The sequence below is a fragment of the Amphiprion ocellaris genome, chromosome 10, assembly GCF_022539595.1.
Source record: "Amphiprion ocellaris isolate individual 3 ecotype Okinawa chromosome 10, ASM2253959v1, whole genome shotgun sequence".
In the NCBI taxonomy this organism is placed as follows: domain Eukaryota; kingdom Metazoa; phylum Chordata; class Actinopteri; family Pomacentridae; genus Amphiprion; species Amphiprion ocellaris.
The window spans coordinates 29,598,459-29,670,547 of record NC_072775.1 but is presented as its reverse complement, the minus strand read 5'-3'; the positions used below and the strand labels follow the sequence as shown (position 1 = coordinate 29,670,547).

Below are 72,089 nucleotides of genomic sequence, written 5' to 3'. Positions count from 1 at the left end.
CTCTGTCATTTTTAAATCTGTAACTGCGTCCTTCCTTCCCCCTATCCTCCATCTTGTCCTTGTTCTTTGCGTTTCTTTAATGCTCAGTTTTAATGCTGCTGAGGTGGAGTCGGCCGTCTTTACGACGTGCTGCTTACGATGCCTCGGGGCTCGCCATCTCCGTCTTGATCCTCCACTCAAAACAGACTCAGACCTGCTTTGCTGAGCACAATATTTGATGACAGTGCTGCATTACGGTGCCGGCAATTTGCTTCAAAACACACTGGAATTGTGAAGAATTGTGTAGAAAAGAAAACGGCACAGAATAAAAGGGACACTCAAGAGTGAATCCAGGACGCCTGCAGCAAGATAGTTGGAGGAGAATGAACAGGCTGGAAATTCAGCAACTGAACTTTTTATTCCCCTGTTTGAGCAAATCATTCACTTGGAACAACACAAAGCATGTTATCGCTGCTACTAAAACTACTAATACATTAATAATGCTCAAAAAAACTCATACTGCTATCATTACTGATACTGCTATCAGTACTGATACTACTATGCTTACTATGATTACTACTTTTTTTATTGTTATTCAATGCCAAGTAACCACAAATAAGCAAATTAATCAACGACTAAACTATAAGGGGTGATCAAAAAGATCTGGGACTGTTCAGTGCATTGTAATCATGCAACATGTGCTGGCAGTAACTGTCAATAGTCAAGAGACCCGTGCTATCAACAGTACGACCAGTGTTACATGTTTTTGTACAACTGGGGACTAGAAGTAGTTTTGTGGCTACCATCAAGGAAAGAAACAGTTTTTACAGTGAAATGGCCTTCAAAACCACACAAGATGCAACAGACCAGGAATGCACCAAGAACATACTTGTTGTTTTCACCAAAATCCATAAAAATGGCAAAAATAAAATAAAAAATCTGCCTGCAAGAGTGCCTGAAAAGATATTTTAAAAATCTGTGGAATACTGCCATGTCCAAAAGCTTTAAAAATTGTGAAAATAATTATAAATATCCAGGGAAAAAAAACAACAAAAACACACAAATTATGCAAGAACATCAACATTTTTCAAAATGTGAATATTGTATAGAGTTTTTTTCAGTTTATGTATTTATTTATTTATTTTGACAGATCAAAACTGGTAAAATCTGTAACATAACAGCTGACAAAAGTATTTGCCATTTTTCAGTCCTAATATAATTAATTTCCCTTCATATAATACCAAATGTCAGAAAAAGAATGACTATTCGCTCATTTAAATACAATTAAAGTAATTGTAATTTTATGGTTAAATGCCATAAAAGAACGAATCGTTATTGTAAAAATGCAGATTTTTGGGGTGGACCTTATTATTTTTTTGTTTGTTTGTTTGTTTCCTGATTTGTTTTGGTGGGTTTTTTTTGTTTGGTTGTCTTCTTAGGGTTTATGTGTAAATTATTTTTTTTCTGTGATTTTACTGGTTATTATCTGTAAGTTACAGTTCAAAACTTAAAAAAAAATAGATTTTGCACACAGTAAATTATTTTTGATTGGGTTTGACTGTCAGTGTCTGAGGTAGAACAATCAGCACACATGACCTGAACTGCTATGCGATATTGGTACTCCAAAGAGTTCCAAGGGTTGCAGGAACAATGGGAGCAGAGCGTCGCTGCACAAGGAGACTACTTTAATGTGAATAACAGCCAATTCTAAATCTGGTACAGTTTTTTTGATTTTTAAATGCACAGTTACAGAACTTTCTCAGAAGCAGTAGGAATCCTTTCAACAGGGCTGGAAAGGGACCAAAACAAAACAAAAATATGTCACAAGTAGAAAGAATCAAGGAAAATATAAAGGGAGAGTATGCATTATAATTGCAAAATTGTACCGCAATGAATCCAAAAACAAGTAATTGAATGTGTCAGAGAAATTAGGCATGGTAAATGACTGATCATATGATTGGTGTTTTCCTGACATAGTGTTGAATAAATTGTAAAAAATGGAGGCATCCTGTGAGAGAGAGAGAGCAGGTGTCATAAAGGACTAAGCAGGCACCTCTTCTTGCATTTAATCTTCTCCATTTTGGTACTTTTTTGTTCAGATGATTTGGTGGATGAAGGCTGTTGAAGAGTTCAGAGATGTGATTGGGCCATTTCAGCATCAGTTTAGAAAAAACAACTGGGAAAAAGGGGAAAAAAAGACAGCTGAGTCAGCCTAAAAGAGCTCACCCACCTGGAAAGTCCAGTCCAATCCTGTCTATCAGCACCTCTAACATTAACGCAACTACTTCCAAGCACAAATACAAAGCAGTACAGAGTTTGTTTTCCCTTCCTCTTCCTCAGTTTTCTTCACAATCTGTTTTCTACATTTACTTTAGTGAAAACTGTACGTGATAATCTCAGGTGGAGCTGTTGATACGATCACCTCCACAGCAGCACAGGAAGTGACCTGCCTCTGAATACCTCACTCAGCTAAATATAGCCAGGAGATGCATGTCTGTCAGCCTCCCCCTCTCCCACCCTTCCCTCAAGCCCTTATCTTAATTATTTCCAGAGCTCTCAGTCTGCATGCAAACAATCACAGATGCACACAAACACACACACACACTCACTCAGGGCTGATAAAAAATACCAGTGTTGTGTTTACTGGCCTTCCTGCTGATCTTAAAGCCAGGCAGGGTGTGACCGTCTCTATGCAGGTCTATGAGCCTTTGTTTCAGCGCATGAGCTAAATTTTCTTACCGTCTTATCTTGTACGAGTTTCCATTTTTGAATCCCTGATGGAAGAAAAATAAAGTGTTAGAAAATAGAAGCACCAGGCCACAATGTTTCAGGGTTTTATCTCTGTAAATACAACTCTTGCATGCGTGTCTTACATACTTTCAATTTTAAGTTTTAGACTTTTCCCTTTTGCTCCAGGCAGCCACTGAGTCCATTTAATTCAAAAACTGTGACTTGATGTATTCTGGACCAGTCGGAGTCTGTTAAGAACTTCTCATTAGCAGTCGCCCAAATGATGTAACAGTACTCTAAGTGAGAATACACTCGTGAATTAATAGCGGTCTTAATTGCTAAATGAGAGACAAAAACAGAGCATTAGGTGGAAGCAACTGCACACTTTCCCATTTTCCTGAGGATAAATTTATCATATTATTTATAAAATAATACATCCTTGTAATTTAATTTCTTCCAATTCAACAACTGTACATCTTTGACTCAAAATGAATGTTAAAAAGAAACAATGAGGCATGCAACCACTGATATTGCCTTGTTTTCCCCCCACGTTTCTCTGCCTTGTCAAAACCTGGTGCATACATTACCCACAATGCAACCTGGCTGCTGACAGTACAGCTGCAGATTCCTGTTAGTAGCAGCCAAATTAGGGTTGAACTGCTGGTTTCAAGTAGAAATGAGGAGTGAATCACAATTCGAAGTCATTTATCAGATTTCATGCAGATAGCTCTGCAAACACAAAACGCTTTGCAAAACCGACACACTAGTGGAAATTCTAACATTTCTAAAGACATCAAATATGTTGGCTTAATTAAAGGAAATGTGCATAATTTTAACCCTTACATGCAGAAGTGAGGTCGTTTTCTTACAACGTCTTTGTAATGAAATGTTTTTAGCATTTCATATTCCAACTATTCCTCAAAAAACATGTTTTTGATATTATTCCATTTAAATTTTTAAGTTACCTTTTACACTTTTAAAGATACTGTAATATTTGTATTACTACCCCAAGCTCTTCATCACTGATAATATCATACAAGAGATGATGTAGTGCAGCAGCAGCAGCTGGAGGAAAAGAATTTAAAAATGTCAACAAAATGGACATTGACATTCTGCTATTGCTGTTCTGTGTAATATTCTTCTTTTTCAATTATCAAAATGTTTAAGATGTGTTATAAAGTGAGAAATAAATATATTTCAAACATGAAATCACTCTTGTGTGGACAAAAATACAGTACAATCTTATTCTTAATCAAAATGACAAAAAAAATAGCATAGAAACACATTTTTTCTTATACGAGTCATTTTTGACCCACTTTTGGAAGAATGTAGCGTCCAGTCACTCGTGCATCTAAGGGATAAGCATCTGGAGAACCCAATTCATGACGATTTCAAATGGAAAAACTCAGTTTTTTTTTTTAAAGTCACCTTTTGCAAGCTCTTACACGGACTTTACATTAAACCGTATACAGTAAACCAGTAAAACCACTTTTATGACCTTTTTAGCTTCAGGATTGTGCATCAAGGGTCTCAAAGCCTGAATATCAGGAAAAGATATCTTCAGGATGTACTTGAGCTGTTTTTGCTGTGGCTTCAGGGCAACCAGACAGTGTGTGTGGAGATGGTTGTGTGTTAGCCGTGATTAGATTAGGCCCATCCTCTGGCCTCTCCTGTGCAGCTCCAGTGTTTGGTGCGATATCCACTTACCGAGTCCGACTCTCCAAAACACCTGAGGAGGCCCTTGAACATGCTCTCACATAACGTCGCTGTGCAGACACTGTTATTGCTGCTGCCAGATCCAAACCTCCAGTCTGCAATATGGGACAAAATCAGCCTTTAACCAAAGTGCCTTCCCGCAGCAGGGGTGCACACACAGGAGCACAATTTTGTGTAATTGTCTACTCATATCTCGTGAATGCCTGTCGGTTTTTGAAATTATGAAATGCATTTAAATAGCCACCATCAGCCCCACTCAGGACTGTGTGCGTCTGCGACTCAAGAAATAACACGAGATGAAACTTTGATGATCTCAGTGGGGAAATTGGGTTGCAGCAGCGGCAACCAGGAATAAAATGGTACAAAAAACACAACAAAAATGGAGATTTGGTAAACATAACGTGATGAAAAATATGTTAAATTGATCTCAGGGAGCCGTTGCCTGTAATATCAGAGGCAATGAACGCTGCAGGCTTATTACCCTCCTTACTCAGATGTGTCTTATGGAGACAAATTCCCCAATGGCACGGGTATCCACCCATCAATAATTCATCATTTCATTTAGATAATTAGCTGCTCCTTTAGAAAACATCATAAATGTCACACGCTTTCAAAACTGGCGGAAGTGGTTTGTTTCTGTCAGAGCAGATTATCATATTAGTTCATGTAGACAGTGAACAAATGAAAAGAGGCAAATTAATCGTGGTAAATTGCTAGTTATCAATCAATCTACAAAATCTTGCAATAAAATTAGAAAAAAAGCCCCAAAGGAACAATAATAGATCCTATGAGTTAATATTGTCTGTGTAAATAATGTATTATGTGATCAATATCCAGTATCTGATTAAAAACAGTTGTACCGGGTATAGTTTTCTTCAATGACATCAACACAGTTTATCTGGATTTGATTTCACCTGCTGCAGGGATTATATGTATTAATCTGCAAGTAGAAATAGTTCTCAATAAAACTACATTTTCGACTGTTTGTTATTCTTTTTTAAATGAAACTATACATTCAGGAGGTGTTTCAGAGGCACAAACCAGACAGGTCAGTCTAGATCAGGGGTGTCAAACTCATTTTAGTTCAAGTTCCACATTCAGCCCAGTTTGATCTCAAGTAGGCTGGACCAGTAAAATTAGAGCATAATAACCTATGAATAACAACAACTCCAAATTTTTCCATTGTTTAAGTGCAAAAGAAGTACTTTCTTAAAATGTTCACATTTAAGGAATTGTTGCTTTTTTTTTTTTTTTTTTTACAAAACATTATGAACAAATTGAAATTTCTGAAGAAAATTAAGTTTCATTTCAACAGTTTTATATATCAGTTTATCATTTACACATTACAACTTACAGATCACAGCGTCTACAGAGGCACGAAACATTTAGTCATCTGAAACTGAACAATGTAATATTTTACTTTATGATCAAAACGACAAAAGTCAGACAATGAAACAACTAAAACAAGACAAAATATTCCAAAAATGAGACACAAAATGACAAAAAAGAGAAACAAAATGACCCAAAAAACTCGACAAATGATACAAGCAAGACAAAAGAGAGACAGAACGACAAAAATGAGACAAAAATGGAAAAAGTGAGAAACAAAACCACAAAAACATGAGACAAATGTCAAAAGCCAGACAAAGACAAAAAATAACAAAAACAAGACAAAAATTACAAAAACCAGACACAAACAACAAAAGAACAATGAGCAATGTAGTATTTTACTTTATGATCAAAACAACTTGTCATGGTCTACAAATTATTCATCGAAGGCTTTAACAGGTTTTTGATAAGTTCTGATCAATTGGTTTCTTAGGGTTTCATATCTAATCAGTCTCTGTATTGATGCACTTTAGGAACCTACTCAATGACATTTTTGCTTCATGCGTTTATGAAATGATTGAGGACAAACGTTGCAGCACAAAGTCAGAATCAGAGGCAATGACGATGCAGAACCACCTTTGATGTTTGGGCATCACAGCCTGCTGCTCTCTCCCTGATTTCACTGGAAAAGTTGAAAGAGAGGCGACACAACTAAAGAGTCGTCGGCTAATGCTAGCAGGATAACACGCCGCTGGTCAGACCGCTGCCTGCAGGAGACGAGTTATGCCTTTGAAGTGTTTAATACGCAAAAGCACGACTGAATATGGATGTGTGGGTTTGGACCTGAGTGAATGCGTCATATCACTTCATTTTTAATTGTTCTTTCCCTCTAGTTTGAAACTTTCAAGGACAAAGGTGTGTTTCACAGAATCAACAAACCAGAACTCAAGTTGGTCAGATTATTTCACCACTTTCTGTAAAATTATCTGTACTGACCAGTGACAAATCAAACAAAAAAAGCACTCAGAGATCGCAGTATTCCACCAAGGCTGCTCAGTCGTATCATTTCCAACGCCTGAAATCTTGAAAAAAATCAGGTCAGAAATCACGGTACTATTGAATGTGGCCCTTTAATATAGATGTACCCACAAACAAAATGATCATGCACTGAGCACAGGTGTGTGTTATACATGTGTATGTTATGTACCTAAATATGTAGCGGGTGGTGGGAATTGATTGGACTCGGACACACCCCCACAGTTTAATCAATTGTTCCTTGTATCATTTCCAATGATTAAGTCCTGATAAGTCCACAGCAATGGATTTGTAGTGGGATCACAATCATGTGATCATCAGCAGGCAGCTGATTTAGTGTTCACTTGTTGTCATAGTTACTGTGATGCCATGCCACTATCTCACAATGATACAGAAATCTTTAACAAATTGGTGGCTCTAGACTATAAGCCACATCACTACCAAAATCTAATGACTTGGCCCTTGTGTCATTTCTGACCTTCCCTGAAAATTTCATCCAAATCTGTTAGTCTGTTTTTGAGTAACAGACAGACAGACAGACAAACAAACAAACCAGTGCTAATCATCACATAACTCAGCCGAGGCTCCTTGGCGGAGTAATTAAAAAAAAAACAAAAAGACAAAGTTTTAGTAAGGTGTTGAGTCACTACCATATGCCAGAACAGCTTTGATTCTCCAAGTCTTCATAACTCTACTGGATGGATGAACATTATTCTTTAAAAAAAATATTCCCTCATTACTCCGCCAAAGAATGCGGTGGAGTTATGAGTTACATGACAGTCGGCGTTGGTTTGCCTGTCTGTCTGTCTATCTGTTCGCAACCATACTCAAAAATAGACGGATTTGGGTGACATTTTCAGGAAAGGTTAGAACTGACACAAGAACCAAGTGATTAGATTTTTTCAGTGATGCGGCTTATAGTCTGGATCGACAGATCCAGACTATAAGCCTTGGCAGAGTACTGTGCTCTCTGCTCTCTGCTCTCTGCGTTTCTTGTTTGTTGCATTGATGATGATGGAGAAACCTGTTGAACATGTTGGTCCAAAACCTCACATAGCAAATATTTAACATCAGATCAAAAACATTTTTTTAACCATTTCTGCATCACCATCTTCAGTTTGCATGAATTTTGTATAGCATGAACTGTGGATATTTATAAAGATATTTTGGAACATTTTAATTGATATATTAAATACTTTGTAAGATCATTTCTTTTAAAAACACCAGTTGACCAACTTTCAGCATGTTTTTTTTTTTTCAAATCTGAGCCTTTTTCAACAATATCTCAGGAACTATTAAAGATAAAAGCCTGGAATATTCACTGTTATTTCTCAGAATGCCATTGATTCATATTCTGCAATACTGGACATCCATCCATCCATCCATCCATTATCTATACACCGCTTAATCCTCACTAGGGTCACGGGGGGGGCTGGAGCCTATCCCAGCTGACTCGGGCAAAGGCAGGGGACACCTTAGACAGGTCACCAGTCTGTCACAGGGCTACATACAAAGACAAACAATCACTCACACATTCACACCTACGGGCAATTTAGAGTAATCAATTAACCTCAGCATATTTTTGGACTGTGAGAGGAAGCCGGAGTACCTGGAGAAAACCCACGCATGCACAGGGAGAACATGCAAACTCCATGCAGAAAGATCCCGGGAAAGCCGGGACGCGAACCAGGGATCTTCTTGCTGCAAGGCGAAAGTGCTAACCACTACACCACTGTGCAGCCCCAATACTGGACAAATATATCAAATAATGGGTGAGTTGAAATATGAAAAAAAATGAAAGCTGTCATAAAAATCCCATATTTAGGCACAAATTTACAAAAAATAAAGTCAACTTGTGATTTTTTTTTATCCATGGCATTACTTCAAAATCTAGACATTGATCAAAGTATATTGAATAATTTGATTGTCAGTGATTCGATGAGGAAATGAAATTGTAAGCAGTCATAAAACTTTCTTGAAATTTTTTTGAGAAAAGAAAATGTATACTCAAGTCAGCTAGTGATATTTTCTGAACCATATGAAACCGCATGTCACAATCCAAAACATAGATTACTTGATAACTTGAAATATTTGTTCACAAATATGAGAAGAAAATTTTTTTGTTTAACTTTCGGAACTGATGGAGCGGGTACGACAAGTTGTACCACAAAAACTAAAATCAATATGGATCCAAATCCAAGCAGAATAGAGATCTGGAGGTTTCACACCTTCACAGATCAATAATTTACAATAAAAGAGTTTCTAGCAAAACAGAGGTGGTCGAAACAGGCGGTCGCTGCCGATTTGAGATGGAATAAACCACAAGTGTTCAGCTGGGTCGAGGTCTGGTGACACTGAAGTCTGCACTGTCTGATTCACAATTTTCATCAAACCACTCAGTGACCCCTTACATCGTGTGGATGAGAACACCGTCACCCTGGAACAAACCACTCCCAAAGGTGATCACTCACAATTTACAGCGACTCTTTCCTGTAAGAGGACAAATGGACTCAGACCATGGCAGCAAAATGCCCCACCAGTTCAACAGATCTCCTTATTGTAGGAGTCAAGAGTTCAGCTTCTCCCTTTAATTTATGACCTGTCTGTACCTGGCGTTTAAGTGTTTTGTCGTCATCTGCAGCCTGACGGCAACTAGAGAGCAGACAGGCAACCAGAGAAGGAATAAATGAAAAATGTGGATGATGAGTTACTCTTTTTGTTTTTTAACTGAAAAAACCCACCAGAAACAGTTAATGAAACACTGAAAGCCCTCAGGTTTGTGCATTTCTGTTCTGGGTTAATGACTTCGATCAATCAACTCACAAAATAACGGATTCAGTTACTTTCCGTGAAAGTGACTTAATTGCTAAACGTTCCCCAGAGGTCTGAGAGTTTGGTTAAACTTGACTTTCCTGTAAATCTCAGGGAAAACTTTGAGATCTGCATACAAGATATGACAAACGGCAGCAGTTTTAACACCAACGTGTGCTCACCATAAATATATCTGTCATCATATAGATACAAAACATTATTCTGCAACGTGATTATCATTCTGCAGCTCAATTTTGATCATTTATTTAATGTTTTTTTCAGCAAATTCTCCTCTGCTCATCATGTATCTTATTGTTTCCTGATTAATATCCAGTTGGTGAAGACTCTTGACGTCTACTCTGTCTGGAACAGGCTTCCCAGCTTTGGTTTGGGTGCCACTACTGAGGTCGCAAGATAAACCCACAAGGTCAAGAGAGTCATTAAAGAGGCTTTTAAGAAAAATACATATTATTGTTGAGTCAAAATGACAGAAGCCTTTGCAGGATTGAGAGAAAGCGACTTTGGACGAATCTCCCAGGACTCGTCCAAAATTCCATAATTTTAACTAATTATGGTTTACCTTACATCTTCATCCTTCTCACTAAGATCGTAACTTTTGAGCAGTCCCTAATGAAATATGTTTCATTTTATGGGATCCTGATCTCTTTAAACACCTGATTTATTCCCTATCATCTGGGTCTAGATAATCAGATCACTTGATAAATATGTCAGAAATTTGCACCACTGAAAAACAAAATCATCAATCTTCTGTGGTCATAGGATACAGTTTTACTAATTGGTAGTCAATTTTTAAGTAATTTACAACCAAAATCCCAGAAAAATATTAGTTAGTTACTATCATAAGAGTACTGTAAGGCTGCAACCAGCAACACAGCATGTCTGACAATTATTTTCTTCCATAATTAATTGATTTTCATATGTTACAGTGAAATATACCAATCTATTAGATATGTAGTTTAGTCTTAGGAAGTCAAAAACCCAAAGATATTGAGTTTTTCATCACAGAAAGCTGAAAACTAGCAAATATTCACATTTGAGGAGCTGCTACAAGTGAGTTTTGGGCATTTACCCCAAATCACTTGTCACAATTATCACTTAATAATCAGCTAATCATTCCAGGTTGACTGAGCAGTTTGGTTTCATCAGAAATAATGAATATGACAAACATGACACCAGCATTAGGAGAAGAATCTAGGATTCGTAGCAGCTCCAGAGACCCATCTAAAGTCACTTTCTCATTGCTCTTTTTAATACAACGCACCATCACTCCTGGGAAACAACAAGCATCTTCCTCCTGCTCCAGGTGAGAAACTAAAGAAGTACACGGCTTGTTCAAGGACACAACAGCAGCCAGGGGAAGAAATTTCCAAGTATTTTCTCCACCAACAAACATTCAACTGCTTTGCTGCCCTTGATGGTTTCAACTTAATTTGCTCAAGAACACAAATCCCATAAGTGACGTGAAAATGTCTCCTGAAACAGACAGCAGCTCAGTCACTCTGAGTGTCAGTCCTCATGATCACGTTATATAATGAAACGTTTTGCCTCTCGACAGTCTCGTCTGTCTTATTCATATAGGTTTCCTTGCATAACCACTCTTCATTTTCAGTTCTCGTCTCTTGGCTGCCACAAGCTCTTAAAATGAGGCCAGAGTTTCATTTAAGGTTTCTCTCGTTCTCACACAGCTCAGTTTTAATCTGTTTTGTCTGGTGCACAGAACTCAAGCTGTGTGTTTGCAGATGAAGCTTCACTTTCACGCCATGTGAGGTCGCAGTTTGCGGTGATAAGACATAAAAGAATTACCATAACATGCGTGAAAGGTCAGTACAAACCTGCACAAGTGAACCAGGCAGAAATGTTGGTTCAGATACATAATCATGTCTGCTTAACATTTGAATGTGAACATGGCAGGTTATTGTGGATTCTGCATTTGAAAAAAAAACAAACTTAAAAGCCTCTTACATTCATTCTTGTATTTGTCAAAACCATAATAACCACATTTTATCTTTTTCTTTACAAGGATAAAGTGTGTACAGGTAGAAAACACTCCTGAGGGGGATCAAAGCAACAAAATTACTATTCAGGCAGAATATGAACCAACACAAAAAGTCAGTAAATGCAATTTGGTTTCCGCACCACAAACACTGCAAAACACATCCACAGCTGCACTAGTTACTCTGTAGCGCTGCACTAAATCACAGCTTAAAGGTGTTCTAAGCTAATGCTAATGTCAGCAGGCTTTCATGCTCAGTAAATCCTGCTTCGAGTAATGTTTACCACAATCACAGCTAATTTACATGAAAGACTTCAATTAAAATCTGACTTAATAAAAAAAAAGACCATCAATAATACTACAATTCATCCAGAAGAAGACTCAAATGTCGAAATGTCATGGAAGCTGCATGCCAGATAGCAAAACCACAAAATATCCTGAAAGTTCCTGGAGGTTTCAGAAACCTGAAGGCTGACAAACCTTCACTCAGCCTCAAAGTAACCAGATTCTTCATTTGTAGTTCCACTTAAACACTCATCAGCAGGTAATGGGGAGTTGCTCACGCAGAGTTACATCTTTATTCTGCATTTGCACCGCTGTTGGACCAGGAAGACATCGGCATCCTGTTACCGTCTACTGGTAATCTGAATGTGGGAAAAAGAAAGCAAAATTACTTTTAGAAAAAAGGTCAGTATTTACAAAATATAGTTAGGACACCAGTGGGATGATTATCTTGGTGACAACTATATCATGCAACCAAAACAGTTGTGACATGTCGGGGCAAAGACACAGGATCTCTGGTGGTGTCCAGTGGAAGCTGGCAGATCTTTCGGCTCACACCATTGTTGCAGAGACGGACGACAACGGAGCCACACAGAGGAGTGGATGGCCGGAAGGGGGCGGGGGCTAGGCAGGGGTGGTGACCGTTGTACACTTTAGTTGTCAATGGTTTTAATGTTGTGGCTGATGGGTGTAAACAATGAAGAATCTGAAATATGTAATTTTACAAAAACAAGACAGTTTTTTGCATATTATGTTTTCTACTACTTTTTTAAAATTCCATCTGCTCCAGCTTTTTTTAAATACCCAAAAAGCAAGAAAAGAGGATGCAGATTTTTTTTTCTATGTTGTGGAACTGTGAGGTTGCAGTAACAGGTTACATCAAGACATTACAGTATGAAGGAGAGGATGAAAATGTTTGAGTGGCTTAGATTCGGTGACACAAAATACATTTTACTGGTGAGAATAATTAGAGATAACGAGGCGAAATGTCTGAAATGAAGTAACGGACTCATCTGCAGTATCGAACCCATCCAATTCATGTGTAATACTTTAATCTATGTGCAATTCCTTAATGTCCATGTGCAATATTGAAATTTATCTTATTACTCCGCCAAGTAACACGGCGGAGTTATGTGTTGGCGTTGGCTTGTCTGTCCTTCTGTCTGTCCTTCTGTCTGTCTGTCTGTCTGTCTGTTTGCAACATTACTCAAAAATGGACTAATGGATTTGGATGAAATTTTCAAGGAAGGTCAGAAATGACACAAGGACCAAGTCATTAGATTTTGGCAGTGATGCAGTTTATAGTCTGGATCCATGAATTTGTTAAAGATTTCTGTATCATTGCCAGATAGCAGCACGGCGTCACTGTAACTATGACAACAAGTGAACACTACATCAGCTGCCTGCTGATGATCATATGATTGCGATCCCACTACAAATCAACCACTGCAGACTTAGCAGAACAATTGATTAAATTGTGGGGGTGTTTCTGAGTCCCATCAATTCCCACCACCCGCTACATATTTAGGTCGTGCGATTCAGTATCCGTACATAAAGTACAAATACATAACACATGCCTGTGCTCACTGCAAGGTCATTTTGTTCGTGGGTACATCTATATTAAATGGCCACATTCTATAGTCCCGTGATTTCTGATCATCAGTAACTAATAAACAAATGCTGCATTTCTAAAAAACAAAATATTGCTGCATTTCTGACAATGCAATGAGGGAATGAACAGCCTTGGTGGAGTACTACGCTCTCTGAGTGCTTTTGTAGTTTATTACGCAAATATAATCTCACTGTTTTGTAGTACATTCTATATATACTTAGAGTGTAAATTCCACTTTTATTTATTCACCTGCATTGTTTCATCACATTCTTAGATCACCTGAAGCTATTTTTATGTCTCTATATAGTACTTTTTCATGAGCGTATGTTTTTTTTTTTTAGATTGTTGTATTTATTTGGTCTTTAGGTTTAGATTTTAGATTTATTTCTAACTAACCCTGTTGCTATCTTGTTGTCAAACTAACTTTTTGTGAGTTCAGTAAGTTTCAGTTACCAAGACAAGTTCCTTGTGTGTGCAAGCACATTTGGCAATAAAATGTTTTCAGATTTTGATAGTATTGGCTCGCAGGTGTACACACAAGATTAAAAGTCCAAGTGAAAGAAAATAGTCTGAGCAAACTGAACCCCAAAAAAAAAACAAACAAACAACCAAACAAACAAAAAAGCACCAAAAGCACAAACCAGAGGAGCATGAGGAACACAGCAAAGAAGTCAGGCCTAAACACAGGCTGGAAAACAGGTGACAGACAATCATGAGGTGCATTAAAAAAAATGTCCAAAAAAAACTACATGCACGAATCAGACGCCGACAAAGAGAATCAAACAGCAGAACAAGACGGCAGCAAACAATAATAAAGGAAAGACAAGACTATTTATACCCAGGAAGACCAGGCCCAGGGGAAAATAATGGTGAGCAACAAAGGGAGGAAGTAAAAGCACAAATGACACACGAGGGAAGGTAATTTCAAAATAAAACAAGAAGTAAATGAAAGGGAGATGGAATTTATACAGATAAACGGAGGAAGATACAAACCCGGAATCACAGGAGAAACGAAGAAAGAAAACACAGAGGGAGGAATCTGAGAAAACCAAACCTAAAGACAATGATGCACAGTGTAAAGTTTCAGTCAACGAGACCTTTTTCAGGCCTTTTTTTCAGGCGATACAATCTACCAACACCCCAAAAGGAAGGGAAAAAAATAGAGAAAATAGAGATAAAATAAATAGTAAATCTAAGAGAGATGTGCAAGGGATCAAAAATAAAGAAAAAAGACAAATAAAATAACTAATAAATTTAAGAAAAAATGCAATGAAAAAATAACAAAAAGACACAAGATGAACAATAAAATAGGAAGGGTGGGAAGGACAGGTTATTGGTCAGGACAAAGGTTTTAAGTATTTTTACTGTAACTACATCATTTTGTGGTTAAAAAAAAGAAAAGAAAAGAAATAGTATTTTAGTATATTTGGAGATCCAAAAAAGCCAGAAAAAGACAGTGTAACACATAGTTATGGCTCAGTCAAGAGGATTTCATTTTGCTCTTCCTTGGAATATTGTGTGGGGTATTTCCTTTATTTCTTATTGACCTGTCTTGGTGTGATTGTGCCTCTAGTGACCCAACCAGGTTTTGCTGGTTATACTAAGACCAACCCCTGTAGTTCAGATTGTAAATGCAAGGTTATTCTACTTTGCTAGAATGATTTATATTTTGGTTTACTTTTTAAGGGCAGAAAACTGGACATTGCATTGATTTAAATGCCTTTTGTTAGCACTTTCTTAATTTGGAACATTAAATAATTTATATCAGGAGGAAAGACTGTGGATTTGAATTTGTGATGTGCCAAGAAGCAACTTTCTCAGTTTATTTAAGCAGTTTTGGATTCAATACATCCTAACTTTTCTTGAGTTATTTCTTCTTCTTTTTTTCTTTGTAGAGCTCTAATCCTGTATGATGCATCTGGCCTTCAAACTACACCGCTGGCACCTGAGACATCATATTTAACTGCAGCTCCACCGTGAGCTTGGATTAAGTATTGCATTATTTCATGTAGAGGGCTGAAGGTGTTACCACATCAATGCAACACAGTACTTCCTGAAAGGCCTAGAGTGTCATTTAATGAATGTGATCACATCTATATTAATGAATTTATATATCTGTCACTGTCTACTGTATTTCTGCAGAAATTACATCAATCTACATCAGCAGACTCAGAAACTATAAATATTCCCACTTTCATGCAGCTGTGGAAGCCTTGACAGCACGTCCGAGCTGCAGAGCCTCCTCGGTGAACCTTTGCAGGTCTCGCTGGGATCGTCCTGAACGATCGAACCCGTGGGACGAACATGTAATTATTATGCTTTTACCAGAAACATGGAAGCCTTTGATGGTGTGTTTTCAAAGCCCGGCTCACACGGTTTGTCTGCTGCATCTTGGCGGAGGCCTGAAGACACGCTGCCAAACACTACTAGCCGCCGAACTGCCCGGGGGATTTGAATAAATGTTTCTGCAATCACTGCTTCCTCGCATCCCTGTATTTTGAATTAAAAGGAGATGGTTCGGGTAGCTCCGCTTGTTTTGGATGCAGCAAATGAAGCAAGGACCAAAGACCTTAAGAGAAAAAAAGTTTAGAAGTTATGCAAATGAAAAGTTGCTGGGTCTCACTTTAGTGACCTACTTTTTCACTTAGGTCCATTTATCTATAAAATCAAAGGCAGCACCATGCAGAGACTTTCTTTGGTCTCGGGTGACTAATGCTGCTCAAAGTCTATCAGCCACGAAAGATTTATTCGACAAAGAAAAACATCAAACTGTTTCCACTGAGACATTTTTCTGGTTAATTGGATGTAGTTTGTCTATACTTGATAGGCTGATTACAATATTTTTGGGCTAAGAAAAAAATTGCATTTTCCAATTAGAACTAAATTATTTATAGTGCAGACAAACTTTAGACTGGCTGTTATAACTACAGTAATTTCCATGCCGAGATGTAAAATTATGGTAAAACTATTTTAAGAAATAAATCAATACAACTTTAGTCATCTGTCGTTTGTGCTGATTGATTGAAAATAGGCCTAAATTGACTGACAAGATTGTATTTTGTTTGTATCATTCAAACTAAAATTAAAAGCAACCAGAGCATTGATTAAAATTTCTGACAATTTCTCCTGTTTGCTGTAAACAAATGCACACGTCACCAAATCTCTGCGAAATGACTTCAAATTTTAGCACTAATTCAAACAATTCAGCTAATTTAGCAGCTAACAAGCTCATAGAAATTAATTTTGATGCAACTTCAAGCTTAAAGGATGAATAATTGCAACTAAATTGTATTTTTTTTAGTGGCTAATAAACTCAGAAATTACTTCTCTAACACTGCAAACACATTTAAAAGCAGAAATAATTGCATCTGTGTTTTATTTTCTTGTGAAACCATATGGAATTATATGTTTAGGAGGCAGGGTTGCAACAAGAAGCATTTGAATGCAGTGTTTAGTTTAGCTTAGCATCAACGCTCTTCATCAAAGGTGACTGATGACACACTGTGTTTGTTTTTAACATGTATGAACATAAAATGAGACTAGACAAGCTGCTATCTTGTAATTTAAGCTATTTATTGCTATTTATTTTTGAGTAAATATGCTGATTTTGTGAAACAACTGAACAAAACCCGTCCATCATGGAGTGTGATTCTCTAACTAGCTAGCTAAGAACATTAAAGATGCCTCCATAACTCCCATGAAGCCAGGATATGAACTCTTCATTGGAATATCCATTTTAAACAACAGTATTGATTCTTAGTATCAAGTCCCCTTTTGAATGGACACTGATGAACCGACAGATGCTTCATTTCTGAGTGACTTTAATATTGCAAACTAAACCAAAAAAATCTTTTTAATCACAGTCAACACATTACAAAGAATCAAAAAGGTTTATATAAAATCTAAGTTAAACTAAGGAAACCACCTCAGATAACAGATGCTGGAAACTAAAGGCTTTTTTTTAAGCAGCTTGAAAAGATGAAGAAAAGGCGGCTGGTTTGTGATGCATTATTGAGCAAAGTGCGAGAGATTCTTCTTTAAGTCTCAGATATAAAGGAAGATAAGATAGATAAGATAAAGTTCTTTATTTCTCCCCACTCCAGGGGAAATTTACATTGTTACAGCAGCTTTATTTACAATATATACAAGAACCCGTGGGACGAAGGAAGAGCAAGAGCAAGAATTTAAAGCACTCTGGGGTGGTTTTAGTCCACTGATGAGTTGCTAGATTTTGTTGCTACAGACACAGTATAAAAGCTCAGATAAATAAACACTTCTGCGGCACATCTCAGTTCCTCTTTGTCATTAGCCTGCTGAGCTAATTACATGGCAGAGGACATGTATTCAGCCTAATAACACACAGAGGTGATGACATGATGACCTTTTAATGTTCAGATCTACACAACTATAATTGTTTTCTGCTCTGGATAACCAGTTGGCGGCGGGAAAAAGATGATAAGGAAACACCTGGGACTCCAAATTAGCATTAATTCAATAGGAGAGTGATGCATTTAACTGTGTAACTAAAATAGACACTTACATCTAAACAAAAATATATTTTGTAATATTACTTCTCAATAGTTTGTGCAATATCAGCTTCCATTGCATTTCATTTCATGTGCAATATGTCATACTTTCATTTCTCAAGTGCAATTTTTCAGTTTCATGTATAACATTTCCATTTCATTTGCAAAACTTTTTTTTAAAAATGACGTGCAATAATTTACTCTCACAGACAATATTTCATTTTCATCTCATTTATCAGGTGCAATATTTTATTGTCATGTTGATTTTACTTATTATGCCATTATCATTGCTAGTATTATGTTTTCTGTTCTATTCTAGCTTTATTTTAGCTCATTTATTTATTTCAGTATTGTACTTAAAACTTATTCTACTTCACTTTTCTACTTTTTAGGTACTGCATATCTTATGTTGTGTAATTTTCCCTTCTGATTAGTAAAGTTTTGTCTTATCTTATCCTAATTATCTTTGCAATAGTTATATCTACGTTGCCATGTGAAAAAACAGCCATGTGTCTATAAAAATTGTGCAGCAGCATCAAGGTGTTTCCCTTTCAGCAATGCTTCCTGCTCCCTGGTCATTATTACTTATTAAAAATACATCAGTTGTAGCTCTTATACACAAAGCGCCTGCAGCCACAACCATAAAACACGGCATAGTGATGGATCACTTGTCAGAAGCAGACTGGCACCAGTTCTCAATCAGAAAAACCAACTCCTGTACACCTAAATGACAAAGAGGACGACACGAGGGTGTAGTTTTATATGCTACTGACTGTGTTGGAGCAGTGAGACTTCTAATGCTGGTGTGTTGTTTTGGTAAAAACAGCAGATGTGTTTGTATTTTCCAAACCCCAGATAAAAATCTGAAGAAAAAAGAAGCGAGTTCGAGAGCTGAATTCATGACCGAGAGTTGAAAAGTTCAAATGTGAGAGTAGAACCAACATTCATGAGCTGCTGATGCTTCATGGGATTATTAGAAGTCACTGTTTTCAGAATGAGCTCACATTTTATGATTCAGGTGACATTTAGAAGACAATTTTCACTCCAGTTCTCAGTAGTTTTCCCTGAGCAATGAAAGAAAATACATCAACTCAGACACGACTAAAAAAGAAAAGAAAAAATACAGTATAATGTGCAGAAAGTCAGTAAACAACGGCAGCAAACAGATTTAGTTTAGAAATAGAAAGCACATATTTCAGCTCTGAAGAAAAACTGAGGAAGAAGAAAACCCACAGACACCAGTGGAACAGAAACTAATTGAAAGGGTTGAACTTTGGCTCCATGTGGAGAGAAACTGCATGACCTCAAGAGGGAGCTAGCAGGCCATTGGTCTGATTTTAAGGCATCTGTGAGGAAATTCAGTTTTATAGTTTGAATAGGTCACACAACTTGTAAAAAAAAAAAAAAAAAAAAAAACAATGCCAGTTATTATTGAACCCACTGTGACAATTTCAAAAACAGTAGCGTCTTTCATTTTCCGCATGGCTGTGAGCTTCATCCAAAGCAACTTGTATTAGTAAGACAAGAAAACAATATCTCCTGATGTATTTTAGCATCTGAAATGCTACACGAGCACTATTCTCTTTTACTCTTTTTTGTTTATCCATTTATTTGTTTTATTTGTTTAACCCAGTTTTTGTGATTTTACCCTCTATTTTCTTATACTCTTCATGTTCTTTTTCTTTAATTTAATATGGCATTTTTGGTGCTGCTGTCACGACATTCGCACTCTTTGATTTATTTCGTAATTTTTGATAATGTTAAACTCTGTTTCTCCACATTTTGCTTTTTCTTTATGCTTGGAATGTCCATAAAGCACATAAAGAGGTCATTCCTCCTCAATTCGCCTCATTGTTCCACACCTGAACATCTTCAACTTGACAGATTTTTTCTTTTTACAGTGAGGAATATTGAATGACCATATTAACATCTGTCTACCCCCAGATGTTAGACACTGGTGGTATGCTGAGATTTCAGCATCTCAAATGTGAACATTCCCTGACAGCAAACCAAAGATCATTGGATTAAACAAGACATCTGAGGAAACTCTGATCCACACCCCCACCATTCTCTGACACCCTAAAGACCAAATAACTGATCGATTCATCCAAAAACCAATCAGCAATGAAGATAATCACTAGTTTCAATCCAACATAATGGTAGTTATGATGGTCTGAACACTTTTGGGTCTATTATCCCACTCAGTCCCATGTGATATTTTTTGTATTTGTTTTGTAATATTTTGGATCCGTTAAAGCTGTTTTATCTGATTTGAAAATTCTCTCTATATTTTCCTTTATAAGTTTATGATTTTAACATTGCTTTTATGTGAGGCTCTTTTTTTGGATTTGATGGCTTGTGAGGTTATAGATCCACAAGTGGGATGTTTGCCGTCTTACATTTGACTTTTCTTTTTTTTTTAGCGTTAGTTATGGTGGGGTTATGCTGATTTTTGAACAGCTTTCTTCTGTAGATCAATGGTTGAAGTGCCATAACTTGAGAAATAATGTAGCTGAAGTTTTGAAATGTTGTAGGCTCATTGATATGTACGTATGGTCTTCAATTCTTAAACTCTGCATTCATAGGATAATAAAAAACAGTTATGTGATGGTGCTGTGCTGTGTCAATGTCAATGCTTTTGTCTACTGCAATATTACTAAATGCCAAAAAAAAAATGCACGTTTAATTATTTTTATCTCAGAAAGTATACCTCTGACTGGCACCATACTGTACATCTTTAAAGCTCATATTGGTACCAGTCACATGGAAAATGGATTAGAAACAACAAAACTACCAAAAAAGATACAAAACAATCACAAAGAGACACAGACAACCAATAAGAGACAACAAAACTACAAAAAAAGGTACAAAACCACCACAAAGATCCACAAAACTACCACAAAGAGACACAAAACACCACTAAGAGATTCAAAATTTGAACTTATGACCAAGAGTTTGAAATTAGCCTCTTAGGGTGTGGTGGACTATTGAAATAGAAAAAAATGTGGACATTTCTTGACCAAAGTTTCACCATCATATAACTGGTTGGTATTGTTCTCTCACCGCAGGGTTGAACCATTGAAGATCATGTATACAAAGCAATAAGGATTATTTTAGGACATTGACTTTATTATTACTTTAGTTGATGCATTTCAAACATTAATCCAAGTTACAAAAATCGACATGATCCCACCCTTCACTATAAAAAGTTACAACATCAGTGACCTAGAATTTTACACATTCACAGAAAAAGAAATCTGACAATCAGAATCAGAATCAGAATGTTGTTATTGTCATTGTATCAAAACAACAAAATTGAAAGGGCAGTCCTTAAAGTGCACAATAAATCAAATAAATAACAGAAAAAAACAAACAAAATAAAATAAAAAATATGTAAGACCATCACTATAAAAATATTCATTAAAAAACATCCATAAAACCATCCAGTAAAACTCATTAAATACTAGAATTTTTTAATGTGTCCTGAGTTTCGTGCAGAAATGGCATTTGCAAAGAAGCTATTTCTGAGTCTTTATTTTTGTTTTCAGAGCTCTATAATGTCTGCCTGATGGCAGAAGTTCTAACAGGTGATGTCCGGGATGGGAGGGGTCTCTGATTATATTTTGTGCCTTCCTGAGGCAACAAGAGCTGTACAGTCCATCGAGGGAAGGCAGAGGACAACCGGTGATTTTCTGGGCCATTTTGACGGCTCCGTGGAGAGACTTCTTGTCTGCTGTTGTGCAGCTGGCAAACCAAACACACATACAGTAAGTCAGGATGCTCTCTATGGAGCAGCGACAGAAGGCCACCAGCAGTCTTTGCAGAGGACCCTCAGGAAGTGCAGTCTCTGCTGTGCCTTCTTCAGAGTGGTTGTTGTGTTTGTGCCCCAGGTCAGGTCGCCCTTATTGTGCACACCTAAAAGCGAACATCAAACACCCTGTCCACAGAGTCCCCTTGAATGAGCAGCAGCTGAATGGTCAGGTGTGAACTTTATTTAATCAAGTGAGCTGAGGTGGAATGACTCAAAGATTTTATTGCATCCACATGGTTTAATCCACAGCATCAGAGGTGCAGTTTAATTTTTGAGGGGTTCCTCATTAGTGCAGACTTGTTCCTATCGCAACGTACGCTCAATAACACACAAACACAAACCCACTTTTACTCAGCAACACATGGGCTCAAATACAGCCTCAGCCTCAGGTTTCCGTTTCATCTTCATCTCTTGGCACAGGTACAGCAGAAGAACAAATAAATTCGCTGCCTTTCAGAAAGACAAGAGGCTGATGTGAGCTCTGCTGAGTCGAAATGACAGAAAGGGAGCAGTCAGATGCAGAACAAGAGAGGGAGAGAGAAAGAGCTTTTCAACAGAGCTCTTTTAATAAATCAAGGAGGTGGATCGAGGCTGCCTCTGCTATCTTTATGAACTCAGTGCACAGCAGCAAGCCTCGGTAAGAACAATAACACGTTACGGATCGTCTCAAGAGTGAGCGAGAAGGGAAAGATCAGGCTCAGATAGTTACCGGTGTGTCATGTTTTGTTCCCTGCCTCTCATTTCCTCTTTTACTTCTGTTTTTCCAAGGTTGCTGCGAGGTGATTAGCTGAGTTTCATGGTGAGTCTGAAAGGAAGGATGAAACATAAACCTAGAAAAACTGTATAATAAATCAGTCAATTGCTGTTAAGTACAAAAGGAAATAAGAAATGAAGACAGAAGTTGCTTTTACACTTGGAATCTGACACACTGCTACGTTAAAGAACTAGTTTTGGCACTCAATGTTAAAGATCACTACTTTATTTTTGTGGCAATTAAGTACAACAAAGTGCAATATGGAAACGTGAGATTAAATTAACTGGGTCTCCTGTTTTGTTCTGAACAACTCACTGTGGTCACTTTGTTATCGGTCCATCAAAACCCCAAACACAGCAACTACAGGCAGCCTCTGTTTCACAATAAAAGCCTGGAGAAGAGGGGCTACTATCAAGGTAAATGGGGGAAGATGAGCCCCTTAAGAACAATGTCTGTTTGTAAAATAGGTATATATATCCAATAATCAATATAATATTGAATATTTAACCATAATGGGCTACAACTTGATTATAACACTGCATGTAAAATTTAGAAAAGTATATCTTCCACCCAAAGTGGGAGAAGAGAGAGATGAAGTCAATTTTATCAACATAAACTTGTTACTTACGCATAAGACAAACTTTATTTTCAGAATTTGATATTGTTCTTAGATTTATCTTCTAACACAGCTAATGCATAGATATTTTTTAACTGTTTGTCAATTAATTTGGACTTGATGGGCCTAGGAAAAAGTTAGGACTTTATACTAACTTTAATATCATTGTTATTTAAATCCCTAAAAATAATGTGAAAATTACCAGGGGTACTTGCTAAAGTTATAAGGAATTCAAGCTTGCTAGCTAGCTAAGCTAATGTGGCATAATAATGTCATTAGCTTAGCATAAAGTCAGCTAGTTTACCCTATAGACAGATAATATAGATTTTTAGTGCTGGTTAGCTATTGTGTTACTTTCTTTGATGACATTATACATAAATTATCAAAAATCAAACATTAGCAAAGCTAAAGTAACAAAAAAAATCATTGAAAAAGTCCTCCTTTCACATTTTTTTACATATTAGAGAAAAAGCTTTTTTTTTTGGTTCAAACTAATAAATAATCCTCCATATGACGCTACTGTACAACAGTTACAAAAGGTTGCAATGAGGTACCCGCATCCACCGACCAGTTTTTATTGCATATTAACTGTTTTACTAAAGTGGGATTATTCTTCACTGAACAGAACTATTAAAATGGAAGAATATTTGATATTTATTAAACCAATGTTCAGATTACAACGGGACAGTAAAGTGGTGCCTCTAAAATTCCCTTATTAACGCTGCAGTGTTTATTTAGAGGTTTATATCACCACCTTGTGGCTTCACTGATAACTGACAGGCTCCTGAGAGAACAAAGATTACCATGAGTACACGTCATTGAGTAAGAAAGACAAACATAGGCAGAGAATCTTCTGATATTTTATATAACATCTCTCAACAAAATAATCATAACAGTTAATTTACAGTACAACTCTATAAGGCCCCATTTATATTTGTAGCAATGAACTGATTAAAACCATCAGCCACGGGTTGTTCTTCAAGCAAAATTGAGTAATCATTCTCTGCTTCAAGCCTTTAATATGTCAGGATACGCTGCTTTTCTGATTTATAAGATACAAAATTAAAAAAAAACTTGTGGTTCTTTCTGATATGTTATACATTAGACTAAACAATCATACATTCACATAAGAAACAATTTCCACAATAATCACTGGCAGCTACCATAGTCTAGTTAATGGTACATTTTTTTGGAATAAACAAAGACAAAAAGGTTTACATGCAACATCTGCAGAGAAGCAAATCTTTTACCGTCTATGTGCTATTATATAGTAAAGGTAAATTTGGAGGCTAAAGTAACATCCAAGTTACACTGAATCCTCAAAAACACATCAAATCACATTTCAGTTTTGTGAGATTAGAACCAGGTTTAAATGTCAAGAGATTTAGAATTAGAAATTGTGGCATTCGACGAAAATAAATACGGCTTTACACTGCATTCTAAGGTTTGCAAACATTACAAACAGTTTGTTCTGATGCGAGTCTCTCCACTTACCACAGTGCATTGCTTTAATTCATTAACGCCATTAAAACAGCTGCAGAGCATAATACTGCCACCACCGTGCTTGATGGTAGGTTTGGTGTTGTTGAGGTTAAAGGCCTGACCTTCTCTCTGCTAACATATTTCTGGTCACTGTGACAAAATAGCTCTGTTTTTGTATTATCTGACCACAAAATTTTCCTCCAGAAGACCTTTCCTTGTCTATGTGGTCAACAGCATAGACAAAGGAAAGGTCTGTCAAGCTTTAAGGGGCTGCTTCTAGAGGAAGAGCTTCCTTGTTGCTCGTAGCCTTTCAGCCCATGTCGATGTCAAAAGTATTTGACTGGAGACAATGATGTCACTGTTCCAGTAGCTTCTTCTTCATTGCACACCTACTTTTTGGTGATTCTTGGTTGACTCTTGATCATCCTGACCAATCATCTCTCAGTAGAAAGTGATATTTTCTGTTCTCAATAGTCTTTGATGACAATAAAAGGCGGTGAAAGAAGCAGTGTGCTCCAGCCCCGTCTTGTACTCTCATCATCATTTCTCTTTCCTATCATCCTATTTGCATCTATAACTTGGGATTGGTTTGTGCAGCATCACAGCTCAGGTGAGTTCTGAAGAACTCCTGGATCTTTCCCCACATGTGGACTTCAGCTGCTGCGTGGGACCTGGCCTCACCCCCCCACACGACTGGCATACCTACAACTCCATGGACGCTGGAGGGGCAGTAGGGTCCATAAGGTGGCTCCAAGTAGTGCCCAGCTTCAGGGTAGGACACACTCTCAAAGTTCTCCTTCCCATGACGCTTCAGTCTCTCCACCATCTCATTCATGAAAGTGTTGCTGTCCCAGTTGCAGTCGTCCTCTGAGGCCACAAAGAGGAAATGTCCCTTTGCTCTTTCAATGGGGATCAGGGCGGTCTTATTCTCGTCTAACAGGGGGCTGTTCAGAACATTTCTGATATTGACGGCCCCTGTCTCAGTGAGAAAGGCTTTCTTTGCGTCATACGTCAACACAGAGTGGATTTCTCTTTTCTTATAGTGGAGGGGTAACACTGTATTGGCAGAGCAGCCATTGATCCACACAGTGGCCGCAACACCTGGTAGGTACGAGGCTATGGAAAGTGCGATATCTCCACTTTTTGAAAGGGATATTAAACCAACTCCTTCACTGCCCACCTGTGGAAAAATATCCAAATTAAAGAGCATAAAGTTAAACTGGAACTGTTGGAGGAAATAAGCTTATGACGACTAAGGAGAGAAAGCAAGTCATTTATTAGCCTGGAGGAAAAAGAAAATACAAGCAGAAATAGCAATAAAAAGTATAAAATCAATAATTGGAAACTTGACACGGATCCACTGAACATAAAAAAAATAATTTTCGCAATTTCTAATGAGATGCTGTAAAATTAGAATATACAGAAAAAGGAGAAGGATTAACTATGTTCGTTGAACAATTACAATTTCAGGCAATATCAGAGGAAGAGAAAAATGTGCTGGATAGTCCATTAACAATAACAGAACTTTGTGTAGCTATCAGAGACCTCAACAGTGGTAAAGCTCAAGGTCCTGATGGATGACCAAGAGTTCTTTAAAACATTCCAAAAGCAGCTTGTTAAACCTTTTCTCAAGATGTTCAGAAAATCTTTTATCAACTCTTTCAGATTCACTAAGATTAGCTTTAATAACCCTTATATTAAAACCAAACAACGCCCCCAACTGAATGCTCATCCTACAGACCAATTAGCTTAATGAGCTGTGACACAAAAATACTCTCTGAAGCACTTTCAAAAAGATAGAAAAGTATCTCCCCCAGCTGATTAATGATGACCAGCAAAATACGAAAAAGACAGTGATATCATAACACTAGAAGGGTCTTTAACTTACTCCATAAGAAGTGCAATGTGACAGACACAGCAATGTTATCAGTCGATGCTTCCTAAGTTAACAGAATAAATAGGGCTCTCTCTTTAATATACATCTGAGATATGGCCTAGGTAAAACTTTTCTGAGTTGGATTCAAGTGTTATACACAAATCCGAATGTTGAGAACCTGACTAATAATTCACAATATTGAAGCCCTTTAATGTACAAAGATCCACTCGACAGGGTTGTCCCTTGTCATCGTTTTTAATTACACTAGCAAAGAACCTCTCACTATGGCTGTATAAGCACATACAGAAATATCAGGCACTACTATTGGCGGGAGGAACCACAGTATTTCATTATTTGTGGACAATAATATATATTTTTGACAAATTTAAAAAAATAGTATTACCAATTTAATTAGATTAATTGAATGTTGTGGAGAATTTTCTGGGTACAAAATTAATAACACAAAATCAGTACTGATGTTCCTTAATAAAGAAGAAAGACATAACCCCAAAGAAAATACTCCATTGACGACAACTACTAACATTTTAAATATCTTGATGTTAAAGTTACTCCTGAACTATGCAACATCCTCTTCAACTTCCTAACCTCAGGTGTCACTATATGGCCGCACAGCTAACCTCAGCATCATACAATTTCTGTAGAAGAATCCACATCAGGGTTACCACTAAATTTGTATCTGTACTCTTCAGACATCAGGGCATTAAGGAAACGCACAAAAAACCCTTAGAAATACCGTCTTGGTGTGGCATCCAAACATATAAACTACATGCCAATAATTTCTTAGTTCACTCCTATTTGGAGTAAACGGTTTACCCCTGGAAATAAAGAGGATTCAACAGATTTGTAAGTAACTGTTCAATCAACTCACCTTGTCTTGTGTTTTTAGAAACTCAATTGCTTCTTCAAAATAATCCATATGGACTGCTTTGACATCCTTTGCCTGGTCATCGTGGCCGTACAGCGCGACAGTCAGAACCACAAATCCTCGGGTGGCCAGCAGAGAGGCCCTTTTCTCCGACAGACCTCCACCAAAAGTGTACAGATCTAACACAGCAGGGAATGGACCTCTTCCTGGAACAGGAGACAAAGAGTGATGACAAAGTAAGAAAGAATAAGCACATTTTCATTAATGAATGCTTTTCATTATACCACAGTGTACAAATAGGAAAGAATGTTTGTTTCAATCAGTACATGCCAAAGAAAAGCACTTATTTTTACATTCACAGCTGAAACACTTCTGACACATGCAGAGGCCTTTGACTTGGAGTGATGTGCAGATGTATATATATATGTTTAAGATAGAACTATTTTCATTCATGGTTATATTGTATGTTCTGGTTTTATACAGCGCCTAGCTGTGAATTCATGTGCGCCAATGCAAAAGCATTGAAGCGCACTTATTGTTATTCCTCCGGCTTATTTGTATTATAGATTCTGGCACCTAACTCGTGCCGCAGCTTTGAGAAAACCCAGATAAATTAAATATCAAAATGTGCGGCGAGATCGGAAATGGTGTGGTATGTCTTTTGGTAGCGATTCTTCATACATTTTTTACAAAATACAAAAAATATAAAAAATTCAAAGTTTAAACAGGCCACAATGGTTTAAATGTTATTCCTCTAAATCCGTGTTTTGATATCTTTTATGTCTTTTACACAACCACAGTTTAGGTTTTATAAAAAATTTTTGAATATGTAGAATTTTTTTATTTTTTTTAATCGAATAAATTTTTTCAAGAGTGCAGTTAACTCTGTCTCCTTCTCACACTGCCTGCTCTACACGAACAATTTATACATAAAAACAAAAGCATTTTTGTTTTCTTTCACCCAGTGAGGCTCTCATTACCATAGGGCTTGCTATTTTTTCCCAAACTACCTCAGAGCACCAAAACTCTCATTGACTCCCATTATTTCGAATTTCCGAATTTTTGAGATGAAATTCAGAAACGAGGGTCTTTCTAACCTGTCACCAAATCTATATAATACATACTATACGTATGGCAATACATCAGCTTATTCAAAATAAGATTGTGCTGTAAATGCTGAAAGCATTTCTTCAATAGAACTTATAATTGTTGAGCTGTGACCGTTTGTTCGAAGGTCTAATCCTTAGGCTTTCTGCTCTGCTCACTGCGCCCAACAAGTGAGGCACAGCTGATTGGCTGATTGAGACACCTTCAAAGTAAAAGTTCAAAGATGTTTAAAGGTGCTGATCAGGGTTCATGAAACATGCTGGCTTTTCAAAGTAAAATATACTTATGGAAATTATACCTGTATAATAATTATAGCAGGACATATTGACCAGCACCTGTATTTCCAGGCTCAAAATTTCTTCTGAGATTTTTGAGTTTTGTTTTATTATTGTGTTGTCTGTAGTTATACAGAGTTGTAAAATTTGCATTACTGGCCAAGGAGACAATAAACACCAACCTTTGTGGACCTGGAAAGCATGAATTGGCCTGCAACCTCTACAGCAGCGGTAACTGAAAAACTGTGTCTTCCTGAATGTAAAGATGTTGCTCTTCTATGCGTTTTCAATAGTTGCAGCAATGCAGCTCCGTGGCAAAAGGGATGAGCTTTATCAGGCAACACTTATTCATATAGATGGACAGGTTTAATTACAAAAACAGATCAATCAGAGCCATCACAGTTCTCTCGATTTACAGACTGATGTGACTGTATTTGGCCCCAAAAATAAAAGGTCAAAGATCCGTGCTCACCTTGACTCCATGTCACTAAAACTTACAAATCAAGCCAGAAACCTCGGTGTCATATTGACTTTTTGGAATTTAAACAGCCACTTGAAAGCCGTTACTAAATCTGCCTATTACCACCTGAAGGACAATGCTAGAATCAAGGGTTTCCTGTCTAGAGAAGACACAGAGAAACTTACTCATGCATTTATATAGGTTATTTAGGTTAGCTTAATGTAATGGTGTCTTCACAGGTCTTAACAAGAAATCAATCAAGCAGCTGCAGCTGATCCCGAATGCTGCTGCCAGAGTCTGAACTAACGCCTGGACACTGGACCAGATTACACCAGTCCTCAAACCACTACAGTCTTCCTGGTAGTCAAACGATCGGGTTCAAAATCTTACTCCTGGTCTACAGAGCACTGAATGGTCTTGGACCAGAATACATCCTGGACTTATTAGCTCCATATGAAGCATCCAGAGCCCTCATGTCATCAAGGACAGGTTTACTGTGTGTTCCTAGAATCAGAACCAAAAATAGTGAAGCAGCATTCAGCTATTATGCTCCTCACCTGTGGAACAAACCTCCTGAACACCTGAGGTCTGCTCAAACTGCCGGCTTATTTAAATCAGGCCTGAAAACCTTATTGTTTGCTGTACCTTTCTCTGAGATGCTCAATCTGTTTTCTTGTCTTTTAATGCACTTTTATGATCTTGATGTCAGCTTTTATGTTTTATTTCTATGATTTTAATGTATGTCTACATTTAAATGTTTTTTTCTGAATGTATTTCTTTGCGTTTGCAAAGCATTTTGAATTGCCTTGTGTATGAATTGTGCTATACAAATAAACTTGCCTTGCCTTACAAACTGAATGACAAAGACACAGACAAACCTGGGGGAGTAAACAGGACCCCGCGGATGTTGCCCTTGTTGACAGGGAGTCGACTGACCCCGTCTCCAATCAGAATCCTCTCGTTAATCACCTCTGCCAGCATCTTGCCCTCCTCCTCCTCTTCCTCGTGCACTGAGAACTTCACCACGTGGGGGTTTAGTGAACTCAACTTTATAAACCTTTTGTGCAAAGTGTCTGGCTTCATGGACCACAGCAGACCCATGGGCTCAACCCCAACATAAGTCCCGCTGAGTGAGGGGTCTCTGTCCAGGTGGATCTCCCCGCTCCCATCAGCCCTGTAGGTGGCCGAGGAGCTGAACATCACCCCTTTATCATCAGTCGATCTGGCTCTCATGGTCACCAGCTGCTTCGACTTCAGTCCGGCCACCTTCACCTGAACAGGCTCATCAAACAAACACTTGGCACTCGGCAGCAGCCTCAGTCTGACTTGGGAAGACATCTCTCCTGCTGTTTTCTGATAAATTGAGAATTTGTGCAGTTACTGTAAAAGAAACAGATGGGCATTTAGGTTTATACCAACTCTAGCACCTCCAATAAACCAATTTAAGATATAACATTACACAAAATGCATTGATGAGGAGTTGCCTACATGAGGTTTTTATGACAGTAACATCCTCTGTTTCTACAAATGATACACAAGGTGAAAGGGGGGAAGCTGGTAGGAAAAAGTTAACTCTGGAAGTTATTATTTCACCACTCAGTGACTCTACACATTAGAGCTCTTAAACTTCAGTAACTTATTCATGATATTCAACAATGTTTTCAAATGAGGGATGCAGTTTTTGGCCAAATCAAAGTGAAGTAGCTGAACAACCAACAGACTAATCATTTGTGGAATTTGTGTTCTGTTAGCTGCAGTATTAAACTGGACTACTCAGCTTCTCCCTTCTCTGTGTCACACATTACAGACTACATCTGCAGCATGCAATAACCATGCAGGTGCTTATTTCTAACGTGACATCTTTACGTTACAGCTCTTGAAGTTTAAATTTAAGTCAAAGTTAAACCTAAAACTTTAAAGTCAAAGCTACTGATTGATCTGATCTTAGCTGCAGTACCAGCACAGTTAATTGGATTTGGCAGCAAATCAGGACCAAACATAAGAAACATATCGTTACATTTTCTTCCAACTAAATACATGTAGGCTCCATACAGTCTATCTGCTGTAACAGTGAGATTACTAATGTTCAAGTTTCCTCAGCTGAGAATCTGTATCGCGCAGAGACAAAATACTGTCAGAAAAAGCTTTGGTGGAAGGTAGACACTTCATGCAATCAATTTAAATCCCAAACTCTGAACAGAATCTCATCCCTTAACACTGTTTTTTCTACCGCTCTTCGCAAACAATCAAAGTTTGCTCCTGTACAACCCAAGAAATAAATGTATAACTGTGCTCTCTCTTTACATCTCTTCCAGGTCAACCACTAAGATATAACACCGATCTTTTTACCGCTCTTCATGTGTAAAAACATCATGTTAACCACTGGTCTTTTCCACAAATAACATTTTTGACTGCAATAGCAGAACTGTGGGTGCATTGTCCTCCATGCCATATCTGTATACATGTAAACTCATCATGCTGTATGTGTACATATCCATATCTGTGTCTTGTTCTTGTTTCTGTCGTTTCTGTATCCAGCTGCTGAACATGACAGTGTCTCCAGTGAGGGATCAATAAAGTTTAACTTATTAACTAATCTGGAGCAGGTCAGCTGTGCAGCATCAGTTATCTGTTAGTTAAACTGAATATTCTGCCTTCAGGTGTACTGAGAGCATGTGGATAGGAACTAATGTGTGAGATGACAGATCCGGTGGGACACATTAGGAGGACGGAATCTAGAGTAAGGAATGGATTGAGTGATCGGTGTCAATAAAAGTTTGACTTTAACAGTTACCACTGCCTCCCGACTCACTGGTCCTATTGTGTGAGGTCACACATAACAGTACATGGTGTCAGAAGCCAAGAAGCCCGTCTCAGGCGGAGACCGGACGACGACGTCGGCGGGAAGCGGCAGTTTTACCGCTAGCTCATGAGTGAAGCTAACTTCGCGGTGATCGACCACGGGCGCGGATAAAGAGGTCCAGAGGACGGCGCGAAGATGACGGATCACCTGTTTTCAATTAGTCCACCTGAAAATTTCGATTTCAGCGACTATTCGTCATGGCCCAACTGGATTCGCCGTTTTGAAAGGTTTCGTGTGGCAGCAGGACTGGACGGCAAAGACGAAAGCTACCAAGTAAACTCTTTAGTGTACACAATGGGCGATAAAGCCGATGATATTTTGAGCACGCTAGGGTTGAGCGAAGAGGAGCTTAGAAAATACAAGAGTGTAAAAGTAGCCCTCGATAAGCACTTCATTGGCAAACACAATGTCATATATGAGAGAGCACGTTTTAACAAACGATGCCAAGAACCAGGGGAATCAGCTGAATCCTTCATTGCTGCAGTCTATAAGTTAGCAGAAAACTGCCAGTATGGACCACTGCAGGACGAGATGATAAGAGATAGGTTGGTGGTGGGCACACAGTACCAAGGCCTATCAGAAAAACTGCAGATGGATAGCGGATTAACACTGGAAAAGGCAGTGCTACAGATAAGACAGCATGAAGAGATAAAGAAACAGCAGCCAGTTGTGAGAGAGACAAACGTGAAGGACAGGAAAGAGGCAAACGTGGATTTGTTAAAGTTTAAGAAAAAGACTTTCAAAGACAACCAAGCACGAAAATCGTTTGAAACAAAGAGTCACAGTGAAAATCAAAATGGACAAAAGTACTGTGGGCGCTGTGGCAAGTCACCTGCACACTCCAAAAACAACTGTGTTGCACGAGACGCAGAGTGCAGAAAATGTCGAAAAAAGGGACATTTTGCAGCGGTGTGCAGATCAGGCAGAGTTGGAGCAGTCCTGGAGGATGGGGACAATACACTGTTTTTAGGAACAGTGTCAGCAGGAGCACGGCCCAACAACTGGAAAAAGACACTGGAGGTAAATGGCAAAAATGTGACATTCAAACTGGATACAGGAGCTGATGTAACTGTAATACCAGCTGCCATCTACTCAAAAGACCTGCATGGACCACTCACCAGAGCGGAGAAGCCCCTGTGTGGTCCCAGTGGAGAAGCCCTGAAAGTGAAAGGTCAGTTCAATGCTGTCATGAAATACAAAGACAAAATGACAACACAGCCAGTGTACATCATACAGAGACTATCCATCCCTCTGCTAGGCTTTCCAGCTATCACAGCATTAGGCCTGCTTCACCCTGTAGACAGTGTTAAGGAACTGGAGGCTGACATGAAAAAACTGTACCCCAAAGTCTTTACAGGGCTGGGCCTCCTTAAAGGGGAGTACAAAATAAAACTGAAGGATGATGCCAAGCCTTATGCATTGTCACTGCCACGACGAGTCCCACTGCCATTATATGACAAGGTGAAGACAGAGCTGGAGAGAATGGAGAAGATGGGGGTAATTGAGGCTATTGAGGAACCAACAGAGTGGTGCGCTGGAATGGTGGTGGCCCCCAAGCCCAATGAAAAGGTCAGAATCTGCTCAGACATGACTCACCTAAACGAGTATGTTTGTAGAGAACGCCACATACTGCCAGCTGTAGATGAAACTTTGGCCAAATTCGCAGGTGCAACGGTCTTCACTAAATTGGATGCTACAGCGGGATTTTGGCAGGTGCCTCTCCACCCAGAGTCAGTCCCATTGACCACATTCATCACCCCGTTTGGAAGATACTGCTACAAAAGGTTGCCATTCGGAATCTCGTCAGCACCTGAACATTTTCAAAAGAGACTGTCCCAAATGCTGACAGGACTGGAGGGAACTGTGTGTCATGCAGATGACATACTTGTTTTCGGTTCCACTCGAGAACAGCATGACCAAAGACTGCACCGAGTGTTAGAGCGGCTTCAGGAGGAGGGGCTGACCCTCAACAATGACAAGTGCCAGTTTGCAGTAGAAAAGGTTATGTTTCTGGGTCACATTGTCACAGCACAGGGCATTGAAGCAGACCCTGGCAAAATCAAGGCAATCAAGGAGATGCCTACACCCAAAGATGCTGCTGATGTGAAAAGGTTTGTGGGCATGGTGAACTACGTCGGAAAGTTTTCCCCACGTGTAGCTGAACTCACACAGCCACTAAGAGAGCTTCTCAAAGCAGACACAATTTGGGATTGGGGGACAGCACAGCAGTGTGCTTTTGATGAACTACGGCAGGAACTGAGTTCTCCCACGGTCCTGGCTCAGTATTGTCTGAACAGAGAGACAAAAGTTGCAGCTGACGCTTCCTCCTTTGGATTAGGTGGGGTCCTGTCGCAAAAGCAACCAACAGGAGAATGGCGTCCAGTGGCCTTTATTTCACGAAGCATGACAAACGCAGAGCGCAGATATGCCCAAATTGAAAAAGAGGCACTGGCGTTGACCTGGGCATGTGAACGCTTCCAGTCTTACCTGGTAGGAATGGACTTTTTGATTCAGACTGATCATAAGCCTCTCATTTCCCTACTAGGCAGCAGAGCTCTTGATGATTTGCCACCTCGTATTTTAAGGTTCAGATTACGACTGCTTCGCTTCACATACAAAATCGAACACGTCCCAGGAAAGAACTTAATCACGGCAGATGCGCTGTCCAGAGCACCCATCCAAGCCCCGCCTACAATGCAGGACAAGCAACTGGAAGAGGATGTGTGCGTGTCTATTAACCAGATTCTGCAACAGTTGCCAGCATCAGAAAGTAAACTCGCACAAATCAGACAGGCACAGGAAACGGACAATACATGCAGGAGACTGAAAGAGTTGGTACAAACAGGGTGGCCTACCAGCAGGAAAGCTCTCCCACATGAACTTCAAGCGTATTGGCAATACCACCAAGACTTGTCCATTGCAGATGGACTATTGATGAAAAGTGAAAGACTCGTCATTCCTATTAAAATGCAGGAGGAAATGCTGAACAGGGTACATGACGGTCACCAGGGCATGACAAAATGCATTGCCAGAGCACAACAGTCCATATGGTGGCCCGGTCTGACCAAACAAATCAAACTCAAAGTTGACAACTGCATAGTTTGCGCACAGGAGGTTCACAATGCACCAGAGCCTCTCATGACGACACAAACCCCTAATAGGCCATGGCAGCGCGTTGCAGCAGATCTCTTCCAGTGGAATCGTGCCATGTACCTGTTAGTGATAGACTATTTTTCCCGTTACATTGAAGTTGCAAACCTTGCCTCTACAACTGCAGTCCCAGTGATCAACAAAATGAAGGCCATTTTTGCACGTCATGGGGTCCCTGAAACTCTTGTCACAGATAATGGCCCTCAGTTTTCAGCTGCCGAGTTTGCAGCCTTTGCAAGAGACTATGATTTCATCCATGTGACCACAAGCCCCCACTATCCTCAAAGTAATGGAGAAGCAGAAAGGGCTGTAAGGACGGTCAAATCTCTCCTTAAGAAGGGGGAGGATCCACACAAGGCTCTCATGGCATACAGAGCCACACCTTTGGCACAGGGCTCATCACCTGCACAGTTGCTGATGGGTCGTAATATCAGGACACCCTTACCTGTCAGTGAGGAAAAACTTCAACCAAGATGGCCAAACCTTCAGCTGTTCCAAGGTAAAGACCAGGACCTGAAACAAAAACAGGCTTCCTGGTTCAACAAGAGACACAAAGCTCGGATAAAACAAGAGCTCACACCAGGACAAAGGGTCTGGGTGAAGAACACCAACAACTCGGGGACTGTCAGCAGCCCAGCCAACACCCCACGTTCCTTCAACATTGATATGCCATCAGGATGTCTCAGGAGAAACAGATCTCACATCAGAATGATTCCTGAGGGCACCACAGTCACAAGGTCGGGGCGGGTTGTTCGCACTCCGCAGAGACTGGACTTATAACCACCACTCATAGAGTAGGAAGCTGTGGTCCACGGGGCAGAATAATCCCCGCACAGCTCTGGGGACCCAGGTTGTCGACCCTGACCCCTAGACAGGTTCCATGTCATATTTTGTTAAATGGTTGGATACAGAAGTGTTGTAACATTGTTAAGAAGAAAAAAAAAAAAAAAAAAAAAAAAAAAAAAAAGGGAGAAAGAAGGAAAAAGTAGTTGAATACTATTTGTCACATCTGAACTTCAATATGTTTAGTATTTGTTAATGCAGAAGCAAGAACGGTGTGATTGTAAAAGACTCCGCAAGGAAAAAGGAGAAATGTGGACACTAAGCAAAAGGGGGGAGATGTACTGAGAGCATGTGGATAGGAACTAATGTGTGAGATGACAGATCCGGTGGGACACATTAGGAGGACGGAATCTAGAGTAAGGAATGGATTGAGTGATCGGTGTCAATAAAAGTTTGACTTTAACAGTTACCACTGCCTCCCGACTCACTGGTCCTATTGTGTGAGGTCACACATAACAGTACATCAGGCTCCACATACCTCAGTTACACATCAGTCTTACTGAAAACAACCAGTGCAGTGACCTGAAATAAAACTGAACAGTATCTTGGAGCAGAAATCTCAACAAACATAGAAACACGTTCGTAAAGCCTCCTTAAGTTCTAACCTGAGTGCTTACTGTGTTTACACTCGGCGCTGCCTCTAATTCACGTTAAACACAAAACTCACCCTTTGGAGCGTCGAAGGTTGATTTTCCTTCAAAGTGAAACTCTGAATTTCAAAACTGCTTCTCGAACAGAGAATGACCGGACACCATCTTGATAAACTTTACCCCAGTGTCCCGAATAAACCTACACAACAGGAAGCTAAGAGTCGGCGCTTCAAAATAAAAGTCTCGATTTCAAAATAAAAAAGCTGCAGAAGCCCTAAATTGTGTAATTGTGAAGGACTGACAGGAATCGGATTTTGCAGGGGAACAGCAGGGGAAAGGATTATCTATCTATCTATCTATCTATCTATCTATCTATCTATCTATCTATCTATCTATCTATCTATCTATCTATCTATCTATCTATCTATCTATCTATCTATCTACCTCAGAACTCAATTCAAACTAGCTTACCCTTATCTTGTACTTTTTATCCTTTATTAAAATAGCTGTTGGTTTAATTTGTTTTTCAAATTTTCTTGCCACATTCTTTGTAAAAGACAATGAAAGGAAGATTCATGGTCATTATCTCACTAATGTTGATTGCATAATACATTTAATAGCTCTGGAGATGAACACTTGAAATTCTTAGAATGGACCACAGCAGACCCATGGGTTCACCCCCAACATAACTCCCACTGAGTGAGACGCCTCTGTTCAGGTGGATCTCCCCGCTCCCATCAGCCCTGTATGTGGCCAATGTTAGGATTTATTATTTTTTTAAAGGCACTGCTAGCCTAACACTTAAATTGATATCACATATGAGTATTACAATGTTGATAACTATTTATTGTGCAATTAATGCATGAGTTGTGCTTGATCTTTCAAGGGAGAGATATGGATTCAGGCATTAACCCTAGCTGTTTACACACAAACTCATATACATACACACACCACAACATGGAGTGGTTCTATACATACACATTCCAAAGAGACACAGAGGTTTTGCTATGCTTCACAGTATACTCCTCTTCCTTTGTAAGGTAACAGCAAGCTGCACTGAAACTGTTTATATAAGGTGGGAAACATGACCATCCTTCCTATGGGATACCACCAGTGGCTGCATCCCATCACAGCTAACAAAGGAGAAGAAATGACAGGTAGAGTGCGGGAAGTGTTAGAAAAGCGTCGTGTGCTGAGAGGTTGTCGTTTCCTGCGTTTTCCTCCTCTCGCTCCTCGCACGGCGTTCGCTGTCATTTCCTCAGAGCCGCACGCGGGGTGAGGGACGGGCCTGGTCTGCTAACGAGACCTCCTCGGCCGCAAAACGCGTCGTGTGACGGCGTTCGCTGTCATTTCCTCAGCCCGCAGCTCGTCACTCTCCTGCTCGGAGTCGGAGCCACGGGGTGAGGGACGGGCCCGGTCTGCTCAGAGACCTCCTCGGCCGCGAAACGCATCGTGTGCTGAGAGGTTGTCGTTTCCGGCGTTTTCCTCCTCTCGCTCCTCGCACGGCGTTCGCTGTCATTTCCTCAGCCCGCAGCTCGTCACTCTCTTGCTCGGAGTCTGAGCCACGGGGTGAGGGACGGGCCCGGTCTGCTCAGAGACCTCCTGGGCCGCGAAACGCGTCGTGTGCTGAGAGGTTGTCGTTTCCTGCGTTTTCCTCCTCTCGCTCCTCGCACGGCGTTCGCTGTCATTTCCTCAGCCCGCAGCTCGTCACTCTCTTGCTCGGAGTCTGAGCCACGGGGTGAGGGACGGGCCCGGTCTGCTCAGAGACCTCCTGGGCCGCGAAACGCGTCGTGTGCTGAGAGGTTGTCGTTTCCTGCGTTTTCCTCCTCTCGCTCCTCGCACGGCGTTCGCTGTCATTTCCTCAGCCCGCAGCTCGTCACTCTCTTGCTCGGAGTCGGAGCCACGGGGTGAGGGACGGGCCCGGTCTGCTCAGAGACCTCCTCGGCCGCGAAACGCGTCGTGTGCTGAGAGGTTGCTCGTGTGTGTCGCTCCTCCTCTCGTTCCGCGCGCGGCGTCTCGCGGCCCAGGAGGTCTCGGAGTCAGAGCCAGAGGGGTGACCCTGGTCTGCTCCGAGACCTCCTGGGTCGCGAAATGCGTCGGCGCTGATACTCACCTGTCATTCCTCCCACGGCGTTCGCTGTCATTTCCTCAGAGCCGCACACGGGGTGAGGGACAAGACCTCCTCAGCCTCGAAACGCGTCGTGTGAGCTGAGAGGTTGCTCGTGTGTGTTGTTTTTGTTTTCCTCCTCCTCTCGCTCCTCGCACGGAATTCGCTGTCATTTCCTCAGAGCCGCACGCAGGGTGAGGGACGGGTCCGGTCTGCTCAGAGACCTCCTGGGCCGCGAAATGCGTCGTGTGAGCTGAGAGGTTGCTTGAGAGATCGCTTGAGTCATCCTCAGCGAAGCAAAAAAATAAAATAAACAACTGAACATTGGATGAAAACAGAGGCAGACTACAGCGGGAGGATGAAACGATTTTTCATTCAATGTTCAGTTGTTTGACTCGTCCTCATGAAAATCATTTCATCCTCCTGCTGTCGTCTCTGTCTTCTCCTCCTATTTTCAGCTCCTGCCTTTCCCAGTGCCTTCCTACTCTGGCTTGCTGATGTGTGAAGCTGTCCTGTTTTGTTCAGGGAGGCGGTACATAGATGGTCTCAGTTTATCCGACCGGCCACAGTTTATCCGACCTCATTCATCCGACCGACCCTGAAATGTCCGACCGGGCTCGGTTTATCCGACCGTGTGCTGACGAAAGAAGGGAGAAAAAAAAAAAGCTTTCCCATTCATCCAACCAAATAAGAAGAAGGAGAAAAAGAAGCAGCACGAGGGAAGTCTCAGTTTATCCGACCGGCCACAGTTTATCCAACCTCATTCATCCGACCAGCCCCAAAATGTCCGACCGGGCTCAGTTTATCTGACCGTGTGCTGACGAAAGAAGGGAGAAAAAAAAAAAAGCTTTCCCATTCATCCAACCAAATAAGAAGAAGGAGAAAAAGAAGCAGCACGAGGGAAGTCTCAGTTTATCCGACCGGCCACAGTTTATCCGACCTCATTCATCCGACCGGCCCCGAAATGTCTGACCGGGCTCGGTTTATCCGACTGTGTGCTGTGGAAAGAAGGGAGAAAAAAAAGAAAGCTTTCCCATTCATCCAACCAAATAATAAGAAGGAGAAAAGGAGCAGCACGAGGGAAGTCTCAGTTTATCCGACCGGCCCCGAAATGTCCGACCGGGCTCTGTTTATCCGACCGACCCCGTCCGACCGGGCTCAGTTTATCCGACCGGCCCCGTCCGACCGGGCTCGGTTTATCCGACCGTGTGCTGTGGAAAGAAGGGAGAAAAAAAAAGAAAGCTTTCCCATTCATCCAACCAAATAAGAAGAAGGAGAAAAAGGAGCAGCGCGAGGGAAGTAGGGAGGGGGTGTCAGATAGACCCGATGGCCGCGGGGGAAGAACAGGAGGCTTGTGCCTGTGAGGAAACGGTGAGGTGGGGGTGGGTTCAGTAGCAGACCATGAGTCGCTCAGAAAAAAAAAATCAAGGCATCCAGCGGAGAAAATGTCCAACTGGTGATGTCGCACACACGCACATGGATAAAACACACTGAGATGAGGAACGGAGAGGCTTAAGAAATGATTTTTTATGATGAAGAGGTGGCAGCAGCTGTTTGCAAGTTCCACGAGACCACGTGAACATCTCTGGGAACGTAAAAATTAAAAGCACGATCCTCTGCTCTGTAAGTGCCTAGCAGCCATGGGAATGTATCGCTTCGTCGACCGCTTTGACAACTTTACTCAGTTCGTCCGCATGTCTCCGGATCAGTGCCAGCTTTACGGGCCCGAGTTTGTCGTCAAGTACGACAAATTGCACGCGAGGATAGAGGCGCTGTGCGCCAGCGCCTTCTCCGCGCTCGATGACTTTGAGCCGCGCGACACGGCCTGCTGCGAGGCGGTGTACGGGGAGCCCCACGTCGCCGGTGCATCCTCTGCACCCTCCGCGGCCTCTGAAGCCTCTCTCGAGACTGTCCCCGTCGTAGCCGCAACTCAGGGAAAGAACCTCCGAGAAACAGCAGAAGAAGAAGGCGGCCACGGGAACGGAGTCCAGCCTCGTCTGCAGCTGAGGCCCTTCGATTCTCTCAGCCCAGACGGCAATGACGGCGGCGGCCTCATCCCCTGTACGGAACAGTTCGGCTCGGATGACGACTTGAACGACGCTCAGACGGTCCGGGTCTGCTCGCACCTCGTCGGCATGTGCGATGCAGTAGAGAGGTGGTTCCGGCGAAATTTCCAGAACTGACTAAAACGATGGTTTTTTTTTCTCGGATAACTAAAAAATAAAGCAGCGGCTCTGTGATATGAAGCGTTTGTGTCATCTTTATTTTTTTTTCTTACTTTCTTCCTATTATTGAAAAACAAAAGATAACAGCTTGGAGAATTACAAACGTCATGTACGAGGACATATCGACAACACGAGGGTTAAGATGGTCTTAAAACGACCTGTCTGACAACAGTGTAGACGAGGACTGTTCTGCTTTTGTTACTGTTTCGTACCTTGCAATCATAAAGCTGTAGCAGAAAAAAGCCCACGAAAACTTGGTAATAAATGTCAGAGAAAGTAATCTGCATTTCAGACTTTTTTTTTTTTTTAAAAAACGTGTATTTGTCAGTTCGGAGAAACTGGCTCGGAGAAAGTGATGCATGCAGCACATTTCTTGAAAAGAAAACAAACAATGAAAGCAAGTAGAACACTTTTATTTTGAGGTTAAGCTAATGTGCGTCTTAGACTACTTACAGCTATTACTACTTGTCTCATTAGCTCTTTCCACCTGTCTCTTTTTTCTCAACCAAATCTAACTAGCAATTAAAGTATTGTGTGGCTCCCAACGCTCCACCCGCAGCCGCTAGAAGAGGTGAAGACAAATAAGATCCTGTCAATACACTTATCGCTGAAGCAGCTCGCATTACTTTACACCAAGTACCTCGTTTCCTCCTTCTCCTTCTCCTCCTCTTCTAGTTTCCTCTGGGCCTCCTCATACATCCCATTAGTGTAGTGACTTCCTCTATTGTCTATCACCATTTTGTCTAACTTTTCTAAAAGTTCTCTGACTTGGCCTCTGCTTTCTTTCTGGTCGTTGACGAGTGAATGGTATCGTCCTCCGCACTGGTTAATCAGACGTTTTAGATGGAGACTCTCTGTCACGTAGTTCTTCACAGATTTATCCCCCAGCGAGTCAGTGTGAGTAAACAGGATTATGGTGTACATGGAAGCGTCTGAGCCGAAATTATCCTGGATCCATTTCACCGCATCCCTCTCCTCTTGTGTGAATCTTGACTTCAGACTGATCACTAGCAGGAAAGCGTGGGGGCCGGGAACTGACTGTCTAACACACTCTTCGACGTGGCCTTTCACGTCCGTTTGCGTTTTGTTTGTGTCAAACAGCCCCAGCGTGTCGACCACAGTAATCTTCCTGTCACCATCTTCTACCTCCTGTCTGTGACAGCTACCGGTCACGGATTCAGGTGATACGTCGACTTTGAAGGCGTCTTTACGTCCCAGGATGGTGTTTCCGGTGGCGCTCTTTCCCGATCTGGTTTTTCCAACTAGAATGAGCCTCAGATCCTTTGAGTCTGTGGTAAAGCAACAAAGATAGAGGAAAATGTACCCAAACGTAACAGTGGAAAGTTAATTTCAGGTATGGAATGTGTGGAAAGGGCTTTTTTTTAAAAATAAAAAAAAGAAATTTCTTCTGCTCTCAGGACAAACCTGCTCTTCCAGCGACACCTTTTCCTAGGCTTTGATTCTGGCAGTCAGCGGTTTGCTCACAACAAAATATGGCTAGCGCAACCAGGATGCAATCTGGGATCCAAGCTATTCCGCGCACCATCTTCATACCCATTATCTGTTAAAAGAAAAAAAAAACAAACACACAAAAAAGATTTAAAGTATTTCAGTGGAGCTAGCAAGTAAAATACATTACCATTTAAACTGAAATTATAGCGCAACAACACTACACACACACGCACGCACGAAGGTACGGCCACCGGGTCAAAGTGACCCAGTGGACAACGGGAGGGCTATGATAAAAGCGGTGGCTCTGTGACGCCGAGCCTTTGTGTGATCACGGTTTCGGCCGCCGGGTCACCTTGACCCAGAGGACAACGCGAGGGCTAAAATTAAAGCGGTGGCTCTGTGGCGCCCAGCGTATGTGTAATCTTTTCCCTCATTTTCTTTTCTCACTTTCTTCCTATTCTTCAAAAACAAAAGATAACCGCTTCAAGAATCACAAATGTGAGATATCCTACTGCACGCACGCGTTTTCGGCCACCGGGTCGCCTTGACCCATAGGACAACGGGAGGGCTACGATAAATAAAGTGGTGGCTCTGTGACACGAAGCGTTTGTGTCATCTTTTCCCTTATTTCTTTTCTCACTTTCTTCCTATTCTTCAAAAACAAAAGATAGCCGCTTCGAGAATCGCAAACGTCACGCACGAGGACATATCCTACTACACGCAAGCATGCATGCAAGAAGGGACAGCCACCGGGTCGCCTTGACCCAGAGGACAACACGAGGGTTAATATCAGTAGTAGGTCATTGAAAGGCCTACCTACATTAGTAGCGTTTTGGTTGTTTTTTGGAATTTTTTTCACCTGAACTCCTCAGAACTACAGTATATTTAATGAAATTTTATAAAAAGAAGTGGATTCAAAATTTAGCATTTATTTATTCAGGTTGCTTTTTCTTGCATTTTTGAGCGCAGCAGGCACGTTGTGGAAAGGAAAAAACTTAATAAATAAACTTACTGAGTTGTACAGGTAAAGAAACAAAAGGCAGCTGGTAATTAAGTGGATTACCAGCAGTTCAAGAAGTTTGAACAGTTGGCGCTTTGTTTTTTGCGTTTCTGTGCATTTCGCAGCTTGGCTTTTGACCCTTTTCTGGATTTATCAACCATTGATCTTGGATTAAGGACACTGGACTGACTGCTGAGACCCTGGTAAATGTATGACCGCTGCCTGGCTTTCAACAGTAAATTGGATTTCGAGAAAGTTGCCGAGCTAGTATCCGGCTAGCAAACTAGCTGCTAAACAAACAGCTGAAGAGCAACAGTCCACTAAATTTTAAAAAAAAAATCTAACTTAAATCTAAGTTGTGGTGGAACTGTTTCGTTGCAGAGGAAAAAGAGATGATAGTGTTTTTAGAAAGTGCAATAGTTTTTTTGTTCTTTTTTTAACATTTTTATTTATTTTATTTCATTTTGAAGGTTTGGATTTCTGTGAACACTTATTTGAACAGAATATAGATTCTGATATTGTTGAAAAGGATGTGCTGTAAAGAATAATGTTGGTGATGTGCACTCATGTTGAAATTAATCCACATTGTGAATCAGCCCTGACTTGCACTGAATTGGAAATATTTTAGAAAACTACACTGAATTAAAAGGCTTTACAGAACAGTGCGCTATCATGGACTTAACATGTAAGGTTATAATTACACGATCTTAATAATAATAGGTCATGATCTGAAGAGGGCCGGTCTGAGGTAAGAAACTCCAGGACTAAAAATGAGTTCCACTTCAGTCCTACCCCTATTTAATGAGTGCCCTCTGACAAAATTGATTTCTTGCTCTCTTTGAAATATCCTGCTGTTACTGCCGTCTTGTCTTTCAGTATTTAGTTACCAGCTGGAGCTGAATTGTTTATTCAAACAAAATTATACTTTATGGGTTGGTTTGGTTGTTTACATTGTCAAGGATTGATTAAAAATATGTAATGAATTTAAGTGTCTAACTGTAACATTTAAATAATTTTGAACTTTGATTTGTAAATGTGGCACTTCCGACACTGTCAGGTCTTTTTTTATGATATCAGTTGGTTGTTGTGGAAAATCATGAAACTGTGGAAATTGAAGAGTGGCCAAAAAAATCAACTTAAATGATAGACAGTGTTTGTGTATGTAGCAGGACATTACAAAGAAGAGTTTCTCTTTCATAAGCAGGAGGTTGTGGATTTGGGTTGAACTCCACATTCAGTAAACAGATTGTATAGGACAGAACAACAAAACTGCTTAGCAGCACTATAAACAAAGACACTGTTCAAATCTCAAGTGGATTGTTAAGTGGCCTCCTAAACTTTAGTTGCTTTGTTCTGTCTGTGTCAACTCTGTGTACCAGTGACACAAAGAATCCTACCATATGTGGAGATGCTTCTGTTACCATCTCTGGCTGAACAGATCTCTGACAGACATGCATGTCTATGTATTCCCAGGCCACTGGAACATCTCAACTGTTACTTGTCAGATTCTCTCTAAATTTTAATTTGTCTAATTTAGAATTAAACCAGCAATGAGAACTGTGAAAACCTGACATGAGAGAGCACTCAGTCAGCTGCAGGACTGTTTGACCAGCACAGGATGGACTGTCTTTGATCACCTGGAGCTGAATGAATGCACAGAGACCGTGCTGTTTTACATCAAGATCTGCACTGACAGTGGCACGGTTGACAAGCAAATCAGGATGTACAACAACCAAAAACCCTGGATGACAGCTGAGATGTGGTCACTGAAGAAAGCCTGCAAGCCGGCTAACGTGAATCTAGTCTAATCCACTGCTTTGGTCTGCCTTGAAACCGGAAGTAGAAGAAGAAGTCTTTCTAAACATGGCGGCTGTGTTGATGGAGGATCACTGTGAACATTCTAGAGTTGGTGAGAGATATTTTAGACCTTGCAGAGTATGTGGAAGCAGGACCTGCTGACCCCGAGCATGTAGCGTGTAAAGCAGAGGAATTTATTGAAGTTGTTGGAGTTATTTCCACACTTTCCGACCAAGATGTTGACCGTAGAGTGACTGCAAATGTAGAAGAAGTACCCCTCCGCTTTTCTGGTAGAACAGGAGCACACACAGGGACCAGGGCGTTTGGCGTTTGACATACCGAGGGAAGTTCTGGAACATCACATTCTTTGTGGATTACCAGCCTGTCAAATTGCAGCGATGCTCGAGTGTCAAGGGCTTTTCCTTTAGGACCTACTCGGCGCGGCACGGCTTGGTTCGTCTTTGTTTAGCCGCGATTCCACAAGCATCTACTCGGCACGGTACGGCTCGTCTCATCTTTGTTTGCGAGCGTTTCCATCAGGACTAGTGCTTGGTACCAGGCACTATTTTCAGCACCTTCTCGGCTGAGTTTCCAAGCGAGCTGAGATGAGCCGATAATATGACGTCTACATAGTGCAGGCCACTGATTGGACAGGGAGTGACGACACACAGAGCGACTCTAGCACGAAAACAAAACCCTGCATTAAAAAACAACTAAACAGCGACAGTATACATTGCTCTTCCTGGAACTCTCTGTTCTTCAAAATTTTAATATTACAGCCAGACCTGTACCGTGGGTGAATGAAGAGGTCGAGACTTTTCTGTCTTTGGTGGCAGACCAAAGAATACAGAGGGAGCTGGACGGAGAAAGTTTATCAGGAGGTCTCAGAGCGGATGGCCACCCACATATACAGAAGACTGTATATAAAGAGGACAGAAGCAGTGTAGGGAGAAGCTGAAAAAGCTCAAAAGTGACTATCGGTCCACCAAGGACCACAACGGCCAGCGTGGGTCAACCAGGAGGTGTTGGAAGAGGTTTAATGGACGTTATTTACTGGCAACGCCAGCAACAGGAGGGAGACTCAGCCGCTGCATTGTTGGAGACGTTCAAGAACAGCGAGTGTTTTGTGACTTCAAGAAATTTTTACATTATTTATCCCAAGCTCCCTTTAAGCAAACAAGTATATTCAGAAAGTAACGTCATTGTCTCCTGTAGCAGACAATAAGCTAGCTAGTTAGCCATCAGCGCTAACTCCGTGCTCTGCTTGTATTTCGTGCTGCTGTTTCTAACGTTTAGCTCTCAGAAGCGAATACTTCAGTCAGCATTGACGAATTAAGCTAGTGGTCTTAAAGGTTTATTTTTTGTCGTGTTTTTCGTGTAATTAGGGTGAGTGTTTATTTCTGTTTAAGAATCCCTTTCCATGTGCGAAGCCTACTCCACCTCCGTCATGGAGCCCCCAGCTCCCCTGCCTCCTCTCCAGTACCAGCAGCGGCTCCTCTCCAGCACCAGCTTCGACACCAGTACCAGCTTGGACACTGACACTGTCAACATCAACCTCCAGCACGTCACAGCAACGTCTTATCACTGGTAAAACATGGTAAACAGAGAGCTTGGTTGATTTTCGCATTATTAGGGTCCGAGCACCACGAAGTGGTGCGAGGAACCTATTGAAACCCTAGGAATTTTTTTTTCATCGGCCGGGAAGTCAGCATTTTTGACGCCCTAAACATACACGAAAATGCATGAAAATCGCCACACACACCAGGACCGGCGAAAAATTTGATATTTTAGGGGAATGGCACGTGTGCGTGCCAAAATGGCTCAATAGCGCTCCCTAGAAAACTAAGAAAATTCAGCCCCCGGACCGCGTTTCACCTGGAGCTACGAAATTCAGTACGCATATGTAACTCGTCAAGACGCACAAAGAAGCCTCTTGCATCATTACCCATAATCCAACAGGAAGTTGGCCATTTTGATTTATATGTCATATCTTGGACAATTTTGTGTCATTTTTGGACATTTTTCAAAATCTATAAACTCAAACAGCGTAACCCCGAGAGAGCTGAAATTTGGCTAGGATGTACTCCAGTTATGGGTGATCAAAATTTATCAAAATGCTCTGCAAAAGTCTGAGGGCATGGAAATGGCGAGCCACGGAATGCGGCCATTTTGAAATATGACTCATATTTTGTCATTTTTGGACATTTTCAAAAGCTATAAACTCTAACAGCTTAACAAACTTGATCAGGATGTACACCAGTGATCTGTGATCAGAAGTTATCAAAATGCTCCACAACAGTCGAAGTCTTTTTGCTGCTCTGCAACGATGTGGGTCTCAAGGAGACACTGGGGTGAGCACTGCAAGACAAGAACCCCACACCAGCTGCAACACTGGGAAACAAGTCGCACGCAGGCAATGGATTGCTGGTCGTCAAAGTAACCAGGGTCCTACGCAAGACAACAATTTCTTCCGTGCACGGACTTGGCAGAAGTATCCAAGATACCAAAGGTTCACCAATCCAAGGCCCACTTGGTACAACAGACCAGCGTACCGAGCTGATTATTATCATCACAGACCCTTAGATGCAACCTTTTACAGAAATACTTGTTGTGCAGGCTTTACACAGAGACAGCACAGTGGCAACTTCTGCTGTCACTGCAAAGGCCAAGGAAAAAGGGCCAACTATTACAACTACCAGCAAAGGTTCACACCACGGTGGAACCACAGGGGCAAGTTTAACAACGAACACCGGAGACGGCCACCCAACAATTTAAGTTGCAGTGGAAATTTGCCCCAGCAAAGAGACAACAGAGCCAGAATCAGTAGTGGCCCCCAGACTGGCCACCAGCTGATGACAAATGTCCAACAATCAAGTCCTAAGGTCCCTGATGCAATGAGCGCAGTGACGTTGGCAATGTCCAACATCACCCTTTAATTTCTTTCAGTTGTTTTAGTGTCAACACCGCAGTGGTGGTGGCACTGGAGTATATATTTCAGTCACTTCTGTGTTTGACTGGAAAAAGAAAAGAAGTTAAAAAAAATAAAAGTTGTTTGCCACTCAGTCACTTCTGGAAGTAACACTTATTCAGAATATTCAAAACACAAAAGTGATTTACTTTACAGAAAGAAATTTTATAGCAAACAAAATAAAATTTCTAAAAAAATGTAACTGAATTGATTGCATTTCATCAATGGATACATGAACATACAATTAACTAAATTAATAGTTACTCATGTAGTGTTCTTTAGCCTCTGTGCTCCAGCACATTTATTGCAAAAGTAAAATGACAGACACTTGTATCATTGGTGACAGATAGATGCTGTCACCTGTCTCAAACAAAAACCTACCCCTTCTTCTGATTGGCCAAACAATGGCCCTAATAAACCCTGTCATAAAGCCTGTGAAATACTTAAGTACCTTTCCGGGACTGACTGGGGTCAATGTAACACTTAGCTGCCTTAGCTAACAATACCATTAACATGTTGCTATTGTTATTGTTTTTGAAATGTTTTGTAAATGTATTTTTGTACTTTCTCTATCGTAGCACGTTGAGATTCTGTATGTAAAGTGCATTTTAAATTAAAGGCATTATTATTATTATTACCAAGCATTTCTCACCACATTATGACAGGCTGCATGTGAGACCACGTGGCTCAGGCTTTACACTACTTCCTCATCATATCATGTACAGTTGTTGCATTTTCATTGCATTAGCTTAACCTCAAAATTTAAAAAAAAGTATTCTACTTGCTTTCTTTGTTTGTGTTTTTTTTAAGAAATGTGCTGCATGCATCAGTTTCTCCGAGCTGACAAATATACACGTTTTTGTAAAAATAAAGTCTGAAATGCAGGTTACTTTCTCTGACCTTTATTACCAAGTTTTCATGGGCTTTTTTCTGCTACAGCTTTATGATTGCAAGGTACGAAATATTAACAAAAGTAGAACAATCCTCGTCTACACTGTTGTCAGACAGGTCGTTTTAAGACGACTCTTCTTAACCCCCGTGTTGTCCTCTGGGTCAAGGCGACCCGTGACGATCCTCCTGTTTTCTTGAAGGCCGGTTCCCGACCGACCGGTCTGTTGTGCAAAACAGAACAGCCCACAGCAGTGTCCCCCCTCCCCTGTCCGACCAGGCAGCCCTCTCTCTCTCTCTATGTTGTCGTCCGACCAGCCAGCTGTCTGTCTCTATCATTATCCGACCAGCCAACTCTCTCTCTCTCTGTCATTGTCCGACCAGCCAGCCGTCTCTCTTTTCGTTATCCGACCAGCCAACTCGCGCTCTCTGCCGTTGTCCGACCAGCCAACTCTCTCTCTCTGTCATTGTCCGACCAGCCAACTCTCTCTCTCTCTATGTTGTCGTCCGACCAGCCAGCCGTCTGTCTCTATCGTTATCCGACCAGCCAACTCTCTCTCTCTGTCGTTGTCCGACCAGCCAGCCGTCTCTCTCTTTTCGTTATCCGACCAGCCAACTCGCGCTCTCTGTCGTTGTCCGACCAGCCAACTCTCTCTCTCTGTCATTGTCTGACCAGCCAGCTGTCTCTCTCTTTTCGTTATCCGACCAGCCAACTTGCGCTCTCTGTTGTTGTCTGACCAGCCAGCCGTCTCTCTTTTCGTTATCCGACCAGCCAACTTGCGCTTTCTGTCGTTGTCCGACCAGCCAGTCGTCTCTCTTTGTTCGAACCTTTGTGCGTGCGTGTGTGCGTGTAGTAGGATATGTCCTCGTATGTGACATTTGTGATTCTTGAAGCTGTTATCTTTTGTTTTTGAATGATAGGAAGAAAGTAAGAAAAAGAAATAAAGGAAAAGATGACACAAACGCTTCGTATCACAGAGCTGCTGCTTTATTTTAGTTATCCGAGAAAAAAAAAACATCGTTTTAGTCAGTTCTGGAAATTCCGCCGGAACCATCTCTCTACTGTGTCACACGTGCCGACGAGGTGCGAGCAGACCCGGACCGTCTGAGCGTCATTCAAGTCGTCATCCGAGCCGAACTGCTCCGTACATGGGATGAGGCCGCCGCCGTCATCGCTGTTTGGGCTGAGAGAATCGAAGCGCCTCAGCTGCGGATGAGGCTGGACTCCATTCCCGTGGCCGCCTTCTTCTTCTTCTGCTGCTGTTTCTGGAAGGTTCTTTCCCTGAGTTGCGGCTACGACGGGGACAGTGTCGAGAGAGGCTTCAGAGGCCGCAGAGGGTGCAGATGACGCACCGGCGATGTGGGGCTCCCTGTACACCGCCTCGCAGCAGGCCGTGTCGCGCGGCTCAAAGTCGTCGAGCGCGGAGAAGGCGCTGGCGCATAGCGCCTCTATCCCGGCGTGCAATTTGTCGTACTTGACGACAAACTCGGGCCCGTAAAGCCGGCACTGATCCGGAGACATGCGGACGAACTGAGTAAAGTTGTCAAAGCAGTTGACGAAGCTATACATTCCCATGGCTACGAGGCATTTACAGAGCAAAGGATCGTGCTTTTCATTTTTACGCTCCCAGAGATGTTCACGTGGTCTCGTGGAACTTGCAAACTGCTGCTGCCTCTGCTGCTACCACCTCCTCATCATAATAATCATTTCTTAAGCCTCCCGGTTCCTCATCTCATTGTGTTTTATCTGTGTGCGTGTGTGCGACTCATCATCAGTTGGATATTGTCTTGCTGGATGTCTTTAGATTTTTTTTCTGAGCGAGTCATCGTCTGCTGCTGAACCCCCCCCCCCCCCCCCCCCCCCCCCGTTTTCTATCTGACACCTCTTCCCTACTTCCCTACTGCTGCTTCTTTTTCTCCTTCTTCTTATTTGGTTGGATGAATGGGAAAACTGAAGTCGGATAAACTGAGCCCGGTCGGACAGTCCGGGGCCGGTCGGATAAACTGAGTCTTCCCTTGAGCTGCTTCTTTTTCTCCTTCTTCTTATTTGGTTGGATGAATGGGAAAACTTTTTTTTTTTCCTTCTTTCCACAGCACACGGTCGGACATTTCGTGGCCGATCGGATGAACGAGAAACCAGAGGTCGGATAAACTGAGCCCGGTCGAACATTTCGGAGCCGGTCGGATAAACTGAGACTTCCCTCGTACTGCTTCTTTTTCTCCTTCTTCTTATTTGGTTGGATGAATGGGAAAACTTTCTTTTTTTTTTCCTTCTTTCCACAGCATACGGTCGGACTTATCGGGGGGCGGTTGGATGACCGAGAAACCAGAGGTTGGATAAACTGAGCCTGGTCGGACATTTCGGGGCCGGTCGGATAAACTGAGACTTCCCTTGAGCTGCTTCTTTTTCTCCTTCTTCTTATTTGGTTGGATGAATGGGAAAACTTTTTTTTTTCCTTCTTTCCACAGCACACGGTCGGACATTTCGTGGCCGATCGGATGAACGAGAAACCAGAGGTCGGATAAACTGAGCCCGGTCGGACATTTCGGAGCCGGTCGGATAAACTGAGACTTCCCTCGTGCTGCTTCTTTTTCTCCTTCTTCTTATTTGGTTGGATGAATGGGAAAACTTTCTTTTTTTTTTCCTTCATTCCACAGCACATGGTCGGACTTATCGGGGGTCGGTCGGATGAACGAGAAACCAGAGGTCAGATAAACTGAGCCCGGTCGGACATTTCGGGGCCGGTTGGATAAACTCAGCCCGGTCGGACATTTCGGGGCCGGTCGGATGAACGAGAAACCAGAGGTGTGATAATCTGAGCCTGGTCGGACATTTTGGGGCCAGTCCGATGAACGACAAACCAGAGGTTGGATAAACTGAGCCCGGTCGGACATTTCGGGGCCAGTCGGATAAACTGAGCCCGGTCGGACATTTCGGGGCGGGTCGGATGAACGAGAAACCAGAGGTCGGATAAACTGAGCCCGGTCGGACATTTCGGAGCCGGTCAGATAAACTGAGACTTCCCTCGTGCTGCTTCTTTTTCTCCTTCTTCTTATTTGGTTGGATGAATGGGAAAACTTTTTTTTTTTTCCTTCTTTCCACAGCACACGGTCGGACATTTCGTGGCCGATCGGATGAACGAGAAACCAGAGGTCAGATAAACTGAGCCCGGTCGGACATTTCGGAGCTGGTCGGATAAACTGAGACTTCCCTTGTGCTGCTTCTTTTTCTCCTTCTCCTTATTTGGTTGGATGAATGGGAAAACTTTCTTTTTTTTCCCCTTCTTTCCACAGCACACGGTCGGACTTATCGGGGGGCGGTCGGATGAATGAGAAACCAGAGGTTGGATAAACTGAGCCCGGTCGGACATTTCGGGGGCGGTTGGATGAACGAGAAACCAGAGGTGGGATAATCTGAGCCTGGTCGGATATTTTGGGGCCAGTCGGATGAACGAGAAACCAGAGGTCGGATAAACTGAGCCCGGTTGGACATTTCGGGGCCGGTCGGATGAACGAGAAACCAGAGGTTGGATAAACTGAGCCCGGTCGGACATTTCGGGGCCAGTCGGATAAACTGAGCCCGGTCGGACATTTCGGGGCGGGTCAGATGAACGAGAAACCAGAGGTCGGATAAACTGAGCCCGGTCGGACATTTCGGGGCCGGTCGGATAAACTGAGCCCGGTCCGACATTTCGGGGCCGGTCGGATGAACGAGAAACCAGAGGTTGGATAAACTGAGCCCGGTCGGACATTTCGGGGCCAGTCGGATAAACTGAGCCCGGTCGGACATTTCGGGGCGGGTCGGATGAACGAGAAACCAGAGGTCGGATAAACTGAGCCCGGTCGGACATTTCGGGGCCAGTCGGATAAACTGAGCCCGGTCGGACATTTCGGGGCCGGTCGGATAAACTGAGTCTTCCCTCGTGCTGCTTCTTTTTCTTCTTCTTCTTATTTGGTTGGATGAATGGGAAAACTTCTTTTTTTTTCCTTCTTTCCACAGCACACGGTCGGACATTTCGTGGCCGATCGGATGAACGAGAAACCAGAGGTCGGATAAACTGAGCCCGATCGGACATTTCGGGGCCGGTCGGATGAACGAGAAACCAGAGGTTGGATAAACTGAGCCCGGTCGGACATTTCGGGGCCAGTCGGATAAACTGAGCCCGGTCGGACATTTCGGGGCGGGTCGGATGAACGAGAAACCAGAGGTCGGATAAACTGAGCCCGGTCGGACATTTCGGGGCCATTCGGATAAACTGAGTCTTCCCTCGTGCTGCTTCTTTTTCTCCTTCTTCTTATTTGGTTGGATGAATGGGAAAACTTTTTTTTTTTTCCTTCTTTCCACAGCACACAGTCGGACATTTCGTGGCCGATCGGATGAACGAGAAACCAGAGGTCAGATAAACTGAGCCCGGTCGGACATTTCGGAGCCGGTCGGATAAACTGAGACTTCCCTTGTGCTGCTTCTTTTTCTCCTTCTCCTTATTTGGTTGGATGAATGGGAAAACTTTCTTTTTTTTCCCCTTCTTTCCACAGCACACGGTCGGACTTATCGGGGGGCGGTCGGATGAATGAGAAACCAGAGGTCGGATAAACTGAGCCCGGTCGGACATTTCGGGGGCGGTTGGATGAACGAGAAACCAGAGGTGGGATAATCTGAGCCTGGTCGGACATTTTGGGGCCAGTCGGCTGAACGAGAAACCAGAGGTCGGATAAACTGAGCCCGGTCGGACATTTCGGGGCCGGTCGGATGAACGAGAAACCAGAGGTTGGATAAACTGAGCCCGGTCGGACATTTCGGGGCCAGTCGGATAAACTGAGCCCGGTCGGACATTTCGGGGCGGGTCGGATGAACGAGAAACCAGAGGTCGGATAAACTGAGCCCGGTCGGACATTTCGGGGCCGGTCGGATAAACTGAGCCCGGTCGGACATTTCGGGGCCGGTCGGATAAACTGAGTCTTCCCTCGTGCTGCTTCTTTTTCTCCTTCTTCTTATTTGGTTGGATGAATGGGAAAACTTGTTTTTTTTCCTTCTTTCCACAGCACACGGTCGGACATTTCGTGGCCGATCGGATGAACGAGAAACCAGAGGTCGGATAAACTGAGCCCGGTCGGACATTTTGGAGCCGGTCAGATAAACTGAGACTTCCCTTGTGCTGCTTCTTTTTCTCCTTCTCCTTATTTGGTTGGATGAATGGGAAAACTTTCTTTTTTTTCCCCTTCTTTCCACAGCACACGGTCGGACTTATCGGGGGGGCGGTCGGATGAATGAGAAACCAGAGGTCAGATAAACTGAGCCCGGTCGGACATTTCGGGGGCGGTTGGATGAACGAGAAACCAGAGGTGGGATAATCTGAGCTTGGTCGGACATTTTGGGGCCAGTCGGATGAACGAGAAACCAGAGGTCGGATAAACTGAGCCCGGTCGGACATTTCGGGGCCGGTCGGATGAACGAGAAACCAGAGGTTGGATAAACTGAGCCCGGTCGGACATTTCGGGGCCAGTCGGATAAACTGAGCCCGGTCGGACATTTCGGGGTGGGTCGGATGAACGAGAAACCAGAGGTCGGATAAACTGAGCCCGGTCGGACATTTCGGGGCCATTCGGATAAACTGAGTCTTCCCTCGTGCTGCTTCTTTTTCTCCTTCTTCTTATTTGGTTGGATGAATGGGAAAACTTTTTTTTTTCCTTCTTTCCACAGCACACGGTCGGACATTTCGTGGCCGATCGGATGAACGAGAAACCAGAGGTCGGATAAACTGAGCCTGGTCGGACATTTTGCGGCCGGTCACAAAGCTATAAAGTGCAGAACATTTTCACAGGTCTCACATGAGTAAAGTTATTTCGAAAGACACAGACAACTAGCCCATCTACACACCACAACGCAACAGAATGAGCTCACGGAAAGATACGTCCAGTTTGTGTGCACTACGCAAACTGCCCCCCTACAACATCCTGGCCCAATATAGAAAGATCTCCATAGCATTAGGAGATGCCACCATAACTGAGGCACCAGCGAAAAATGTGACAGGCAGTACCACCATCACTGCCCACCGTTGCAGTAGCCAAGTTTCCATACGAAAGAGGAATTCCTCTGATTTGTGGGTCCTGCGCAAACAACAGAGATACCAGCTGTTGGCCTGCTACCGCAGAATCTCAGAGTCAGTGGACGATGATGAAGACGTTAAACCTGCGGCACAAACCGACTCTGAAGCTGCTCAGACGAGAGACTCAAACAGCTGCACCTCTGAAGCTGCTGAGACACATGGCTCACACAGGAGAGCTATTACCTCCATGGATTTGTGGGCACTACGTAAATATGGCAGATATGAACTGCTAGCCAACTTCCGAAAAATTCCCGATTCACTGGATGAGGAAGACGATGTTTCCAAGGCAAAACCTACCATTGGAACAACTCAGAGCAGCAACTCAGGCAGCTGCACCTCTGGAGACCCAGACATGAGAGAAGCCAATAGAAGAGCTATTGCTTCCATGGATTTGCAGGCACTGCGTAAATATCGCAGGTATGAACTACTTGCCCGCTACCGCAGAATCTATGATTCAGTGGAAGACATTGACATGACAAATGAAGAAAAAGAGGATGGATCCAAGCCAAAAAAAGACAATGGGGCAACTGAAAATAAAGAACAGAAACGCAGCGTTCTGTTTAAGAGAGGAATGACTGACGAACTGCCACATCTCAGCCGTCGTAGAAACTCTGACTCGGCGCCCAACAGAAATTCCTCTGATATGTGGGCAAATCGCAGACATGAACAGCGCGCCCAGTATGGAAGAATGCTGAATTCACCAGAAATTCAAGGAGACAATGTGCAGCGCCTTTTTGCTCCTCTGCAACGATGTGGGTCTCAAGGAGACACTGGGGTGAGCACTGCAAGACAAGAACCCCACACCAGCCGCAACACTGGGAAACAAGTCGCACGCAGGCAATGGATTGCTGGTCGTCAAAGAAACCAGGGTCCTACGCAAGACAACAATTCCTTCCGTGCACGGACTTGGCAGAGGTATCCAAGATACCAAAGGTTCACCAATCCAAGGCCCACTTGGTACAACAGACCAGCGTACCGAGCTGATTATTATCATCACAGACGCTTGGATGCAACCTTTTACAGAAACACTTCTTGTGCAGGCTTTACACAGAGACAGCACAGTGGCAACTTCTGCTGTCACTGCAAAGGCCAAGGAAAAAGGGCCAACTATTACAACTACCAGCAAAGGTTCACACCACGGTGGAACCACAGGGGCAAGTTCAACAACGAACACCGGAGACGGCCACCCAACAATTTAAGTTCCAGTGGAAATTTGCCCCAGCAAAGAGACAACAGAGCCAGAATCAGTAGTGGCCCCCAGACTGGCCACCAGCTGATGACAAATGTCCAACAATCAAGTCCTAAGGTCCCTGATGCAATGAGCGCAGTGACGTTGGCAATGTCCAACATCACCCTTTAATTTCTTTCAATTGTTTTAGTGTCAACACCGCAGTGGTGGTGGCACTGTAGTATATATTTCAGTCACTTCTGTGTTTGACTGGAAAAAGAAAAGAAGTTAAAAAAATAAAAGTTGTTTGCCACTCAGTCACTTCTGGAAGTGATACTTATTCAGAATATTCAAAACACAAAAGTGATTTACTTTACAGAAAGAAATTTTATAGCAAACAAAATAAAATGTAAAAAAAAATGTAACTGAATTGATTGCATTTCATCAATGGATACATGAACATACTAAATTAATAGTTACTCATGTAGTGTTCTTTAGGCTCTGTGCTCCAGCACATTTATTGCAAAAGTAAAATGACAGACACTTGTATCATTGGTGACAGATAGATGCTGTCACCTGTCTCAAACAAAAACCTACCCCTTCTTCTGATTGGCCAAACAATGGCCCTAATAAACCCTGTCATAAAGCCTGTGAAATACTTAAGTACCTTTCCGGGACTGACTGGGGTCAATGTAACACTTAGCTGCCTTAGCTAACAACACCAACAACATGTTGCTATTGTTATTGTTTTTGAAATGTTTAAATGTATTTTTGTACTTTCCCTATTGTAGCACGTTGAGATTCTGTATGTAAAGTGCATTATAAATTAAAGGCATTATTATTATTATTATTATTATTATTATTATTATTATTATTATTATTATTATTACCAAGCATTTCTCACCACATTATGACAGGCTGCATGTGAGACCACATGACTCAGGCTTTACACTACTTTCTCATCATATCATGTACAGATGTTGCATTTTCCACAACTTAATTGAGTGATTGAGTGGTTTAATGATGATTGGTGAGAAGGAAAAAATGACGTGTGTCTGCGTCAACACAATAAGAAGGGTTCAGTTTTTAGTTTTCTGCACTTCTGCACATATGTTGGCAACTTTTAAAAGTACAGTCCCCCTTAGTTTTCTCTCCACATGATGTCATAATGTTGGAGCTGAGATGTTAGAGCATTTTTGGCTCATCTAGTGAGTTTTCTGTGGAAAATGTCAAACGGGAATATTTGTGACTTAAGCACATATGTTCCCGTTTAAGTACTTCATTTGCTAAGTTATTTAACTTATGCGCATGAAGTAATTTCATCTTTTTGCATTTAAATGTTTATTTCAAAGAGATGAACAGTTTGGCTTCCCTACAGCTGGGCTGACAATAAAGACAAGTAATGAGAGAAGGTGAATAACTAAATTAAGCACAATCAAGCATGAAGTATAAACAGCTTCCTTTAGGAGCTGGAAAAGCTTTCACCATATTGAGAGCAAAGCATTTTAATTATTTAATTTGCTTGCTTTATATTTTGGTGATTCAATATATGCACAATAACATTCATACCGGTAGAAATATTTTTTTATTATTATTATTATTATTATTATTATTATTATTATTATATTATATTATTATTAGTTATTTACAATTTTGATTGTGCCAAACTTAGCAAAATCTAATATCAAAAATAAATAAATGGTGACTGTGTCTTCCAAATACAGTATTAATTTAATCCTGCTTCATTAAAATGAGCATTTCTGATATCCATAATGTTTAGGATACGTTACACCTCATCTTTTTGGATTTCTCGCCATGAAACAGGAAGTGCTGTGTAAGTAGCCTGTACATGGTCCAATCTGCCTGAAACTTCACTCTCTCAGTTGCAGCGCCACCTGGTGGATATGTGTGGGCCAGCCGGGCCGCTCGGATGCCAGGACCCGTCCAACGCTGCTTGCAGCTTTAATTGTTATTATTATTGCAGGTGTAAATGCCTGCAAGCATGATGAGAACAACGAGACCAATGACCAAGAATTCAGACAGGTGTAAATGCAAACTGCAGCAGCCAGCTCAGGAACGCCTGATGAAAGCTACTTGTAGCTACAGTGACACATGAACAGAACACATGCAGCTGCAGTTTTTTTCCCATTGACTTAACAAGTAAGTCACTCTAATTAATTTACATTCTGGTGTAGTGTAGTATTGCAACCATTCTTCTTATAGTCACTAAGTAACTGTGAAACTGAGTGACTGGATGAAAGTATACATAGAAATAAGAAAACACAGCTGTTCTTAGCAACTCCAAAATGTGCGCAAGACAAAATGAAGTTCACACCACGTTGTTTTTAGTTGTGGTGGAGGAGGTACTGTTTGTGCTTCAGTTAAAGTAAAGAGTACCAAAAATTTATTAAAGTAAAAGTATCAAAGACATGATCATGATTGAAAATGGATGGATGGGTGGCTAAACACATCACATCATAGCTGTGGAGTCCTTCAAGCTCCTGGGGACTACAGTCTCTCAGGACCTGCAGTGGGAGATGAACATCCACTCCATCCTGAAAAAGGCTCAGCAGAGGATGTATTTCCTACAACAGCTGAGGAGACATGGCCTGCCGCAGGAGCTGTTGATCCAGTTCTACACTGCAGTCATCCGATCTGTCCTGTGCACCTCTGGATCAACCACACAGCAGGACAGAAACAGACTACAGCCTATAGTATGGACTGCAGAAAACATCATCAGAGACCCCACTCACCCTGGACATAAACTGTTTCCTCCCTCCCCTCCGGCAGGCGCTACAGAGCCCTGTACACAAAAATCACCAGACACAAGAACAGTTTCTTCCCCACTGCCATCACTCTAATAAACAGCTGAGCCATTCCTACACACCTGTATAATAGTCAGTATTCCAATGGACATGTATTTTTTTTCCACCATGAACAGCATTCTCTGCTTTTTGCACTACTGTTTATAGCATTATTATTCTCTTCCATATTCCTAGGGTGACACCAACAGCCGAAACCAAATTCCTTGTATGTTGTGTACGTACTTGGCCATTAAAGCTGATTCTGATCACTTTTCTGTCTTTGTTCTAGGCAAGAGGAAAAGAGGCCACAGAAAATTGGACCTTCCAAGCGTACCTGCGGAGATGCAGGCTGAGGAGGAGTGGAGTCATGCCCAGCATGATGAGAACATCTGGTTGCTCCTCAGCGAGGCAAGAGAGAATGAAGTGGCCTTGCAGTGGGAGGAGATGGTCCAGAATACTGCCTTCAACCAGTCATACCTGGGTGTGCTGGGGCAGCTGGGGCAGGCAGTGGGCAGCCGGCGAGTGTGAGCGAGTCCACCTCCAAAAGACTTGAGATTTATAGGTGCTGGTCATATAATTAGAATATCATGAAAAAGCTCGTCTTTTGGACAACTGTCAGGTCAGCAGTCTTCCCCATGATTGTGTAGCCTACAGAACTAGACTGAGAGACCATTTAAAGGCCTTTGCAGGTGTTTTGAGTTTATTAGCTGATTAGAGGTGTCTTCAATATTGAACCTTTCCACAGTATTCTAATTTTCTGAGATACCAAATGTAGGATTTTCATTTGTATTCAGGTATAATCATCAAAATTAAGAGAAATAAACATTTGAAATATATCGATCTGTGTGTAATGAATGAGTATAATGTACAAGTTCCACTTTTTGAATGGAATTACTGAAATAAACTTTTTCATGATATTCTACTTCTATGACCAGCACCTGTAGTTGTATATAGTTTTACTTTTAGCCCTCCACTGTAGGAGAGGCCCACCACAGTTTGTACTTTGCACATCGTAAATAGTTTTGATTTTGCTGCTGACTAATAAACTGTTTTGTGACTTATGTGATTGCATCATAACTTTTCATTGTCTGTTAAGACACTTTTAGGAAAAGAGTCGACAGTCTGAACCAAACAATTCTGCATTCCCTAATTATGTATTTATGTTTAATGGGATTTAACATGTTTTAACACAAACTACTTTATGGTTCATAATTCCGTTGACTGAATTACACCAAAGCAATACTGATTTATCAAACTGGAATATTCTTAAAACAGCTGTTTACATGTTTTGACATTTAATTTCTCATTTAATCTTGCAAACCTTCACAAATAAAACAATAGCATAGACACATCTGCAAAATGTACAAAAGTTTATTGTCAGAATTGCATTAAAGAAAACAATAGCGGTCCGGGGACCGAAAAACAGAAGTATAGCGAGAAGAATAACTTTGCATGACATGTACTGCATCAGTGCATCCTGTACATCTCTGTCCTCCTCCTCTACACCTTGTGCCACTGCAGGCTCATGTGCTGCTGCTTCAGGTAAATCCCATGAAGTCTCATAAGAGAGCATCTGAAACACATACACAGCATACATATTTTAATACCTAATAGCGACAAACTGCAGCCATTACAGGGTCGTTCACAGGACTGATACACGATAGCTAGCGAACTAGCATTAGCTTACCCTCATATGTCGTCTCGTTCATATCCTCTTGTCTTCGGCTTGATACTGCTGCATCACCTCCCAAACTCTCCTGTGTGTCTCCTCAGTGTTTCGACTCGCCGCTCTCAGCTTTCTCCGACTCTTCTATTACTCTGAATCTGACAGAAAGCCACAGACCGAGCAGCAGGTGAACCATCGTCTCCATGTACATTGTTATGTTGCGTTTGTGTCGCACACAAATGACGTTACGGGACTTTCGGCCGCCGCGCTATGACGACTCCATCCACGATGAGATTATATGGAAAAACAACTAAACCGAGTCAGCCGAGTCCAGTACAGTAGTGGCGAGCCGTACCGCGCCGAGTAGGTGCTTGTCGAAATGCGGTTTTTGTCTTGCACCGCGCTTTATCAACATTTGGGGTAGAGGACCGAGTCCTTAGCGGTTTCCAATAAAGTTTTGTTTAATAGAGTATCCAAACCAACGTAGAGGTGAATAGCGCCACCCAGTGTATCGGAATGTGTTCACAAGCTCTGCATCAATCCATTATCTGGAATCGATTTGCCTTGACTTGATGTGCAGGGTAACCAATCAGGTGTTAGGATCCGCCCACCGACTTTGACGGGCGAGGTTGACAGATAAAATAAATTCATGATCCACTGCAACACAAGGACCATGAAATAATTAATTAAATAGTGAAATAATAATATATGTTTTTTACTTAAAATGAATTGGTATTTTAATGAATTAATGACATATTTAATAACACATTTATGTATTTAATTCCAATTTTAATTAATTAATGACATTTAATTAATTATTTAATGATGTATTTATTTATTTAATTTTGGCACTTTTAGTCCTCCATTGCCATCTACAACACATTATGATGAGCTTACCTGTTGACAATTCAATAGACCCAAAAACAACAATGGGCTGGATATCATCAATTTTTTGTTCAAATGAGTCGTAGTACTGGTTTGAGATTTTATCTGGATCAAGGATGGATTGCAGTCCATAAATTCCTTTTACAAATTAAGATAAGCATATTAATGTTACAGGAAAAACAGAACTCCTGAATGAAATTCTACACAGAACACGTTATGTTTGTAGGAAGACAAACCTTGACTTTGACATTCCTGCCCTCATCCCAGATCACCCTGAAAGAATCAAACTTCTTCAGAACATCAGTTGCTTCTTTTTTCTGGGAACAGACTGATACTTTCAGAATGCCCACAATCTTTCTGATGTCCTTATGTCCGACAACAAAATGAAAGAAATAGTCCTTTTCTGTGCCTGTGCACGAGATCAAAACCAAAAAAAAAATGAAAATATCAACCAAAAATTACTCCTGACAATTTAAAGATTAAACTAGAAAATTAAATGTATTTATATCTAATAAAAAAGTAACAGTTTAATTAATATTGACTATGTCAGTGTACAGATATTAATATACACTGTCACATTGTCAGATGAAAAAATCCTTTTGACTATTTTAATTTTTGAATGTCTTTTGGTGGTACTTGTAGCAATATTATTTGCAATTATGTGTGCAAAGCTGTGGAGCTGTATCTCAATCTCTATTTTATGTACTCAGATATGTGAAGTGTACAAGTGTAGCTAAGGATTTTCTTTGCCTCGAGCTCAGGCTCATAGGTGGAAATGTGGACTAATCTGTTTTTTCTGAATAAATAGACTGAATACTTAACAATCTTCACTCATAACAAGGAGACATTTACATGTACTTGTTTTGATTTTATATATTTGCTGATTCTATAACAGATACACAAACCAGATTAATGCATATATTCACACATCTGACTACACGTATTGAGACTGCAACACAAATTCATAACTCTCCACATACATTTGCAAATGTTTATTACTATACCCCCCATATGTCTTAACAAAGATAACTAAAAAATTATAAATTTATTAACTTAAGCTGATTGCATAAACTTGCATGTAAATTTGAAGAGAAAAATTTTTTAAATGACTGTTTAAGGTTAACATATTTTCATCACATTTTAGGACACCTGTCATTCTTGCCAGATTGTCTTTCAAATATTTTTTTCATGCATGCATGCTGACAGTCAGTTACCTGTATTTGTGGTGTCATCATGACTGTACACCTGCTGCCATGCGATACCCTTGCTAGATTCCAACACCAAGTCGGTAAGTGGATTTATGGCCTGTTGGAGCTCATCTGCAGTGGGTACCATTACCTGATGACAACAAATATCAGACACAGAAACCCAAGTTTTTGTTTAACACGACTGACAAGGAATTCTAGCTGATCTTTCTCCCCTACAATGTGATTACTGTAGCATGAACAGAAATCAATCATCAGTAGTTGAAACTCACCACATTGGGTATGTCCAACTGGGCTTCAGATTTTATTAATGGGCTAACCTCAGACTTTGAGTTTGTCTTCTGGTAAGTACTAAAATTCATATTTGATGACATAAATATGTAGAGATTGTTAATAATTGTTAATTAATTGTTATTATTATTGTTATTATTTTTTCATCCTGACAAACACATACATACTTACTTAGTGGGACGAGTTCTTCTTTTCAGGGTCTCCAGAGACAACTTGACTGTTTTGACAATAGCGTCTAATACTCTTTCACTGAAGTGTTTGTAAAGCTTCTCTTTCTCCTGAAATTAGGATTTGTATTTGAAGCCTTCAGACATCCTTTGGTGCAATTTATATAGCAAAAATGCTTTGCATTTAGTAAGGAGGCATACCTTTTCCAATTTCATAGTTTTTTCTTTAACTGAGCTGATTACAATTACTTCTTCATCCTCAATAGCCCTCCTCTGGCTCTCTCCAGAAAATGTCACACTCCTGCCTCCTAAAATGTTCAGGGAGTAAAACACAAAAGTTACGCTTAAATATTTTAATATTATGACCACTTGTGTAACTATTAACTGGGACTTAATGGCACCTGACAAAGGTTCCTCAACAGTCTTGGGGCCTTTTGGTTCAAAAACAGCATTGAACATATCACTCAGCTGCCTGACTGCTATTTCAACACGACTGCATTTGGAATGCAATATTTTTGCCCCCTCCTTGCGGTGTTTCTAAAAGAAAGGAGAGTTATAGATATAATGAGTGAACTGGGGAACCAGATGAAATTGTTACATATTTGATAAAATTCAAGATCTACTACTTGAATTCACTTTAAAGTCCCAAAGGTGTACATAAAGTTTAATCACATTGGAAATGACATTGAATGTGCAAGACAGAGCAGAATCCTCCTATGCAAGTTGTAGCTCATTAAGAAAAGGAAATTACACATACCTCAGTGTTGTTGATTTGAGCCATAAACTGAACAAAATCAGTTTCAAATTCAACTGTCCCTGAAGCCAACATGTCAAAATGCTTCCTTTTCATATCCATGGATACACTGTGGAATTGTCTGGCCAGAGCTTCAATACCCTCAGTGTTGGATTTTTTAAGAGATTCAAACATTTTGACCACTGTGATTACTTGCACACTCTACAAAAGATAAAATTTACTGTTATTTGGCAAGGCTTCATGATAACAGTGGGTTGAAATTTAAAAAGGTAATACTGATGGTACCTTTTCAAGCTGCTTCAAGAAGGCTTCAAACTTACCAAAAATATGTCCCTCTAAAACCCCAACGTGGCGCTGTTGAGGTCCTTCCATTGTTTGTACCTTTGACTTCTGGAAGCAAGACTTGTATTCCTGATATAAGAAGATACAGTCCTGCCCAAAATATAAGATGAATAAGAACAAAATTACAATCTCCTTACATCAAAATGTATTAAATTCAAGCCTCAGAAATGACAACACAGATATGTAGTGCCACCACCACCTGCATTTTTCTTTTGAGGTCTTCAGCATCTCGGTCCCATACAAGACATCTGCCATCATCAGTAATATATGATCTGCATGCCATAACCATCTGATTTGTGACCTGGAAAGATTTTTAGTAAGCTTTCATGATTTCACAAAGTACACTGAATCCATAGATTCCGTTGGTCTTTTTTTAAAATCAAGATTACATATTCTTAACAAAGGAAGCTTCTATTTTTCAAAAACTAAATACAATACACTTACTTTGCATAACAGTACAGATAACTTTTCGCTTGTAGTATGGTGAAACATTGTAAATAGTCTCAATGATTCTGATGATGTTCTGCACACTCTTCATTATGGTAACCTGAAATCACACATACATTATATTCACATTTACAATATTCGGCCAACAAAGGACTATGTAGTTGTTACAGATTATTTGCCTAACAAATAACAATACAATTTTTAGTTTGAAACAAGTTTTTGACCAACTTGTAAAATATTTATGTTTTCTCATTATTTTATGACAGGTGGTGTAATAAATTTGTTAAGCACCATATACACGCACACGCACACACACACACACACACACACACACACACACACACACACACACACACACACACACACACACACACACACACACACACACACACACACACACACAGTGTCCAACTTCAGGCAAATGAAAAATAATTGGACCTTTGGCTACTAAATGTTTATCAAAAGAGGAAGAGGAAAGTTTTTCACCTCATGTGTTAGGGCCATGGCTCAAATAGATCTTTCAGTATTGATTCAGACTTACTTAAATAAGTGCTAAACCATTATACTAATAGCAGTTACTGTATTTCAAACTGCATGTCTTTAAGCACAGAGCCAAAAGAATAAATGTGTAACTGTTTCTAGTGTGTCCAGATACTTTCTGGACAGCATAAAATAACTGCGTTGACATATTTCCATTCAGGATGAACAAAAACAAGCTTTTCATAGACATCAAATTGTTGACTGTACATACCGGATCGCTGTTGTACAGAGGTTGACAGACTTTCTCAAATGTGGACAGAAAGTTTACATTGGCCTTTGCCTCATTGGCATGATGTGTTAACCTGACATCCAGATCCTGCCACATCTACATGAATACATGCTTCTGTTAGTGTTTAATGCAATTCACTAGGCTTAAGGTTTAAGAGCTATTAAGACTATAGTAAAATTGACTGAATTACTGACACATTTTCTGCTAATGGACAAAAAACAACTTTATATTACAGTCACTGTATAAAAACTTTTCTGTATTACTGTGTTGATGTTTAACAGTGGCATCAGTACCTTCAAAATTTTGGAATGGGCGATGTTGAGCACCATTTCAACTGCTCTAAATTCTGGGCTGTTGACCTGCTGGATGATGGAGTTGAATCTTAAAGACCACTTTTTCCAGTATTCTAACTCACTCCGTGGCCCTTCAGAATCATCCAGTTTCCTCAGTATATCTCTCTCTACCAGGATCTGATGATTATGGATATGATGAAAGTTGTAGACATTCAATTCATTATTCCTTAACAAGATATATTCAGGAAGGGGTAGGGCTTTACCATTTCAACAAAATGTAGTCATTCACCATAGAAGATGTTTTGTTCCCCATGTTCTGCAGTTTCCACTTATTGTTTAGACAGACTGATGCTAAACATTTTCCTGATTTTCTGTTCTGTTCTACTCACCTACAATGTCCTGTTTCTCACATTATCAGAGTCCCTCTCATTTACTTGTGATGTCGCCATCTATACCCAATGATCAGTCTGCCTGTGTTCTTCGAGGCTCAGAGACTGTGGCGTACTTTCAATAACAGATATATATTCTTAATTCTACCAACCTCAATTTGCTTGCACCATTTCTTTAGAATTTCTTCCAGTTGTTGCACCATGTCAAAGTTGGCCGCTGCAGCTTTCATATCGTCAAGGCAGGTCAATTTAGAGAAGTCAGTGTCTGTGACTGTATGCAGATGAACAATGGCCTCATTTCTCATCCGGATGTCTGTTTTACAAACATGACAGACAAAGTACAAGTTGATCAAAAACAGTTAAAGACCACCATTTTATTGATAAATAGCAGATACTGTCAGTAATGACTATTTTAAAACACATAAATATGACTTGCCAAAGAAATGGTGCAAACATGGTAATGTTTAAGTGTAATTACTTCTAAATATCAGAATTTGAAAGCCTCAGAAAATTTGAAAGAGAAAATCATGCAGGTGACAATTTCAGAAAAAAAACAATACTTACCTTCTAAGGAGCCTAGACGTTGTTTTATGGTGTGCTTGAATTTATTTTTAATTTTTTCTCCACGTCTAGACTTGTCTAAGGCACCCCAATTTTGTACTGCATCAAGAGCTAGTGGCGGGAAGTTGCACGCATCTTGTATTCCTTTCAAGAGGCCATCTCTGGCATCAACCATTGAAAAAAAGACCTCCTACAAAGCATCAAGAGAAGATCTTCCATTACTCCATGAAATAAAATGGCAAAAAGCTAAAACTTGATGGGGGGAAGATGTGAATTGGTTGAAGGTAGTTTAAATAGTTGTGTAACAAATGAAAACCCAGTGAACACTCGCAGTGTAAAGTGGGGTTGAATCTCATGTGGTTGGTACTGAGTACTGAGATGGCTTGACACAGTCCCTTTAATCTGACCTCGGTGAAGTTGAGGACAAAGAAGAATGAAGTCATCCAACCATCTGAAAAGCACTCTGGACAGAGGAAACTGGTTATCTGAGTAATTCAAACTTGTGTTTTCTATGAGAACAGTGACCACCTTTTTCCAGATGAATACGGGGGAATGCTTGTTATCTTCACTTGAGTAGCTAAAGGTGTGATAATGAGTAGACCAGCTAGACTCCACTGGTATGACAAAATCTATTTACAGCGATTCTATACAGTTTGACAGTATTTTGACAAAAGAAGAATGTCAGCATTATGATGCATTTAAATGTCAATAATGCAGTGTGGCTGATTTGACATTTTTCACAAATCTTTCTAAAGAGCCTAAATATTTCCAAGATCTATTCTTTTATGCAGATCCATCTCTACAGTAAAAATGTAATATTTTTACTTCTAATTTGAATTTAGAGTGGTCTAGCCTGGGTTAAATGTATGCAGTCTCCAATAGTTAGTTATTTATTTATTTACTAGAGAAAATAAAAATGGCAAATTATTAGGGAAGGCATTATAAAATTCATTATTTCCACTCTTATTTTAGCACTTAACCAATTCTCCAAATAAGGAGAAGTACGCAAAGCAAATAAATACATCTATCACACAAAATGAAACAAATTACCATAACAGAAACAAATCACTTTGCACATATAATCCTATCTTACCTCATGTATGTTCTCTGCATTGACAGCAACATCCACTCTAAACCGTAAGAAAGAGCAGCAAATGCCTGTCAGGCATGTCTTGGATAAATCGGCTAAAAATAGCCTCAATACGTTTCCCCCTTTGGGAGCCGCAGGATATGAGCGGCCACACTCTGAAATTAAATTCAAATGATTTTGGATGAGGTGAGAATATGGAATAGAGATTTAAATGTATTCACTACTGATATCAAATTCTGAATATTCATCAGTATGGAGACAACATAATTCATTAGGTTTAGTAAATTTGGTAAAGGCATAATGATAAAAGTACACAACTGCTCTAAAATGGAGCAAACACAAATTGACATTTCAATTTTCGAATAATTAAACGCTGGAATTCTGGTCTCTTGTACGTGTGTGCTATCCAGTATTTAAATCTAGAAAAAAATCTAATGATTAATGAAATGAGAAATCCAGAGTGCTAGTTACTCTTAGCAAGTATTAGATACTTTTAATAAGTGCTACATGCTATTAACAGGAGTTATAGACTTTTAAAGATTTTCAGATACCTCTAGCACTTGCTAGATACTTTTCATTAGTGTTAGATACCTTTAACAAGTCCAAGATACTTTGAGCATGTGTTAGATACTTTTAATTAGTGTTATATGCTAACTGCCAGAGTGCTATTTACTTATAGCAAATATTAGATACTTTTAGTAAGTGCTACATGATTTTAACAGTTGTTATATACTTTTAATGCGTGTTAGATACTAACTAGCTATTTACTTTTAGCAAGTATTAGACATTAGATACTTTTAAAGAGTGCTAGATACTTTAAACAAGACTCAAATACTTTTAGCAAATGTTAAATGCTAACTGTCTAAGTGCTAATCGCTTTCAGGAAGTATTACATACTTTTAAGGGGCGCTACATGCTTTTTGCTGGTGTATACTTTTAAGCAGTATTAGATACTTTCAACAAGTGCCAAATACTTTTAAAGAGTACCAGACACTTTAAACGACTGGTGTATGCTAACTGCCCTAGTGTTAGATACTTTATATTGTGATGGCAGTCGCTACACTCATTTGTGTGTGTATTCTTAAATTTTGTGTTTTTCGCATCCTGGTGTATATATTTTTTCTTATTTCTTCTTATTTATATTGTATATATAGTGTATTTACCTTACGTCTTTAATTTATAGATGTGTTCTCTTGATTTTTCTTGCTGTGACTTTTCTGACTTTATCCACGAATAAAGGACATTCTATTCTATTCTATTCTATTCTATTCTATTCTATTCTATTCTATTCTATTCTATTCTACCTGCTATTATGGATTTAACCAACCCAGTGTTTTACAGCAGCTGAAATTACCAGCTGAATATCTGTAGGCTTGTAGGCAATTAACACCAGGGTTAGGGGAAAAATAGTGTTACTAAGAAGACCAGCACACCAGTAAAATTCCTGAACTTTTGCATAACCTGTCCTTGCCTGTGGTATGCTAACCATGTCAATATTGTACTACAGAAGCTGACCTTCTATCTGCGGTTAGTGATCGAAGCCCAGCTCATGAGACAACCACCGACTCAGTCACCAACAATCTCTTATAAACCCGTGTTCTTTGAAAACTGTAAAACTGTTTATATGTGACCCACTGCTTCAAATATTGCTGCTGTCTGTCTGATGCATTTGTACTTTCCTTATTCTATTTTTATATTACAGTTTATTTAATTCTGATGTTTTATTTGTCTTATATTTTTTTCATTTCTTTATTGTCTTAATTGTTTTCTGTTTCAGGAGCACAAGTCAAATTTCATTTTTATTTTTGTCTGACCTCAATATAATGACAACAAAAATACTACTTAACTACTATAAACTCTGTATTTCAGAAATTTTATATTCTAACCATGTTTTGATGTGGATATCAAGTTTGGTCTGATTTATTACACAAAGTACAATTATCTGTAACTGCTTTGGTTAACCACAAGGTTCTGTAGTATCTGGATTTTGAATGTATTACTTTCCCTTGTAGTGTGACAGTTTGGGAGATTATTAGGTAGGTGATAACTGGTAGCACTGCACAGAAATGTATCAGAAAGTCAACAATATGCTTTAACAGGTTTAATGTATAAGATTAAGCTAAAGTAACTCCAACAATAAGGCATGTATTTGACCCAGAGCAGTAGTCTTATATTGTCATTTAGTCACTGTTGTATATTGAAGAAAATGTCTAAAAATGCGCTCTGTGTGGAATACAGTTGCCATTAGAGAGAAGTACGATTTCTCTATTCCCATTTTATTATAAACACTAAAAGATTTCACTCTTGAGTGACCCCAGTATTATTCCTGACCTGCAACTACTCAATTGTCAATTAAAAATTTCATTTACAAAATGAATTACTGATACAAACCAGCATCTCCCTACAAACAGCATGTGTCAGAATTAATTGATGCAGAATTCTGGAGTAGGTTAATCACACTGAATGCAACAAGCCTCTGAATATGCAAAAATAATGAAGCAAGTTCAGGTTGTTTTGACACCTTACTCTAAAAACTAGTCTTTTGACAAATAAATACTAACATGGACCAAGGGTCGTGTTCCATTATTCAGTGTCCATGGTGAATAACACCTGAAATTTAATAAATGAAATGTGTAGTTATGGGGAAAACAAGCTAAAAATTGATGGAGGTCAAACTGACCTTGTGGGGCATAAAGCAGAATTAACCCTACCAGCATGAAGACCTTGTGGATGAGTCAGAACAGATCCACAGCAGAGTCACAGATCTGGTTTAAACTAAACATCCTGACATGGTTGTGTCCACAGGCACAGCTGAATGGTGTTTTCTAATAGTCTCACTGCACTCAGCATTCAGTTTAAAGGTGAAGGTTTAAGGTTTCACTCACTCACACACACACACACACACACACACACACACACACACACACACACACACACACACACACACACACACACACACACACACACACAATGAACACCACCTGTGAAGTTGTTACAGAGACAGAAAGAGAGAGATGGTACATCACGTCTGTTACTAATATAAATGTGAAACTGCCACTGTGTGGATATTCTTGAGGAAAATCCGCTTAAGCATGCATTTGCATTTTAATGCATTTGAATATCAAAAATAAAAAAGTACAGAATAATAATAGTCTGTTCTATTTCTGTTTCTTCTGAGGCTCACACTTTTGTATAGGAGAAAACTCCACTCCACCTGAGATTAACCAAACAATTTTAATGTTGAAGGAGGCTGAACGACTCTTTTAACCATCAATCATACTGTAATAAACAAGCCAGTCACAGGCTCTCATGTCTTGCTCACAAACTCATTTTCATGTCTAATAAATGTAGTTCAGCCAAAAGCAGAGTTTCAGGAAATCTAGCTGAGTGCAGCTGTAAAGTCTATGATCATTACTCAGTAACAGTGCTTGGATACTGCTATGTTCTCCAGCAGTTCTTAAGTCAGTCTGTTCTGTGATTTCATGTAACAAAGTGCTTAACTGTATGGGCTATTTTTCATTCTATTTTCAAGAATTTTATCTCAGACTTACATAAAACAAGCCACTGCATTATAACTGTAGGACACAAGGACACAAGCTTTTTTTTTTAATGCAAATTTTGTTTATACTTTAGTTTCTGTTTTTGAGAAGAATAGTGCAATGGTTCTCAAACAGAAATGTTGTTGTATTTGCCAAATGCCAATGATATCTATGACTCATTCCCTCTGTTTTGACAATCTTATAGCTGAACAGTGCAGACACACGTAGACAATAATCCTGACTCTATAGAGTGTATAACAGACCCTGTGATAAAGTACTCCCATTATAGGCCTATTCTGCAAACAAATGTTTGCTATTCCAGCAGAGCTGTGAAGGCAAGGCTTTTAGAGGAATAAATCTAATAGTCTGTGTGTGCAAGATTAATACCTCCAGAAACCTGCTAGATGGTGCTACCACACTGTGAAAAC

At 40.7% G+C, this 72,089-nt stretch overlaps 2 protein-coding genes and 1 long non-coding RNA gene across 6 annotated transcripts; all 3 read right to left on the bottom strand.

Annotated features, from left to right (window-relative positions):
- Positions 1–24,063: 24,063 nt before the first annotated feature.
- Positions 24,064–38,862, bottom strand: LOC111562882 (acyl-coenzyme A thioesterase 1-like). Of its 4 annotated transcripts, XM_055014454.1 has the most exons (5): positions 37,192–37,703; positions 36,825–37,155; positions 30,180–30,681; positions 27,463–27,665; positions 24,064–25,877 (listed from the first exon to the last, which is right to left on the bottom strand). In XM_055014454.1, the coding sequence occupies exons 3-5, from the start codon at positions 30,637–30,639 to the stop codon at positions 25,269–25,271; spliced, it is 1,272 nt and encodes a 423-aa protein (XP_054870429.1). In that variant the 5' UTR covers positions 30,640–30,681; positions 36,825–37,155; positions 37,192–37,703; the 3' UTR covers positions 24,064–25,268. The 4 variants fall into 4 exon arrangements, with proteins under 4 accessions (XP_054870429.1, XP_054870430.1, XP_035800073.2 ...); XM_055014455.1 differs by lacking the exons at positions 36,825–37,155; positions 37,192–37,703 and adding an exon at positions 37,726–38,862; XM_035944180.2 differs by having other exon boundaries at positions 30,180–30,654; positions 36,825–37,704.
- A 2,623-nt stretch (positions 38,863–41,485) lies between these two features.
- LOC118470242 (GTPase IMAP family member 9-like) lies at positions 41,486–42,637 on the bottom strand. Its single transcript, XM_055014340.1, has 2 exons — positions 42,634–42,637; positions 41,486–42,368 (listed from the first exon to the last, which is right to left on the bottom strand). Exons 1-2 carry the CDS (start codon positions 42,635–42,637, stop codon positions 41,707–41,709), a joined length of 666 nt encoding a protein of 221 aa, XP_054870315.1. The 3' UTR covers positions 41,486–41,706.
- A 17,979-nt stretch (positions 42,638–60,616) lies between these two features.
- Positions 60,617–61,622, bottom strand: LOC129349886 (uncharacterized). The gene is made up of 2 exons (XR_008603067.1): positions 60,951–61,622; positions 60,617–60,836 (listed from the first exon to the last, which is right to left on the bottom strand). It is a non-coding gene; the product is annotated as an uncharacterized LOC129349886 (long non-coding RNA).
- Between the last annotated feature and the right edge of the window lie 10,467 nt (positions 61,623–72,089).

Coding starts and splice junctions, on each gene's coding strand:
- LOC111562882 (XM_055014455.1), bottom strand. CDS start 30,639: ATGTCTTCCCAAGTCAGACTGAGGCTGCTGCCGAGTGCCAAGTGTTTG. Junction 27,666..30,179: donor GGTCCTGTTTACTCCCCCAG/GTTTGTCTGTGT, acceptor CTCCTGTTCCAG/GAAGAGGTCCATTCCCTGCT. Junction 25,878..27,462: donor TTCTAAAAACACAAGACAAG/GTGAGTTGATTG, acceptor ATTTTTCCACAG/GTGGGCAGTGAAGGAGTTGG.